Consider the following 55439-nt stretch of genomic DNA (forward strand, 5'->3'; position numbering starts at 1 on the left):
TTAATGCTTCAAGTATGCCACAAGATTCAATGCGACGGAAAATTTAAAATTTTTTGCAATTGAGGCTATGTGTAAGAAAATATAAAATATACAAAAAAAAACAAGGCTATCAATTGAGGCTCTCTGTAGGTAAGTTGGCTAAATAGTAAGGCTGAAACATACTCCCTCCGTCTCAAAAAGGATGACACTATAGAAAACGTGTTAGTCAAACTTTCTCAACTTCGACTACGTTTATAGAAAATACGTGCAATATTTATATTTTTAAATAAATTTATTAAAAAATAGATTTAAAAATCTTTCCGATGATACTAATTACTTGACATAAATATTTATATAATTTAATATAAAATTGCTGGTATTTTGAAAACGTTGACTTTTCGAAAAGCGGAAATGACATCTATTTTGGGACGGAGGGAGTAGCTAGGATTTTATTACTGCGTTCGTATTGAGAGGAACCGGTCTACATATTTCTTTGTTATGCTTCTCTGCAGTTGCTTATCAAACTATTCTGACCATGACCTCATAAGTGTGCAATAACCTGTTTCCCTCATGGCCAGTCTTTGACCCCCTCCATTTAGACATTAATGTAGCCGGTCCCATGCATAGACATTGCTTTGGCTTTTTTTTACGGCAACTTCGTGGTTATTTGAAATATAATATTGATTAATAGGTTGTTACTCAGTGATTTTTTTCACCTCTGATGCTAAGTTTGTGTGTTTTGTAAACAATTGCATCCCAATAAATATGGATTTGTCATTCCTAGATTCCATTACTGTTTTATTGATGGAATGTAAAATCTTCTAAATTTGGAAAAAAATTGTTCTTACAACACTTCCAGGGATTTAGTTGTCACTCCAAGTGAGCTATATGATGACCTCGTGGGCGTTTCTTTCTGTGAGAATTTAGCTGGGCATTTCTTGTTTGTTGTTTGTCCTACAGTTGTCTTTCATACTTGCACATTTATGTAATCTTTTCCTTTGATGATAAGTTGATAATATCACCATTGACCATTTCTTTGGCAGATATGAGTTCTGATTTTATTTCCTTTGCCACCACCATTCACCTTGAATCATTGTTGGCTGTTCTACGGACCTACAATGTGTCACGTAATTGATGTGATGACCCATTTTGTGCCTTGTTGCCTCAGGTTTGTCCCTTCTTCAACTAACTGATTTCTAAATGCTTGTTGCTTATTTGACACAATTTTTATTTATTGATTATGAATATCACATGCCTGGAAGTAGATTGTTTGGGCACTCACCTAATTACTAGTAATATCGCTTCACAGTGATCTATATAGGTTAACTTAGCTTCATAACTCACCAGGATGTGATAGAAAAGATCAGAAGGCCTTACAATACAAAGACCTATAAGGTCGATCTTATAAGTCCCACTTGAGGCAAACATCAATTCATAGACCGCGCAGCGCGGAAGCACGGCGGCGGACGGAAGCACGGCGGCGAACGACACCACCAGGGCGGAAGCGCGGCGGCGGACGGCGCCACCACCGCATCTCGGCTAGCAGAGGTGCGCCTCGCTCCATTCTTCCTCCTCCTCGCTAGAAGACACCCGACCCGTAACCCTAGAAGAGACCCACGGTGCGAGTAGGGCGGAAGCGCGGCGGTGGATGGCGCCACCACCGCATCCCGGCGAGCAGAGGTGCTAGATTGTAGTCGGGATGCTGCAGAGGGTTTAAGGTTTAGGGATGCGGTAGAAGAAATGGATTGTGTAGGTTAGTGTTCAGTAGAAGAAATTGTCTGATCCATTTCTCTTTGTTTAACTGAGAAGAGATTTGTCCAAAAGTATATTGATCCTTACAACAAGAGTATTGTAAGGCTTGCAGATGCTTATTTACTGCTTGTGCTGGGAAAATGCCTCATTTAGGTGCGTTCGCAGCAGCATGCTAGGGGTACTAAGAAGTAGAGGCAAAGATAGTCATTTTAGGTCTTCTCTGCCTATACTTTGAAGTTTGAACAGACTTTTGCCGAACTACTGTGCAGCTCCTTGTTGGTTGGTGCACACCAATGCTTGCAACAGATGTTGCCTTTGTGTGCTGAAATGAAATTAGTTCTTCCTTAAGACCGACCGGTGTTGTGACCTATGATTTCAGGTAAGCCATTGGCTATTTTCAGATGGGTATAATGATATGTTACTCTGTTCTCTCTGTGTTTCATGTCTAAATATTGGATGTACATGGCATTCTTTTGACACTAGACATTGCCATGATAAGTTCTCAAAAAAAATTCCAAACACAATATTTTTCATGCTTTTCTATCTGTTGTATAATTTTCTGTACCGTTTATTTTTCAATAAACTAAATGTGAAACTTAACCTCTTACTCTGTCTGTAGGTGCTTAGGTTTCTTTCTTTGACAGAAATGGGCCTCACCGTTAGGTGTTCTCCAAATACAATTCCAACTGCAGTAAAATCCCTTATTGAAGATATGAAAAAAGAGGTTGATAAAATCTATAAGTTCGGTACATTTGTGAACTTAACAACGACAGCAGTGGGGAATAGAGATTTCTCAGTGTGGACATACAGATCTCTGATCTTGAACCAAACTGTATCAGCATACACCTAGAGGCAGGAGAACCACTGAGGATATTTCCTTGGACGGTTAACAAAGTTTTGAAGCTCCCATATAAAACTAGAGTGATGCTTCCAGAATACACACTTAAGGACAGAAATGATGAATTTGATAAAGTGCGTGCTTTACTTGAAAAAGAGAAAAGTCCTGATTATGTCCCCAACCCCCCAGGAAAAAAAGAAAGGTGGTGTGCATGAACCAGAAGGCAGTGAGAAAGGTGGTGAGCATGAACCGGAAGTCAATGAGAAAGGTGGTGAGCATGAATCGGAAGGCAGTGAGAAAGGTGGTGAGCATGAACCGGAAGATGATCATGAACTGGAAGATGACCAAGATCTAGAAGATGACCAAGAACTGGAAGATGAACATGGCAGGACAAAAAAGAATAGTCTAAGTACTTACTAATGGATTTGCTTTCGGAACAACAAAGTATGGTTTGTGCTTAGGGTTTAGGGTTTAGGGTTTCGGAACAACAAAGTAGGGTTTAGGGTTTAGGGTTTAGGGTTTAGGGTTTAGGGTTTTACAAAAGAATAGTCTAAGTACTTACTAATGGATTTGCTTTCGGAACAACAAAGTATGGTTTGTGCTTAGCTTTCCATTCATGATTCCACAATTTAGACTGAATGCACAGTGCGCGGGGATCTATATCTCCTGTCGGTCGGAACCATTTGATAAAATTAACTTCAGAAACTCTCTCACCATTGATGTCTAGTACAAGTTGTTGTTCTTGAGAATCTAGCTTCTCCAGAACATGTCGATTGTACAAATATTTCCTTTGTAACTGATCGTTGCCTAGTATATCAATAATTTCGTTAGACAAAACCGTGTGTGGTGGTACATAAACGTGTGTCTGAGCAAGAAGAGCATATTCCTTATGACTTGTGTCATAAGGTGGCTCAGCTGAAGGCAGCAAGCTTTCGTAACAGGTGTCTGCCTTCCGCTTTAACTGAGAAAGGAAAGTCAACATGTAGTTGTTACTTACTTGAGCTCAACAGGAAAGTGAACAGTCTTAGACAAAGAACGCCTCTAATGAAATGTAGATGTTACTTACTGGAGCTCCTCCATAGTCACGTGATGAATTAGATTTACAAAAGTTAATAATCCTCAACATGTCCTTTTTACTGTACCGATTGATGCGTGGAAGTCTGAAGCGGTCCTCCTTTGTTATGCCACAGTCCACATTATCCAAGTAATATACCTGTCAAGCATATATTAGTGTTGTCGAATAGACATTGCTGGTAGCTATAATAAGGAGAAAAAGGAACGAGACAAGATTGAGTCATACCATTGGGATTATACAGCACCCAGACAAGACTGATGTTGTCCATGCTTTAAATTTTTTCACCGAGTCCCTCAAATCTTCGTACACAACTGTCGACCAGACAATCTGACTAAACAATTCCATATCTTTTGTGTACATGACTGCCTGTTCATTTACCATGGTGCTAGCTCCGCGCAGCAGATATTTGGTTATCACTAACATGAAGAATAGTCTAAGTTTTAGTTTCTTGTCTTCAGTTCTCTCCAGCACATGTTGAACAAGAGAAATAGAAATACTTTCCTTCTTAGTAATAATTCTCTTCTTTTTTGTCCTGCCATGTTCATCTTCCAGTTCTTGGTCATCTTCCAGATCTTGGTCATCTTCCAGTTCATGATCATCTTCCGGTTCATGCTCACCACCTTTCTCACTGCCTTCCGGTTTATGCTCACCACCTTTCTCACTGCCTTCTGGTTCATGCTCATCACCTTTCTCAATGCCTTCTGGTTCATGCTCACCATCTTTCTCACTGCCTTCTGGTTCATGCACACCACCTTTCTTTTTTTTCCTGGGGGGTTGGGGACATAATCAGGACTTTTCTCTTTTTCAAGTAAAGCACGCACTTTATCAAATTCATCATTTCTGTCCTTAAGTGTGTATTCTGGAAGCATCACTCTAGTTTTATATGGGAGCTTCAAAACTTTGTTAACCGTCCAAGGAAATATCCTCAGTGGTTCTCCTGCCTCTAGGTGTATGCTGATACAGTTTGGTTCAAGATCAGAGATCTGTATGTCCACACTAAGAAATCTCTATTCCCCACTGCTGTCGTTGTTAAGTTCACAAATGTACCGAACTTATAGATTTTATCAACCTCTTTTTTCATATCTTCAGTAAGGGATTTTACTGCAGTTGGAATTGTATTTGGAGAACATCTAACGGTGAGGCCCATTTCTGCCAAAGAAAGAAACCTAAGCACCTACAGACAGAGCAAGAGGTTAAGTTTCACATTTAGTTTATTGAAAAATAAACAGTACAGAAAATTATACAACAGATAGAAAAGCATGAAAAATATTGTGTTTGGATTTTTTTTGAGAACTTATCATGGCAATGTCTAGTGTCAAAAGAATGCCAAGTACATCCAATATTTAGACATAAAACATAGAGAGAACAGAGTAACATATCATTATACCCATCTGAAAATAGCCAATGGCTTACCTGAAATCATAGGTCACAACACCGGTAGGTCTTAAGGAAGAACTAATTTCATTTCAGCACACAAAGGCAACATCTGTTGCAAGCATTGGTGTGCACCAACCAACAAGGAGCTGCACAGTAGTTCGGCAAAAGTCTGTTCAAACTTCAAAGTATAGGCAGAGAAGACCTAAAATGACTATCTTTGCCTCTACTTCTTAGTACCCCTAGCATGCTGCTGCGAACGCACCTAAATGAGGCATTTTCCCAGCACAAGCAGTAAATAAGCATCTGCAAGCCTTACAATACTCTTGTTGTAAGGATCAATATACTTCTGGACAAATCTCTTCTCAGTTAAACAAAGAGAAATGGATCAGACAATTTCTTCTACTGAACACTAACCTACACAATCCATTTCTTCTACCGCATCCCTAAACCTTAAACCCTCTGCAGCATCCCGACTACAATCTAGCACCTCTGCTCGTCGGGATGCGGTGGTGGCGCCATCCACCGCCGCGCTTCCGCCCTACTCGCATCGTGGTTCTCTTCTAGGGTTACGGGTCGGGTGTCTTCTAGCGAGGAGGAGGAAGAAGAAGAAAGGAGTGAGGCGCACCTCTGCTAGCCGAGATGTGGTGGTGGCGCCGTCTGCCACCGCGCTTCGGCCTTGGTGGTGTCGTCCACCGCCACGCTTCTGCCCTGTGCGATCTATGAATTGATGTTTGCCTCAAGTGGATGTTTCAAACCAAAAAGGACGTTTTACTACCAAATGGGCCTCAGCAACCAAAAAGTGGATGTTCACACCTAAAGTGGTGTATTACTACCAAATGGGCCTCAGCAACCAAAACGTGGATGTTTGCCTCCATATTTACACCTAAGTGGATGTTTTAAAATAAAATGGAACTCACGGGCATAGAATGGCAGTTTGGTGATAAGGTGATAAATAGATGTTTTTACACCACGATTAGGGCTAAAAATGGCAATGGGGCCCCGCTCCCTGAATCCTGTGGGGAATTCTTAGTTTTTCTTTTGGAATTTATGAGATGTGAACAACAATATTTCTCAGTGAGACTAGGCAAACTGGAAGGTCACATAAATGCAAGAAGACCAGAAGGCAATAACGATAATTACGCTGCAACATTTGTCCATATAAGATAGAAAGAGAAGGGTTTTCCGGCTTAGCCTGGCCAAGAAGAGGAGGGCTTTTGCACCTCTCGAAGCAAAGTGGAGGAGGAGCAACAGGAGGATTTTCTAGCCTTCCACGGCTGTCCTCGAGCTCCATTGTTCTCGGTACATGTAAAACCCTCGCTTTCCTGCTCTAGTTCTTGTTCGTTTCCCTCATGCATAGGAGTAGGAAACTAGGCCTTTGTGGCTTTGTTACTATACCTCCTGCTGCGCGGGTCTGATTGAGTGATTTTTCCCAGCACAATCGATCTTGGATGTAGGTTCGGGTCGCTTTATCTCGTTTCTTGTTGGCCTGGTGCTTGCATCATATGACACATGTTGTGTTCTATTGTTGGATAAACATCATTCTCCGAGCTGTTGGTGATTTTGGGATTGTGGCTTTTGGTATCCTCTGTAGCATCTCGTTGTGTTGATCTTGGGTTTGTAGTTTGTTCCTAAGAACAACAAACGCTTATCTTACAACTAAAAGGAGTCAAATGTCATCCTCGTGAGTTATGCACTTGAGGTAGGTTAACCTAGTTGCATAATTCACCTGGATGTCATAGGAGAAGGGTCAGAAGTTCTTACAATACAATGACTTATAAGGTCGACCTTATAGGTCTTTGTATTGTAAGGCCTTCTGATCTTTTCTATCACATCCTGGTGAGTTATGAAGCTAAGTTAACCTATATAGATCATTGTGAACCGATATTACTAGTAATTAGGTGAGTGCCCAAACAATCTACTTCTAGGCATGTGATATTCATAATCAATAAATAAAAATCGTGTCAAATAAGCAACAAGCATTTAGAAATCAGTTAGTTGAAGAAGGGACAAACCTGAGGCAACCAGGCACGAAATGGGTCATCACATCAATTACGTGACACACTGTAGGTCCGTAGAACAGCCAACAATGATTCAAGGTGAATGGTGATGGCAAAGGAAATAAAATAAGAACTCATATCTGCCAAAGGAATGGTCAATGGTGAAATTATCAACTTATCATCAAAGGAAAAGATTACATAAATGTGCAAGTATGAAAAACAACAGTAGGACAAACAAGAAACAAGAAATGCCCAGCTAAATTCTCACAGAAAGAAACGCCCACGAGATCATCATATAGCTCACCTAGAGTGACAACTAAATCCTCAAAGTATAGTAAGAACAATTTTTTCCAAATTTAGAAGATTTTACATTCCATCAATAAAACAGTAATGGAATCTAGGAATGACAAATCCATATTTATTGGGATGCAATTGTTTACAAAACACACAAACTTAGCATCAGAGGTGAAAAAAAACACTGAGTAACAACCTATTAATCAATATTATATTTCAAATAACCACTAAGTTGTCGTAAAAAAAGTTAGAGCAATGTCTATGCATGGGACCGGCTACATTAATGTCTAAATGGAGGGTCAAAGAGTGGCCATGAGGGAAACAAGTTATTGCACACTTATGAGGTCATGGTCAGAATAGTTTGATAAGCAACTGCAGAGAAGCATAACAAAGAAATATGCAGACCGCTTCCTCCCAATACGAATGCAGTAATAAAATCCTAGCTACTTCCTCCGTCCCAAAATAGATGTCATTCCCGCTTTTCAAAAAGTCAACGTTTTCAAAATATCGGCAATTTTATATTAAATTATATAACTATTTATGTCAAGTAATTTGTATCATCGGAAAGATCTTTAAGTCTAGTTTTTAATAAATTTATTTAAAAATATAAATATTGCACGTATTTTCTACAAACGTAGTCGAAGTTGAGAAAGTTTGACTGACACGTTTCCCATAGCGTCATCCTTTTTGAGACGGAGGGAGTATGTTTCAGCCTTACTATTTAGCCAACTTACCTACACAGAGACTCAATTGACGGCCTTGTTTTTTTTTGCCTGTAAATAATGCCAATATTCTATTTAGTTGCCACCATAAATAGTCAATTGTTGCTGGTACCAGGCTACCAGCAATCAACTTAGGACATTAAAAACTCATAACAAAGATATATGAATCTTATAAAATTTTGAAGAAACGTCTCAGGTGCATTCTTAGTTTAAATACATGTGCACATATAAATCAGCTAGGTTAACCCACCTCAAATTCATCATTCTACAACTAATGATTTGGTTATATGACAAGACCACAAGTGGCACATTGATAATCTTCGGAAGGGATCAAAGTTAGTAGCCATAATACATGTATACACTTATAATTGGATCAGATCTAAATACAAATAGCCAAAAGCTCGGTTTATCACAGCATAAAGCCAAGAGAAAAGGACGAATGCCAAATTTTTTAATGAACCTAAAAAGTAAAGCAGTTACACTTTAAGCCCTATAGTGATGACATTTTAACTCAGAGAATGATTCGGTGGAAATGGTAAGCTGACAGTTCAATTAATAAGTATAGAAATTAAAATAGCATGACAGGTTATGAGGTGTGTGGCACACATATTTGCCAGGTGACCAAAGATAAAATCGCAGGTTAAAAAACTGAAGGTAAACTAAAATCAAGTGAAGGAGAAACACAAAGTTTCTCTTGCGTTCAATCGCCAAATTGTTAAGTAATGAGAGTAAAAACTGTAGATTTAGATATGAATATAACCTAGCCAAGGCGGCTGGTTCCAAATTGATGGAACAACCTATTTAACAGGATACCGGAGTAACAGTTTGCCCTTTTGAGAGTGCAACAATGTATAGTGTGACATACCAACCCAAAAGCAGGTTTAGTATTAGCAGCATCTTTCTGCCGCCAGAAAATTCAAACATAGTATTGAAGAAGCCTGGTTGAATGCAGATCGAGGTCCCAATTCAATGACTGGCCTGTAGCATCCTCCAAGCACAAACCTCTGCAAGGGCCACGAGAAACATAAATTAACTGATCAAGTCGACCAATCACCGTGAAGCTCAATAGTCTCGAACCACTAATTTTCTCAACTAACTACAATAAAAAGTGTGTCACAATTAACAAGCATTCCCAACATTTCTTATCGCCTGAAGTGGAGAGAAACAAGTGCGGTAAGGAAACGAAGTGACATGCAACGCTCACATGGTAACCTTCTAACCCAGCACTAAGAGTTCCATTCCTCCGACCTGTCATCGTTCTAATCCACTTCCCCCACTTCACCAACCCATCCACTGCACATCAACAAGAATTCATTCAACATGTTTGGAAACCCGAATCCACCTGAGGTCAGAACAACTGAAAACAATGAACTAACAGGGTCCCAAACCAGTCTCCTCATCCAGACGTGACCTCCATCCATCGCAGCTCTGTGCGGCGCCCCAGTTCACGCGGTAGCAGGTATTCTGCTCGACCGGCTGCTCTAGTCCCCATGGAGGCGGGAGCACGAGTTGAAGTGGAACACGTGGCGCGGGTCCTCGCCGTCGACGGACTTGAGCCCCAGCAAATCCACCATAAACTAAGACACCATGGCTGGCCGCTCCCTGTGATTGTGGGGTTTCGCTTCTCGTGCAGCGCACTGGGTGTCGAGGCACCCGTGACATGGGACCCCAGTGCGATACCGTAGGCAGCTCCACCATGTGGCCCCGCACGCCAAGCTCCTCCACGGTGAGCGCGATCGAGTGTGGGCATCTGGCCATGCCGCTCTCGCCGGTGGCCACCACGACGGTGACGGGGTTGAGGCCCTTGAGGTCTACAGACCGGTGGAGAGCACCGAAGCAGGCGAAGTTGAGGAGGCGATCCTCGAGGCTAGTGGCGAAGCGGGATATCTTGTCCGTCCGCCGACGTGCCGGGGACGAAAGCCGCCATGGGGCGTGCGGTGCCCGCACGCTCGCCCGAGCCGAGGAGAGGAGGCAGCGAGGACACGACGTACCTGGTGTCATGGACGTGGTGCTTCAACGACGTCCTACCATGCCCTAGCGATGACGACGATGGTGATGTCGTGGGTGTGACGAGCGCGCACACTATGGTGAGGGTCAAGGTGAGGACCGCGGGGGAGAGGGATTGATCTTTCCTTCTTGGAGTGAGGTGCGAGAGAGACGGATCGATGATTGAGCCGTGATCTTCGTACGGGGGAGCGAGGGGCGACGGCGAGGGGATCAGAAGCACGCGTGATTTCTTTCCTTCTTCGTGCGGGGAGGGACGGGGGAGAATGAGGGGATCACAGCGTGCGGACGAGTGACGAACCGAGGAGGAGATTGCAAGGATCGCGGGATTGAATTTTTGTTTCCTAATACGGGTCATGTTCGCATGTGGAGGACGAAGGGCAAAAATCGCACCAAAAGTTATCCACTCTTTAGTTTTTTAGTTGCAGGAGAAGTATATTTTAAAGAAACTTTTGCGTGCGTAGTCTTTATTTGTAACCTTAAACAACAAAATTTATTTGATACTTTATCAGGGTACAAAAGGACAACTCAAACTTACAGTCATAATTAAGCCAATCTTAGTAAGCATTATATCAATCATAGAAAACTTATTAAGTCTCCAGGAAAAATTAACTTAACAAAGAGCAAAAGTAACACATGATCATCGTATAATTAATTACAATATAATTATAAATAAAAGAGAATATTAACTTATTAGAATGCTTATATGATAAATCTTAACCTCAAATCATCAGACTTAAATTTACAGTTCTAATCCTCCTCGTTGTTGGACAGAAATAGAGTAGAAAAGTAGTATATGGCAAGTATTCATTAATCAACATTAGTAAAAAAAGTAAATACGTATTACATGCCATACTTAAAGTTCTTACAATTAAAAAAAATCAGTCCAACACATACATTCATCCTGCTTTTACTTTTGGCCCAACAAGACACAATACTTAGGCTACTTAGTTGAATGGGCCAGCAATTTTGATAACCTGGGCCTAGGCCGAGATTTCTCTTTTGGGGCACTAGAGCCTAGTGACCTTCTTAAGCTTAGACGTGATCTGAGCCGCCATGCTAAACAAAAAAAAACCCCAGATGTGAGTACGAGTGTCATGATCTTTCGATGGAGAGAGAACTTCGATTTGATAACAGAGATGTTCACGACAAACTAAAGTCATCCAAGGACGATGCAACTCAGTGACTGATGCACTGCAGTTGTTCACGATCTAGCATGACCAAAATCAAACCACTAAGGTTACTCCTGCAAGCAATTAAAGAACAAGCAAGAATAAGTAGAACAAGGGCTCGAATGCAAATATAAGATGATGGTTTAGATCTGATACACGAAGATGGGATTCCGAATCAAGTAGAACGAATAGTCTAATCGACACACGTGTCTATAAGGAAGTAGCAAGAGCTAAATTTACATCAAAACAAAAATCCAATCTGTTCTTGGTGGCCATAGATGCATACGAGTCGATAGGAGGATAACCAAAGGGGTGTTAGAGTCGTTCTCCAGCCTTAGGACGTGTCCCTAGTGGACCCAACTTGATACATAGGTTTGCAACTCAAAATAGGGTGACACAATATCATAGGAAGAAAAGTCTCGACATTAAAAGCAACAAATGTGCCGAATTCTAATAAGATATGCATCGGAAAGTAGGCTTGCTAAGATTTCCATGAAGTACTAGAGCAACCCAATCAGATTGTCCATGTAGTCATGATGACTATCATAAGTTGGGACTGTTTTTGCATTCCGAATCCAACTAGCAAAAGGTGTTGGATTTCTACTTTTTCTTTCCTTGGGCCAAAAGTGACATGGTGGCGCAGAGGACGTTAGAAATACTTGTACTTGGTCTCCAATCAAGTTCATTAACGTTCCTTGCTTTCCATACACTTCTCTCGAGCCTCGATCCATGTCAGTAATTCTGAAAAGAAAAATGTACAAACCTCATGGTTCAAACATCAATTCACAAAATTTATCTATGGGTACATATGTCTTATATACTCTTATGGTAATACATATGTCTATGGGTACATTTTGCTATCGAGTACTCTATAGATTGGTTCCATACTGGTTTGGCTAGCCTATGAAATATTTAGTGCCTACTATACGAATTGCTTTTAAAATACATTATGGTCTATTACAAAAGCCACATTTTGATAGCATATTATGTCCATATTTTTCTTGCCTTTATTAAAGGTATGTGTCCCACTCATACACAACAACACCATCGGATATGTTGGGGGTTGTGTGCACAATAAAATGTGTCTCTATCTTGCTGTGCACATATTCTTATGCTGTTATGCATATCTCTTTGCAAAAAAAAAAAAAGAAATCTCATGCATATCTAACGGTACTATGGAGCACATATTTTTTGAGGATACATTTTATTTTACCAACATGTTATTAGCTCAGGTCGAGTTGGAGCACAAACGAGCTTTGGCTGCGCCCAATGCAAGAAGCAAACTTTTGAAACTCGAAATCCGACATGGATAAATGGATTGTTCAATCGGACTGAGCCTACTAAGGTTATCATTGATCACAAGGAAAAAAAACGGTATGGTTAATTTGAGTTTTCAACCAATAATTTTGTTGGAAGAAATCTAAACCACAAAATACATGCAGCAAACTCTGAGCACCCACGCCACCAGATCCACCACCTGGCCGGCTGCCCGCCGTCGTGTGGCTCCGTAGAGGCAGGACAGGAACGAACCAACCGCGGCGCGGGCGATCGTCCTCCTCCGTGATTCTGCCGTGCGCGCCTTGCAGGACAGGAGGAGCGAGGAAGAGGACGGCATTGCCAATTTGAGGACAGCTCCTCTCGGCCTCTCGGCGACCCGAGCCTAGCTTTTTTGCGCTGTCAGGGCAAGGCGGCACGGACATGGCAATCAATCGATCGGAATCAGAGCAAGGAACGAAAAGGATCGGATCGTGCGTGAGAGGTGGCCGAGTGCACGGCGGCATGGCGGTCCAGTCAGGCCCATGATGTGGCATGGCTTTTGTGCTTAGACAGATTTTCCTCACCGGAAAAGAGGTCTGTCAGAGGACGAGGAATCTCTGACGTGGAAAACAATATCAAAAGCCTGCCCGTCAGCTTTCAGGATCACAACACACTCGCAGTCACAGTACTACCTAGTAGCTAAAAGAGTTTATTACACTATGATTACTGTATCCCTTTCATCCATGACACGACTTTACCTGGTACCTGGTACAATATATTATAATCGATCGGCACTTAGGAGTACTAACTGCTGCGGCCGAGTATATATTACAAGATCTGGGAAGCTTTCGTTTGAATCACGAGTGTTAAACGTCCAAATCTGTACATAATTGCATTGCATGCATATTATCAATCAAGAATCCGTGATCGATGTTTGCATTGATTTTGCACGTATATATACTAGCTAACAAAGACTGAAATGCATGTGCTGCGTGTGACCACAATTCGCTATCCGATCAGCCTGTCCCCTTCAAAAAATCTGCAGATGGCAACGCGCATTCAAGTATTTTTTTTTTCCCCAGAATTGCAGGCTATTGAATTCTCTCACCGACCTTCCCTTCCCTTCCCTTCCCTTCAGAAATGGCATCTATAAAGAGCCCATCAATCAGCACATCTCTGTCCCTCTCGCTCTCCCTTTCTCAGCAGCAGCAGCAGCAGCAGCAGCGCCTCTCCTCTCTTCCTCCCCCGTGGCCGCAACAAGCTCTCTCAGCCATGGCCGGGCGTCTGCTGGCGTCTCGGCGCCGCCCGGCGGATCGACCACCTCGCCCGCGGCCTAACATTAGGCTCGGGGACTAATGGTGCAGCCAAGGATGACTTGCCGATCGATCGATGCAAACTCCTCTGATGTCTGATCTCATCAGATTATCGTTGTCGGCAAGTTGTTCTTGGCTACACCGTGGCTCCTGATCCTGATGTAAGGCTTTGTCTGCGGCGACATGTATACTTTTCTCCATCTGATGATCGAGGGCAAGGTCAATTAAGGTAATATATATCATACATATTAGTATTTATACAACATCTGTTCTAATCATGCCAACGCTTTCACTCGTTGCTCTGAAATGCGCTAACGAATTACTGTTAGTAAGTATTTATTCTGGTTAAATATTTGAGTTATTCCCGGCCCTGTTACATTTCGTCAGCTAAGAGTTCAGTGCCTTCTTCTTTTCCTGCGTGCCTTTTGCGTAAAGATTTGCTTCAATCATAAATATCTGTCCTTTTTTATAATTAAATCGAAACGTCGAGCAAATATTTGCGTTTTCTTGATGAAAACGCAAGTGTCAGATCAGCCTCGCCGCTTAATAAGATGTGTCACAGGGAGACTCTAACAAGTCAAACTGGAGATAACGAGATAAGATGTGTACGTATGGGCATGGCACGTCGAATCGTCGATCTTATCCGGACCCTGGAGGCCTGGATATGAACAACACTTCACAGTCCAGCAGGAGCTCCGATCCATTTTTATGGTCATTACTCTTGTTTCTTTTTTAGCAACTATCACGAGACGAGAGGAGTCCGAGCTAGGCAATATATAGCAGTGATAGGATAAAGGGATAAAGCTCTTGCAAATTGTGGGGGGCACTGCTGCCAAGGCCATGCACAAATGCATCGTCTCTCTATTGTGAGCCAGCGGCTCAACTTGGAACTCTGCCTTATCTCCTCCAGAAAACAAACAAACAAAACAAAACATGAACTCTGCAGAACAGGATTCAACTGATCTGGTCGTCCAACTACAGTTTATTTAAATTTCCTTTTTATCTTTTGCAATTTATTTCAGTTCTTGCCACACATGTCACTTGAATAGTGTATGTATGTTTTGGGCCGTGTTATTGCGTCACACGCTAAGTTAGCTGAAACAAACTAATGATTGCGAGCCTACACTAGTATTATGATAAACTTGCATTTCCATTAGTGAAATGGATTGGGGGGGGAAACAACAGCATTGCGTATGAATATTGAATACACAGCCGTGTCAGTGTGTGTTTCCAGAAGGACAGCATGAGATGTTTACATCGTCAAGTAGACAGGTAGAACAACTGTGCCATCTTTTCAGCCTAGACTTCACTCTCCTCCATGTCAGCACAGACCGCTTTATGTGAATGTATGCACAATCTATCCTTGCACAAAAGTGTTGGTGTTTCTCTTGTTCGTGGCCACATAGTTTACATGTTTTGGTGGAATTTTGTAATTCAATTATGTATATAGTGGTGTCAACGTGTAGCTCAACTTCCGGCTCACCTGGACGCTGGACCTAGGCCAAGCTAACTATTTGCATATGTGATAGTTTGGATCATTTGCTAGACCGATCCTAGCTAGCTACTAAAGTTAGTAACTCTTAGCACCTTTCAGGAACATTCATCTTGCTAAACACACCTGTTAATATGTGGCCCGTTTGGACCTAAGATTATTGTTAAGTTTTATTTGCTAGCTGTTAACAACGTGGGTTAGAAATATGATCTATCTAGTTGATGTATAGTTCGCTAGCTTATATGTCCACATATATAGTGGCCAAGTTCTCAACTTTTATTTATTTACTCTCTTCATTTCAGATTACAAGACAAGGTTTTTTCTAAATATAGTTTTTTTTTGTAAAAGAATATAATTTTTGTTTTTCGAGAAGTCGAATAGTTTGAATTTTGACTAAATTTATGTAAAAGTAGTAACATTTATGATACCAAATACTCCATCCATACTTATAAAGGAAGTCATTTAGGACAACGGCACGGTCTTCAAAGCTTAACTTTGACTCCTTGTTTTATAAAAATATTTATCAAAAAGTGGTATATGTATATTTTTATAAAATTATTTTTCAAGATAAATCTATTGATATGGTTTTCATATTTTTAAATTAAACAATTTAAAAGTTATTCATAATTTATCTTCCCAATGTTTGACTCAAACTTGTTCAAAACGACTTCCTTTTAGGTACGGAGGGAGTAACTATCATTAGATTCTTTACAAATTTTCAAAATAAATTTATTTAGAAACATATATGCCAGTACTATTTACTATAAACTAGATTAAACTTGAAATAGTTTAACTAGCACGGATTTTAAAGTTGCATTCTTTGGTGGATGGAAGGAATATGTATCTAGACACATTCTATATCTAAGTGCAAGTTTGAAATGGATGGGTATTTATTATTTTGTCAAGCTACTCACTCCGTCCTAAATTATAAGTTATTCTAAGAATCTTGGACAGTTAAACAATCTTAAGTTTGACTAAATTTATATGGTAAAATAATAATATTTATGGTGTTAACTTAGTACCATTATATTGTTTGTTAATTATATTTTCATATTATACCTATTTGATGTTATAAATTTTTGTAATTTTCTTTATAATTTTGATTAAAGTTGCGATGTTTTGACTCTTTGATATTCTTGGAATGACTTATAAATTGGGCTTTGTTTAGTTCACCGCAAAAACCAAAAGTTTTCAAAATTCTCCGTTACATCAATCTTGCGGCACATGCATGAAGCATTAAATATAAACGAAAACAAAAACTAAAACTAAATACACAGTTTAGCTGTAAATCACGAAACGAATCTTTTAATTCTAGTTAGTCCATGATTCGATAATATTCGTCACAAATAAAAGAAAGTGCTATAGTAACAAAAACAAAAAAAATGCATCTAAACACGGCCTTGAAATGGACGGAGTACAAGAGTGTTCGGAAGGAACAGCTTGCACTATAGTTGCAGACTTATATAGCTACAGTTTCTCAACTGCCTCCCTAGCTTTAGCAGAACAATTAAAGCGGTAGCCAGTATTCCCTTTCATTCTAGATATTTTGATTTTCTTAGATACATAGCCTTCGTTTTTTTGTCAAGGGAAAGGAGAATTGTATTATAAATTTATAACTCATCACATTAAATATCCAAGTTATATATGAAAAAAAATCTAAAATGAAAATGTACAATATTTTATTAGATTTTTTCCATTATCTTTTTTCGATGAAGCCAACGCTCTAGATGAATAGTCTAGTGAAATAACGAAGACAAAGCGCAGTTTATATACTGAATCGAACGATTAACCCTCAGCTTTAGACACGCCGCAAGATTCAACATTTTCGAGTTCAAAACACACTGACAATACATCGATAGTTGACCTAGAATAATCTTTCTTGTTAGAAGTGTTATGTCTAGATATATTGTAGAAACAATATATCTAGAAAAGGTAAATTGTCTTGTAATTTAAAACCGACTAAGGCCTTGTTTGGATGTAGTCGGATTCGCATCAATCCACATGTGTTGGGGTGGATAGGAGTGGAATTTGAACTAAATTCTATCCCAATCTACTTCAATACATGTGGATTGAGGTGAATCCGACAACACCCAAACAAGACCTAAGCGATTAGGCGAAGACAGCCGTGTAGCATGTACAGTACATATGCATCCACAATGCGCGGCACCGCCCCGGCCTGCCCCTGTTCAGCGCCGCTGTACGAAGAGGTGGCGCCTGGCGGGCCCCTCTCCGATCCGCTTTTGTCTGTTTGCGAGGCGGGGCATGACGTGCATGTGACAAGCTGCCACATTCATTGGCCGCCACACAATCTCCGGCAGGGCATGCATGAATTCATGCATGGCGCCATGGCGGGCTGCCGCGCTTTGGAGTGGGGCGCCGGCCAGCTTGGAGCCTGCCGTTTTTACAGTGTACTAGTACTGCAACACGTACGATTTCGAACAGCAAGGGCCCTTCCCCTTTTGCCAACACAAATGACGAAGCTAAAGTAAATTAGAGGAAGATATACTTAGGCTTTGTTTAATTTTGAATTTTTTTTAGTTTTTGATATCGTAGCACTTTCGTTTTTATTTGATTACTATTGTCTAATCATAAACTAACTAGACTTAAAAAAAACTCATCTCCTAATTTACATGTAAACTGTGCAATTAGTTTTTATTTAATGCTTCATGCATATGTCGTAAGATTCGATGTGATAGAAGATCTTAAAAAAATTGGTTTTTAGGGTAAACTAAACAAGGTTCTAGTTTCTGGGTGCATAGACATCTTTCATAAAAGTATGTATATAGTGAAATTTTGGATCTAATTACTGTTTTTATAATTTTTAGAATATACTTAGGCCATCCTTAATGGGAGTTTCATGTCACAGTTTCCAACACATCAATATTTTAGAAACAGTGCATAGGAGTTTCATGGGGATGAAACTCTCTCTACTCCCATGAAACTCTTATCATCTCTCTCTTCATTAATATAGCGCCACATCAGTATATTTAATGTACATAAAACTCTAATGAAACTCCATTGAGACTGGCCTTATACTCCTAATAATATGTAGCTTGGCCCCTGAACTGACCAGCCGACCAAGGGTGCCAGCCCGGGACTTTGGACGAGGAGACGCGCCCAATGGGAAATCTACCGCCGATCAGAAACGGATCTGCTGCGGATCTCAGGCCTTGGTCATGTGAATTTTTTTATTACGTTACTGTAGCACTTTCGTTTGTTTATGGTAAATATTGTCTAATCATAAACTAACTATGATCAAAAGATTCGTCTCGTATTTACACACAAACTGTGTAATTAGTTTTTATTTTCGTCTATATTTAGTGTTTCATGTATGTGCTGTAAAATTTAACGTAGCTGAAAATCTTGGAAACTTCTTTAATTTCGGTGGAAACTACAAGGCCAGGGCCGGCCGCGCCGGACCGGCGCGCGGCGGTCGCTTTCGTCTACAGCAGGCGCCGCAGCTTCTGCGGCCGTTAGGCGGCGCGGCGCGGCGTCGCGCTCGTGCCTGCCTCTGCCTGGGATGCGCTCACGTGCGCACGTACGGCTCGGGTACTCGGGGTGTCGGCATGTCGGCCGGCTTGAGCGGTTCGCGTTCATCCTCGTCGCCCTTTGGGCTTTGGGGCCCCTCAAAAGCTACGGCGTACGGCTGGCGATGGCTCTTGGGCAACCATGGGGTCACCGGCCGATTCGCCGCGGGCAGTGCTGGGCTCAGTAGCTGTGGCTGGCTATGGGAGATGGGAGTAGTACGGAACTGTCCGCTCTTCTACCTCTGTCTTCGCACATAACTTTTGACCGCGTTTATACGAACAAAATACTTCCTTCGTTCAAAGTTTTTTTTTTCTTTTACAATTCTCACCTCCTTGAGAGTGAAACAATTTAATCAAATTTATATAAAGATTACTAATATTTATAGTACCTAAAAAAAAGCTATTGTTTTCCAATTGTAGTCCATCCAATGTAGAAAACTAGTCTAGCATACATACAATTCTAAGTCAATCACCTTTTATATCTTGGAATTTTTTAAGTTACATCTCAACAGCCAAAAAAAGCAATGTACACTAAAATGGACTAAATAGATTGTTCAAGGTAGTAAAAGTGGTTTTTTTCCCTTAAAAATACAACCGTGAGACAAGTATATGTATGAAAATGGTAAGCGAGAATATTAAAGCTAGCTAAAAGTTTTGGTCCATGAAGAAGTGAAGCAAAAGAATTTGAAAGAAAAATAAATAGCCCATGAATAGATCAAATGCTCAAAAATCAGCCCATGAAAAGCAATGAATGGCTCTAAAAGGAGAAGCCAAGAATCAAACATACATTACTTGAGTGCGATATAATGTTTTAGTACAAATGTATAAATTTATTTAAAACAACAACGTATGAATATTAATAGCTTATGGCTAATAAAACATAAATTGAATTGTGAGTAGCATTTCTACTTGGTTTATTAAAGGAGGAATACTTTTGCATGCTTGATATGATATTAAATTAAATATTATTCTAATGTACGCATGTTTACTTGGTCTACATGGTGGAGCAAAGCATTATGCTTACTTTTAACTTTATATTGGTAAATGAAAGATTAAAACTTAGAAAAAATATAATATAGCTTATGGATATTGAATTATTTTCATGATAGCTTATATTAATATTACATATTGATTTGATTGATACTTTGTTTATTAACGAGCTAAGGTGGATAATTCACATATACAAATTAAAAGGTGTTACTTTATATTATTTTTCATAGTGTCTTACTCCTACGGCTACTTTGAATGCAAACTCAGGGTGTATTATCTTTTATAACAACAGCGGTGGATAATTTATAAGAATATAGGGGTATTATTTTATAATTGCGAAGGTGGGTTGTCTAAATACTCCCACCGTTGTTTTTATTACATATCGTATTAGGTTTATTCTAAGTCAAACATTATTATCTTTGACCATTCATTTCATGAAATCCTTATAGTTTTACAACATATGACTTATATATTATGAAAATATTTTTCATAGTGAACCTAAAAACATAACTATTATGTCACAAAACTATATAAGTTTTTCAAAATAAATGGTCAAAGATACAAATGTTTGCAATGCCTTAGGACAAAGCTAATACACAATGTAAATAATACGGAGGGAGTGCAACTTCAGATATTTTTAATTATCTTTCATAATAGATTGGGGATTATTTTGAATTACCTTTCATAATAGATGCAAATTTATGGGTTTATTTTGAATCATCTTTCATAACAACAAAGGTGGATAATTTATGTACAAATTTAGGGGTTATTCGAATTATCTTTCATAATGGTAGAGGTGGACAATTTAGATACAAAATTAGAAAGTTCCTTATGTATTTTTCTTAATGTTGGAGATGGGTCGCATCTTTTTATTAAACATAATAGTTATTATTAGAGATAATGATTAGAGTCTACCAAATTAAAGAAAAATATTTATAATTATTATGAAATTTTTTATATTTTTCCTAGTGTGTTTGGGGAGAATTAATGGGGAGCCTTCATCGAAACCTCTAATTAGTAATTATAATAAGATAAGATTTTAGATACTTTAACAAAATTTACATCTAGTATTATATTCTTTTCAGGAACAGGCAGTAGTTATTATTACCTTTATGAGGCAGTGATGCTTGGAACATGGCAGATCTTGAACCAATTCCCTGCCTGTATCTTTTGTGCACCTCTCGTTCGGACCAGGGGCTGCACCTAGTGATCGTTGGCTCCTCAGGTGCAATCAAGCACACAAATCTTTCGGCAGTTAACTGTGAGAGAAGGCCCAGTGTGCGGCACCACACCTTCAGCTACATCAACACTAGAGGGCCATGGGCCAGGGGCCACGAAGGGAACACCCGTGAGTGAAGGCCCAGTGTGTGGGTTGCCGGCCCAGAATGCAATCGGGCCCTGTAATGAGCTGTTGCCTTGTGTTGTTTTCCTGTTGCTCGATTGTGAGCAAGTGTTAGTGTGTTTGGATCAATCGGAGTTTCTAGTCTTATTTATAGTCTCATTTAGTCAGCTTTTACCTAAAAACTATAACTAAATCAGATTAAATGAGCTTTAGTCCTCTCTACCAATTTTTTGAAAAGTAACTAAATGGGACTAAACCATTTAGGAGGAACTAAAGTTTAGTTGTCCAAACCAAACACCCCTTTAAAAGAAGATGGGAGAGGAGGGCTATGAACATTATTGTACAACTCTAGTTAGATGTAGATAATTTGCAAGTTTGCATGTGTTGTGTTGCATTAGGCTACACTAGATTAGGCTAGCCTAGTGAAGGATGATTGTTGTGTTGCATTAGGACACTCCCAATGCTAGAAACTACATGTAGTTTCTATACTTATTAATTTTTATAGATATATAGAAACTATGGTCCAAATGGATAGTTTCTATAGAATATTTTTTTTATCTAATCATATTCATTCCCTCCATTCTTAGCCAATCATATCAATTCATGTCTTGGATTTTGTGTAGACATAACTTAGACCCAGTTTCTATGATTTTTGCTCTCTCTCTTCAATAACTCTCTTGCCACATCAGCAAAATGCTTAGGTGGCACTGCAATTAATATCTATAGAAACCACAATGGTTTCTGCATTGGGAGTGCTCTAAGGCTACGTTAAATTAGGCTAGCCTACACTAGGACCTAGGTGGGATAAACTAAGCCTGGTTTAGTGCACCTCAAAACTCAAGAACTTTTCAAGATTCTCTGTCATATTAAATCTTGCGGTGCATACATGGAACATTAAATATAGATAAAAAATAATTAATTACATAGTTATCTGTAATTTGCGAGACGAATCTTTGGAGCCTAGTTAGTCCATGGTTGGATAATACTCCCTCTATCCCAAAATATAAGTCAGTCCAAAAACCTTAGAGAGTCAAAGCATCTTAAGTTTAACCAAAATTATAGAAAAAATCACAAAGATTTATGACATCAAATAGACATACTATGAAAATATAATTAATGAAGAACCTAACGATACTTAGTTGGTATCATAAATATTATTATCCTATCAATTAAATTTGGTCAAACTTAAGATGCTTTGACTCTCTAAGATTCTTAGAATGACTTATAATTTAGGTTGGAAGGATAGTCGTCAAATAAAAACAAAAATGGTAACAGTACCCAAAAATATTTCATCTCCTCAACTAAACAAAGCCTTAATACAAGCAAACAATAAGAACCATGAAAAACAGTATTTCTCCGACCCGGTCCTCCGAAGGATCAATTTTGTCAGACGCTTCACCCTGGCCCCACCCACCCTTTCTTATCGTTTTCGTACATCCACTGTCTGCCTTATCTTCTCATTTACGCTAAGTTTGGTTTAGGGTGATAAAATTTAATTGACATTATAGTGTTTTCATTTTATTTAATAATTAGTATTTAATTATGGACTAATTAGATTTAAAAAATTTGTCTCACAAATTATCCTCTGGCTGTTGTTTTAGTTTTGCAAATAGTATATATTTAGTATTTCATACATGTGTAAACATTCGATGTGTTGGGTGATAAAAAAACAAAAAAAAACCAAACAAGGCCTAAGTTAATCTAAAATCAAGTGTCATCCTCTTGATCAACTCGGTTTAATAAAATCAACTCCGGTAATTCATAGAGATGCCATCCACATGTTCTATTGGCGCGAGACGTATTATCCCAGTTGGGCAATATACTTCTATATGGACATCACAATTCAAGGATCAATTCTATCAAAGAGATTACATAAATCAGTGGAAGTGCACATTACGAAAATTATCAATTGGTAAGTTTAGTTATACTCCCTCCGTATCCGAATTGATTGACGTTCAAGGCTACCTTCTCATGATGTATTATTGACGTGTTTGCCTCTGAGCAAACCGCCCATTCAGCTCCCATTCAACTCCCAGCCTATTCGAGCTTTTACTTGCTTCTTAAAAGAAATACATCCGTAAAGATGAAAAACTAGTCTCTAATTAATTATTCAATAGTAAATACAATTATATCCTAAATGGTCAGCAAATTCGGGTACAGAGTCATGCTATACGTACAACATTAGGACCGGACAGAGTATATATGCTAGCATTTCCAATGCAAGACGCTGACGGGTGGACCCCAGCTAGCCGACGCCCAGTTCCATTGCCCACAAATGACCATGCGTGCTTGGATACCTGCTTGGCGCGTACGCGTCTCGCGGCGGGTCAGCGGGTGCGGAAGTGGGGAAGAAAAATCCATGGGGACAGGGCAGTCCACGAGAAGTCGATGTCACTATCATTTGTTAATGAAGTTTGACCAAACATGGTCGAGTGGAGCAGCTGAGCATTTGAGCAACACGGAGTGAAGGGGAGCTGGGAAGGGGTCCATGGCGGAAGGAGTTCTTGCCTCGAGCATCGTCCATGGGGTGCTGGCTAAGATCGGCTCCTCGATTTGGGCCGAGCTCGCGCTCCTGAGGAGCTTCAGGGCGGACCTGAGGGCCATGGAGCGCGACTTCACCACCGTCCGGGAAGTCCTCTCTGACGCCGAGGCGCGCGGTGATGGAGGCGTCCGCGACTGGCTGCGCAGGCTCAGGGACGTCGCCCACGACATCGATGACCTCCTCGATGAGTGCCGCACAGATCTCTGCGTCTCCGAGCGGCGGGAGAGCACTGCGTGCGGGTGCGGCCCCGTCACCAACCCCTGCTCCCTCCGCTCGTTCGCCATGGCCCGCAGGCTGAAGTCATTGAGGCGCAGGCTGGAATCCATCGCCGCTGGAAGAGACAGACTGCGCCTGAACCCCGGCATCCAGCCGCCAGGACACCCATCCGCTCCTCCCCGGCGCGAGACGATCTCCAAGGTCGACGAGTCCAAGACGGTTGGGCGGGCCGGGGACAGGGAGAAGCTCATGCGGCTGGTCCTCGATGCCGCCAGCGACGAGGACGTGTCCGTGATCCCCATCGTCGGCTTTGGCGGACTCGGCAAGACGACGCTCGCGCAGTTGGTGTTCAACGACCGTCGCGCCAACGATGAGGTGTTCGACCCCCGGATCTGGGTCTCCATGTCCGGCGACTCCAGCCTCCGGACGCTGGTCCAGCCGATCGTGAGCGCGACCAAGGAGAAGTGCGACCTTGACAACCTCGACGCCGTCTCGAGCTTCCTGTCGCGGACGTTCACGGGGATGAAGTATCTGCTCGTTCTCGACGACGTGTGGAGCGAGAATCAGGAGGAGTGGGAGAGGCTGCGGCTACTCCTCAAGGACGGCAAGCGCGGCAGCAAGATCATAGTGACTACACGGAGCCGGAAAGTTGCCATGATGGTTCGCACGGTGGCGCCGTTCGTGCTAGAGGGTCTCTCGGACGACGACTGCTGGGAGGTATTCAGGTACAAGGCATTCGAGGAAGGGGAGGAGAATCTGCACCCCAAGCTGGTCAAGGTAGGCAAAGAAATTGTTCACAAATGTGGCGGCGTGCCGTTAGCAGCGAAGGCTCTTGGGAGCATGTTGAGGTTCAACAAAAATGAACACTCATGGGTGGCTGTCAAGGACAGTGAGATATGGCAGATGGAGAAGGAAGAGACGATATTGCCATCTCTGAAACTTAGCTACGACCAGATGGCACCTAGTGTGAAGCAGTGCTTCGCTTATTGTTCGGTGTTTCCTAGGAGCCATGAAATTGACAGGGATAAGCTTCTTCAGCAATGGGTTGCTCTTGGTTTCATTGAACCTACAAAGTATCGCAGCGAATCACTTTTCGATAGAGCAGATGACTGCTTTGAGCACTTGCTGTGGATGTCATTCCTTCAGGAAGTGGAGGAGCATGATTTATCAAAGAAGGAATTAGAAGAAGACGGCAATGTCAAGTATATGATTCATGAATTGGTGCATGACCTTGCACAATCTGTTGCAAGGGATGAAGTTCAGACAATCACTTCTAACCAGGTTAATGGTCACACTGAAGGATGCTGTTACGTATCGCTGGCTGATGACATGGGAGCGCCTGAAGTTATTCAGAGCATGTTTCACAGAGTTCGTGCCTTCCATTCATGGGGATATAACCTTGACATCAAGCTGGTTCTTCAGTCCAGGTGTTTGCGCGTACTGGATTTGGGAGGCAGCCCTATTACGGAGCTTCCCCAAATGGTTGGCAAACTGAAACACCTAAGGTACTTGGATGTTTCTTCATCCCCAATCGAAACTCTACCCAATTCGATCAGCAGCCTCCACAATTTGCATACTCTGTACCTATCCAATTGCAGCAATCTCTGTATTCTTCCCATGTCCATATGCAACCTGCAAAATTTAGAGACCTTGAATCTTTCAGCCTGTAGCCTCCAAAACTTACCAGATTCGATTGGGAATCTCCAAAACCTGGGAAATCTGAACATGTCATTTTGCAAGTTTCTTGAGACATTGCCAAACTCCATTGGTAAACTCCAAAACTTGCGGACCTTGAATTTAAAAGGTTGTGGTAAACTCCATAATCTCCCTGATGATATATGCAGCCTCCAAAATTTGCAATTTTTTAACCTTTCACAGTGTGGTATTCTCCGAGAATTGCCTAGAAATATCGGTAACCTGTCAAATTTGTACCACCTGAATTTATCACAATGCAATGATCTCAAGTCAGTCCCAGATTCAATACGCCGGATAACCCGTTTGCATACTTTGAATATGTCTCATTGCAGTAGTCTATCAGAAATACCAGTATCTATTGGTGGCCTTAAAGAGCTTCAGTTTCTTATTTTGTTGCATCATTCAAGCAGTTTATCACTTCCTATATCAACCGGCCATCTACCAAACTTGCAGACGTTGGATCTCTCCTGGAATATTGGTCTGGAGGAATTGCCTGAATCAATCGGCAGTCTTCATAATTTGAAGATCCTGATCTTGTTCCAGTGCTGGAGTCTTTCCAGGTTGCCTGACTCTATATCCAACCTTGTGATGTTGGAAAGTTTGAACCTTGTTGGATGTGAACAGCTGACAAAGCTACCTGATGGCATAATAAGCATCAGCAATCTAAAGCACCTGAGAAATGACCAATGCTCAGCTTTGGAGAGACTGCCTCATGGATTTGGGCAATGGACAAAACTTGAAACATTGTCCCTACTTACAGTAGGTGACAAAAATAGCAATATTGCTGAGCTAGAGCACCTTAATGTTTTAACTGGTCAGCTGAGGATTGAATGCCAGTCACCCATGAAGGTTCCGTCAACTGATGCCATGAGAGCGAACTTAAGGAAGAAGAAAAAGTTAAGCAGCTTAACCTTGTCATGGACCAGGTCTTGTTCCATTGAAGAACTGATAAGTGCTGAAACATTTCTTGAAGTCCTCATGCCACCTGAAAACCTCGAAGTTTTTGAGATAGACGGTTATCTGGGCACTAAATTTTCCAGTTGGATGATGAACAGCATGGAACTGTTGCTTCCGAATCTTGTTTCCCTCAGTTTCAGCAACATCCATCATTGTAGTTGCCTTCCGCACCTTGGCCATTTTCCGCATCTACAGTCTCTTCAGCTCCGCCACATTACCGGTGTTTATAGCATGGACTCTGAAATGCCTGTAAAAATAAACAAAGGTACTCTATACCGATCGTTGAAGGAACTCCACTTTGAAGACATGCCCAACCTGGAGATTTGGCTAACATCACCGGTAACCGATCACAAGGACAAAGAACCAGACCTATTCAAGTTTCCTGTTCTTAAAACTGTCACTGTAACTGAATGCCCAATGTTGACACCACAGCCGTGCCTGCCTGATGCCATAGCAGATTTGTCGGTGTCCGGCAGCAGCTCGATGTTATCAGTTGGTAGAATCGCCGTACCACCATCATCGCTTCTGAGGAGATTATGGATTAAAAACTGCCATGTTTCTTCTAACGAGTGGAGATTGTTGCGGCACAGACCAAAGCTCGAGGACCTAGTGATCGAATACTGTGAGAGGCTGCATGTTCTGCCCGAGGCCATCCGGTCCCTCACTAACCTGCGGAGACTGAAGATTCTAAATTGCAGGGAACTGAAAGCCCTTCCGGAATGGCTCGGTGAACTTGCGACGCTTGAATCTCTGGAGATACGCTGCTGTCCCAAGCTGGTTTCACTGCCCAAAGGTTTGCAAGGCTTGACTGCACTGGAGCAGCTAACCGTCACTGGGTGCAGCACTGATCTGAACGAGAGGTGCACAAAAGCTACAGGCAGAGATTGGTTCAAGATATGCCATGTTCCAAGTATCATTGTCTCATAAGGCTCTGTTTGGCAACTTTGTTTGTTTTTTTGTTTTTGTTTTTTTTAAGGAATGCCCACCGGCAGATTTATTGATTCATCAGAATAGTTACATCATTCATTAAATACTAAAGAAGAAAACTAGGGGGTTCATCGTCCCACATACATGGTTGTTTACTAGTAAAGCATCTCCTAGCTATCTTATGAGTGACCCGATTTGCGTCCCTATGACAATGTTCAATTGAAACATCCACAAAGTCTCTCCACATATTATAACAATCGTCGAGAATTGGTGCAGCCGAAGTTGCCAAAAATCCCTCCTTCATTGTTTCGACCAACATCATACAAAACAATAAAGCGATTGCTACCAATTTGTTGAGCTAGCTTCAGTCCATCTCTTAGGGCATATGCCTCCGCCATCGCTGCATCAGTGACATGGGGCAGATGGCAGCACGGCACCGCAACACATTCGCCGGTGGCATCTCTAATGACAATCCCCATGCTTCCACTTCCCGTATCACTATCAATTCACCAACTGCGCGAGCGTTGTCTTGCCGGAAGAGTCCGCCAAAGCCGACGATAGGGATCACGGACACGTCCTCGTCGCCGAGGACCAGCCCCATGAGCTTCTCCTTGTCCCCAGCCCGCCCAACCGACTTGGACTCATCGACCTTGGATATGTCTCGCACAAATTTGTGAGTGCGCGACGAAATACGTGTTGACTTCAGAACGTCATGCAATGCAATTGTTGGAGCATCCACCAAACACTCCGCGCGTAGCTTCTGTACTCCTTCAACTGTTAGATTTCAGAGTCTTAACAACTACAGAGCATAACGTTTCCTTCCTCACCTGGCAACCATACCACAAGAATAATAGAGAAGTCCCACTTTCATTAATGACATCTAATGAGTTCATACATGACTTGGAATACACTCATCAACAAAACTGAAAATAGGCACTCCTACATACACTTATCTGATATCAAAATGCCCCCCCAAAACTTGTCAAGTCTCAGAGTAAACGTCCTTCAGAAATATTCTTCATTGGAACCTATTTAAGCCCCAGGGCGCTTATACAACATCTTCTAAATAAATGGCAACCACAAATGAAACAATGGCGACCAGCCACCAGTATACAAGTCTTGCTTCAAAAAAAACTTCTGATATCACAACCTAGCTGCTTCAATGGCGACCAACCACCAGTACCTGATAGTCTGCAGTAGCATACAAATTTTGCCTCCCATCTTTGATGCCACCACCTTAGCTGCTTGAAGGTCACCAGACTTTGCAGACTATTCTGCCTATGCTTTAGCTGAGTTTCTCCTAGCTCTACTAACAACAGACTATGAGCTATGACATAAACTAGGTCACAATCTACTATCTGTTGTATCCAGATGGAGGTCTCCGGTTTGAACTTCTGTCTAAAGCACCATAACGGTTCTGTGGTTGCTGGGACCTTGAATCAGCCCTTGTGGGTGGTGGCCTGCCTCCGTAGGGCCCTCGCCCAGCATACGAACTATATGGTTGTTGCTGCCACTGCTGGCCTCCGCCATATGGAGGGGGTTGGTAGCCTCCACCATGGACCCCAGGATATGCCGACGGAGGTTGCCCATACAATCCAGGACCCAGCGGATACATGTTGCTCTGCTGGTACCCATATGCAGGTGGAGCCCTGCCTCGTGTATCATGGAGGCCGTCTCTTGCATATGGGTGAGATTGTTGCCTTCCATGGTTACCTTGTTCATATTGCGAAGGCCCTGACCTTTCATACTGATAATGACCTGATCCTGATGATGCATAAGCCGGTGGTTGACCATTTGATACACTACCCCTAGGAACATACCATCCAGGAGGTCCAGCAGACTGCCCAACTCGTGGAGGCATGCCTTGACTGCTGACAGGGGGCATTACATTCAGATGGTGCAAGCCATTCATTATAGTTTGATATGGCATTGATGTGCCACCATGTTGCCCCCTACCCTGAGCATTTAAGCTGTTTATGACAAGTCGGTGTGCTGCCTCTCCAAGTTGACGGCCCGATATTGCACCAGGTGGGTTTTGCCTAAGAACCATTTTACAAGATCAGGATTTTCAGTTAGCCCACAGAAACATTAAATAAAAAAACAAAAAAGGTGATGAAAAACCTGTTGCTATTATCATGAGGCCGCCGGCCACTATCTTCATGCCACAGCACTGGAGGTGGTTTCAGATCACCAGCTTCAACAGTCTGCAGAGAAGATTGAACAGAGTCCTTATTAACAGCTAATATCATGATGCTCATGCCACACAGCTAGACACTAAAATACAAGTTTCAAACCTTCTTGGGTATGATAACACCAACTGGCGGACGGGCTATGTGCTTATGATGATCTGGAAGCTTGTAGATTGAGCATCTGGTTGATACAAAATCCATTATTGTTCTATATAGCGATTAAACAAGTACCAAAACGTGTCAAGCAAAGGGGTTAAGCTTACATCACTTGATTGTCCATAATATCCTCCAGCCCATCCACAGGAGACCTGAAGATAGGAGGGCATGGATCCCCGCTGCAAAGTGTTATGTAGCCATTCATTCCTCCACTATACAAAATAAGAGCAGGTGTTAAGATATCTGGAAAAAACTTCTCTTAGCACATGTAGAAATCAGCCACATTCTCTCAATTTAACTAGCAGGCAAACTGGTTCACTACTCTTTTAATCATTATCCCCAACCCCTTCCCATCAGTTCACACAACAAAAGAAAGCGTCAGTACAGAAAAATCAATACAGACACACTTAACAAAATAGTATTACTTGTCAGTTGTCAATCAACAACAGTCCTGATTGAGCTTAGCTAACCTAGCAGAAGGATCAAGCTTTTCTTTAATTTCATTTCTCTTTTTGTCAGGCAGATGTCCAAATTTGCTGTTGAGAGAGTAGATATAAGGCGAAAGTGGATGTGAGCCATTCACAAAGAGCATATCAAACATGATGCTGTTTCTCCTTGCTTCTTCAGGCTACACAGAAGACGACAAAAACAAAGGAAATCTTAGAAGATTCTTATTCATTGTGCCTTGTAAATGAATCACAAATTGTTTCATCACCATACCGTCAAAGTATGCTCAACTTTTTTTATCTCAGCCAATAAGCGAGCTTCATCGATAAACGGTAGTTTTGCAATCCCCTGAAAAACATAAATTACAGTTACTAGTTAGACAAGTAGATGTGAAAAATACAAATGTGCTCTTTGAAGGGCAACTTACTTGCCAAGAATATCTTTTCCCATTCATATCTACTTCAAAATCTGCATAGTGAATGGGATCATGAACCAGAAAACAGCTAATCAAAGATATGATAATATAGAGCACATCACATTAATAAAATCAGCAAACCTATAGGATAAAAATCAATTATTGGTGAATGTGGATCGGTCATCAATTGACGATACTGTAGCGGTAGCGCATGGGCACTGAAATGAAAAATTAATGTGACAGCTGTTAAAATTACTTTTGCACCATTGAAGGCCTTACTAAAAAACAATCGCAGTATATTCACCTTGCAGCTGGGAAAACACCCATAAGTTGATCGAAAGGTTTGAATGGCGTCCCAAGTTCAAATTTAATATTAAGTTGGCCCAATCCACTTAAATCCGAAGCAAACGGAGCATAGTGATAAGGGTAGAACCTACATATACCAAGGAGATTTTAGAGAATGTGATAATGGACGTACAGTGAGAAAGAGTAACCAAGCCTACCAAATGACAAATGAACCTCTGCATAATTTGATATATTTGGCTAACTTGAACAAGCTAAATTACCATTGCCATGAGCAGACCCCTTCATAATAGTAGTGCATTACCCAACACAATCCTTCAGTGTATTTGAGAACCTAAGAGAGAGCATCTAATAAGATTAGAAGCGGGTCGCAATAGCAGCATTCTTTAAAAGGAAGCAAACATGCTATTCTCTCAAAGCAAGTACGAACAGCAGCAGCAGCAGCAGCAAGGCCATTAGCCCCAATCGCAAGCTAATTGCCTACGCCAAAAGCCACAGAAGTACTGTAACAAAAAATATTTCCTCATGCCACTAGTGAGAAACTTACAACATCTCTGCGTATTTCTTCTATCTGCTCGGGTGTTCTTGCCCCAAATTTCTCTTCATAGTACCTTTCCCTCCATCCTGGTTCTCCGAGTTTCACCTGAACATAACAAATGTTACTGTTTAATTTTTTTAAACACGTAAGGTGTGAAATCACTAATGAATTAATGCATTTAAGTTTCACAGTAGGTTATTGTTGTCCAAAATGCAAGGCTACATTTTTTAATAAAAAAGAACACACATAGGGCATGCTTTGTTGCAACCTTGGACTAAACTGCCTGGGTAGAAGACCTGCCTGGACTAGTCCTGAGTTTTTGTGCCTGGTATGAAGACCTAGCGGTGTAAGCTGCCTGGGTTCCAGGCCGAGGAAATGGGGCACCTGGGTGGGAGGCACTGCCCCAGATCCGCCTGTCTTAATCGACTCCCTCTCTACTAGCACAGGGTTCTCCTTGGATGAGAAAACTTTCATGATTCATTTTCATGATTTTCATGACTCAGTAAGTGGAGTTTGAAACTACAGTAGAATGAATGAATGATTCTTGAGTTTGCAGATCTGGTGACCATTGGCTTCTCCACCAGCTGAATCTTGCTTCTCTCCATTTGCCACCATCTACAGACGCCGTGCTAGAGGTTTCTTCTTCATCAATACCCTTAATCATCCGCACGATTCAGGAATCTGGGCCATGTTAGAGGTAACTCCCTCACTTCTCCATACGAATCAGCAATTTGGGCTTCTAGGAGGGCTTCTTGCTTTGATCTGGCATAGCAAGGGCAGGATCATCTTTTTCTATTGTTTCATTACTTTTCCTCCTAACTTGTTTTCGACAATGCAAGGTTCTGAATAGAACTCGAATGAGTTTGTTACTAACTGTTTTTGCTATTGTTTATGTACTTGCAGAATTAAACGTAAGTTGATGGTTCCATTATTCTCAAAACGTTCAGTTATAACATTAAAAGTCCAGGTCTAATATATATTACTGAGTGCTTACTCAACCAACGATATCTGGACTGGAGTTCTTTTTCCATAAAATATTTGGTTTGGTTGTTTCTCATACTGTAAAATGCCTCAGATATTCGCCATGAATGTGTTGCAAATGAGATGTTTTATTTGGTGGCAATCTCACCACACTTCTAAACAATGGTGAGTGCAACCCTAGGCAACTAATCAACTGAACACTGCATGTCTCTTCTATCCACTAAGGCTGTATCCAGGGCTTCAACCAAACGGTGCCAAGAATTCTGGATCTGTCTGGCCAGACAATTTTGCAATTGGTGATAGGAAGCTCAGACACAGATCAAGTAACCAGGCAGTTAGTCAAGGGTCTCTAGTGCTTCTAGTAATCAATGGTGTTCAGCAATATTTAGTAATCTACAATGCACACCTAGTTGAACCAGCTTCAGTGTTCGCAAATAAACAGTGATTAAGAAGACATACCTTATCCTCATCTGGATTGTCAGAATTAAAAATATCTGATTTCTCGCGAAGTGCATCTTTAAGCATTGACTTCAGTTCTTCTTTGTTTTCACGTTCCTAACAAAGTCATCAAGAATGTCAGGTGAAGATGCAAGAAGTATTTGTTTAAAAGTATATTTGAGATCTTCTCAAGCCATATGGGAAGAATTACTTGGGCTTCAAGGTCATTTTCAGCTTCAACTATGGCTGCGGAAATGCTGGAACCTGACGTTGATACTCGTGCAACTTTCGGAGCTCGACTGTTCCTTTCTTTATTGTTTCTATGGGATCCATTCTGCTGATATGGCACAGGTACAGCCCCAGAGGCTAGGCGAGACCCTTGAAAACGTTGAACAGGTACAATAAGGTCATCCCTAACATGGGGATCCAAATCATCACCCCGCTTCGCTTGAGCTTTGTCCCGTTTTATTCTTTCCGCTTGACGCTACAACAGGGTAATATGATTGCAAATTGTAAGCGAAAATGCCTAATTCTTATTCAATTTTTTTTGACAGTTGACCAGAACAAAAGCGGAAAAAAGAAGGTCTGCAAACTTTTTGCACAGGAGTTCAAACTGCTTTTTACAAATGCTTTAGACGAGTTCCAGGTCATACATGCAAAGGGACATGCACAGCTAACCACTACAAACATGCTCCTCTGCAAGTAAAATCCATGACTAATATATCCAAATTCTCCAACACAGAAGAAAAAACCCTTTTTTTTGTTCTAGTACATGGTACCAGTACAGTTAGAAATTTGAACATGTAGGAAATGTTAAAGTCAAAAAGGGACTAACTGCTTTGCTAATAGGTCTTGTTTGTTTCATCTCTAGGCCAACCCAACTTGTTTGGAAACAAAAGGCTTTGTTGATTGCTAAGAGAAACAAATCAATAATCATCTTTGTGTACCTGATGCAAACGGGCTCTTTTCTGAAATATTTTGTCCTCATATGAACCAACTGCTTGAATGAAGTGCTCAACTCTGCTCAGATCAGGCTACATCAGCAAGAAGCAAGTTAATAATTTAATTCCATTGTGGATTAATTGAAAAGATAATAATTTCTGAATCTGTCCAGCACCAACTGTCCAACTCCAACAGAAATGAACTTTGATTACCGTGCAAGAATCAGTTAAATATCCACCCATTGAGGGAAATTCCTTCTTGTACACTGCCATTAGCAAATTAATAGCTCCCTGAGAAAACCAGGACATCAGTATGACAAATTTAGGAGTGAACTGCAAGCATCTAGAGGAACTTACATACAGAAAGTTAAACAATAAAAAGAGATCCAGTGTAGCAACAATTGGAACTTAAAGGTGCTAGTGCAAAGATGGATGCTCAGTCAAACAGTGGGGCACAAACAGGAACAAACCTCACGGATCTCTAGCGTCGGCATATGTGGAAGAAAATCGTTGCCAACAAAGAAGCACATGAAGATAAAATCATCAACAATGCGTTCAAAATCAATTTTGAAAGGTGGGTTTGGCATTCTGAACTCGTATTCTAAGTATTCCCGCAGGGTCCATATATTCAAGAACTGCACAAGCACAAAAAATAAACACAAAGGTATTTAGTGAACTCATCAAGATGTCTTATGAAACCACATGTTACAACAGACAAATAACCTGGTAAGGCTTCTTGGGAACAATAGCATCACCCTTCTCATCAAACTCCCCAGCTTTTCTTTTCGCCTTTCCTTCACAGTTTGCTGCTAGATGTCCCACCTGACCACACAAGAAGCATTTATCCTGCTGTCCAGGTGTATAAACTACCTGCAAAAAAAAAAGTCAGCCATTGAGCATAGCATAAACAAAAGGAATAACAATGCAGGGACAGCTGTTAATATATATTCTTTAGAAAAAAAAAAGTAACATACTTCCTCTGGTTCCATAATTCTAGTTGTTTTGGACAACACAGTTTTTAGAACATAGTTTGACTATGATTTTCTACTATAGTATATACAAAAATCAACAGATATACAATTTTATTAAAGTTTATGTTTTAAGATTAATCTATGCATGTTGGTTTAGTGTCTTAAACTAAATATTGTAGAAGTTATCGAGTCAAAGTTCAAAAAGTTTGAATTCAGCCTCGTCCAAAACGGCAAGAATTGTGAAACTTGAGGGAGTAGGCGACAGGAGAACATAGAACAAACTAAAAAAAATCTTAAACATGGGCAATAACATGTATAAGCATTTAAAAGTATAGTCCACAAGGAGAGCTAACCTCTCTCAGTATTGAGAAGTGTACTTCATGAGTCGCCAAAGCTAGCATGATCAGATCTGCGTCCTGCAATTTATGGATACACAATGCTGCATTTACAGGGCTAGAAGAAATAAAATAAGCTACACTAAATAAATATAGGTTTGTCAAACATACCAGGCCATACAGGCAATGGCGCGTATTTGGGTTAAAGCCAGACAGATTCCGTTGGCCGCGAATATATGACATGATTTTATGTTCCCCTTCACCAGGAACATTGGCATCAGATAAAATAACCTTCAAAAGACCTTAATTAGAACATATAAATGGCTTTATTGCATTCAGGATTTCTGAGGTTAGTGGCAGCCTTTCTCAATAAGGAATGAAGGAGGCTAATCTAAACCGTTGGTAGAAGTAGAAAATAGAAACTTAAATCATTAACAACTCATACTTACTTTAATTTGTTTCCATCCAGGATCATAATTCAATCTCAGATGGATGTAATACTGCAAAGCAACTGATAAAACAGCCATAAACTCAGTCCCTGGAGTAATAACATTTGAATCACATGTCTGTGATTGCTGCTTTGGAGGAAGTTTTCTGCCTTCCCTCTCAAACTCTTCACGTAGCCGTTCTTCTTCTGCAGCCTGTGGGCATAGGAATATTGAGCTGTGATTGCAATAAAATGGTTGCATACAGAGCAAAAGGATAGCACACAATCATACACAGACCAAAGGAAGATAATTTCGGTAGAATACTGACCGCATCAGCTGCATCTTTTGCAGCTCTGAATCGTCTAGAGCGCTGCTGGTTCATCTTAGCACGAGGAGCAACACCATCTGAAAAGCCATTGTACCACAGTTAAAATTATGAGCAGAAATAAATCAAATATGATCACAGGTATAAGAACTACATTGATCATTGAATTTAGAGAGCATGCTCATTCCAAAAGAGCAGACATGAATTATTACATATGAGAACAAACATCCACAAGGTACAAACACTTACAGAGTTATGACAAGATAATCCACATGTACATAGTAAATAAAAATACACAGAATCATAAAACTACATGATCATAAAACTACAGAAACTCTGCTAGTTCACACAGCAATAAAATAAACAGGTGGAAGTGCAAAATTTCCTCTGCTATGGGCATATTCCACGTACCAATGGCCATGTACAAAAGCTTCCGGGGGCGAACCATGACAAATAGTCTGTCGATATAATCAAACATGCACTGGAAAACCTCAGCAAATGTTGTTGGGGAGGGCTACAGAGAAAACCATGGTCAACATTTAAATCAGCAAGCAAAAGCAAATGACAATTAAGTTAATGTTACATGTTTTTACAGAGAAATAAAGCAAACAGTTCCAATAAAAACGTATTGATGCTTTTTTATTGTATCGGTATCTTTTTCTTTCTTCCTCTCTGGTTTGTGGCTGATGTTGAGGCAGCTGCCACTGTTCCTTTCACTAAAACTACAGATATTGACATAGCACCATACAGTCTGCTAACTGAAATCGATCCAAAATCATCAACATAAATAGCTCCAAAAAGGAAACTATTTGTTGGCAATTTGCTTCCATTGCAGTTTAGCAGACAGAAATGGAATAAATCTGTACAATTCAGATAAACATTATTACTTTGAAAAATCGAATGAATTACAACGTTGTCTCAATGTCTCTGAGACGACTGAAACCAATTTAAAAGCTCCTTTCTCTAGCAGCAATCAGATTACTGGCAGAGCACAAGCTAAAATAACCAATTCCCTCCAACTTCTCAACTAGTGACCAATCACAAACCTACCTGATTACCGCAAACGCAACTAGCCGGATAACCGTATACCCAAATAACCCCCACCATCCGCTCTCCAACGCCCAAAGCAACCCAACCAATAGGAGGAGAAGGGGAAGGAAAAGGAGGTCGCACTTACCCTGTCCTCCGGGTGGAAGCAGGGGTGTATGATTCCGTTCATATCGAGGTAGAGGTTGTCGAACTCGAGGCCGTTGGGGTTGGGCTTAGAGGTGTCGACGGGCACCTTGACGCCCTCGATCTCTACGGGCTCCTCCTCCACCACGTCCACCACCACCATCGGGTACTTCTCCGCCAGCCACCGGTAGAACGCCGGGACACCCATCTCCGCTGCTGATGCCGCCGGCGCGAGCGAGGCCTCGCCGGAGCCCTAACCCTAGTAGGAGCACGCGGGAGACGGAGGGGAGAAGAGGAGCGAAACCCTAACGAAGAGGGGACGGTCACTGTCGGGCCGGGCTCAATCGAGCAACTTCTGACAAAGAATTTAGCCTCGCGTAGTTCTAAATTTTTTACAAAATAGATACTATAGCAATTTTATTTGTAGACTAATTAAATTCAAAGGATTAGTCTCACAAATTATAAACAAAATGTGTAATTAATCATTATTTTTATTTATATTAATACTCCATACATTAGTAAATTTTGATGTGACAGAAAAATTGATTTTTTTTAAAATTTATTTTGGAACTATACAAGGCCTTTGTCTAAATTGTGATGACGTCAGCGGCAGCGGTATTTGATGGAGCGTTTGTCACAGCCTCACTGGAGAGAGAGAGGGGCTTTGTTTAGTTCCTAAGAAACTTTAAAAAAAATTAAGATTTCTCGTCACATTAAATCTTACGATATATGCATAAAGTACTAAATATAAATTAAAAATAACTAATTATATAATTTACCTATAATTTGCGAGACGAATCTTTTAAACATAGTTAGTCTATAATTAGATAATATTTATTAAATATAAGAAAAATGTTACAGTGTCTATTTCGTAAAAAAAAATTGTAACGAAACAAGGCCGGGCATGGTTATTCCAACGGCACAAGAGCTGGTTCCAGTAAAGGAATAGGGAACAGTTAATATAAGCATTAATAAACACAAGTAGACATTGCCGTATTTGTAAAATAAAATGAATAGAATCTCGAAGAGTTTGGTATAATTTATTTTTAAACTAGTAAATCTAGCAAGTTAATAAAAGTAATAGTAACTTTAAAGTTTATTTTTCTCCAACAATAATAATCTATAATAGCTTTTTAAAATTTAAAAATTTATAGTACGATTCACATCTATTTGTTTTTTGGTTTATTTGAGCCGATCATGTATTTTACAAGAGGGATAGAGAGTTCTATCCGCTTTGCAAACTTATGAGTTGAGGAAGATATTTGATAACTTTTTATTTTTAAGTACCTCTTTTACCAAACTGTTGGAGGAGACTTTTTTTCTTTTTATTAAAAGTTTGAGACATGAAGTTATTTTACCAAACTCCTGGAGATGTTCGTAGATTCACTAAGATTCACGCCTCATATATGTATAACTAAACATTTTTGTTACATAATGAAACATCACATAACAACCGATTGCTTTAAGGAGACGACAACGTCATGACTTTCTCTACCCCACAATATTTAAACTTGAAACTATAAAGAAAACAAACATTCATAACAGAGGGGTTGATTGTTGATCTTAGAAGTTTATTTTTTCATAGCAACATATACATACCAAAAAAGTCAAAAATGACTTATAATTTAGAAAAATGTAGCAGTAAATAAATTTTCAAAGATGCGCTTTAACTTTCACATGCGGCTATTTTTTCTTTGATTTCTCATTTTTATTTTCTTTGGCTTGCATTTTCCTTACCTTTTTATTAACTTTGTTCTATGTTTAATTGTCACTTATTTTATTATTGTGTAGTATTTTTTTGTATATATGATATTGTGCTAATATTTATGTGCACTACTATTTATAGTGGAGTAATACTACTCTTTTAGTATCTAGTAGATTTTAACTTATAGGATTTATGAGATGTTCTACAATGTATTATGGATCTTTCCAAATGTTCATGTGTTCACAAAATGGTGTTTTAATGTTCTTACTAGTAACTTGCTCGTGTGTTGCAATGGAACATGTAGCTTGTAGGGCAGTCATCTAAATGACCTATGGCTAGGAGATTTATGTAATAGTCACATCGACTTAGTCGGTGTACATACAAATAAGCACGGTTCTAACTTATATGGGCATGGTTTATGAGTCTAAGACCCAGATAAGACAACGAGAGATGTAAGGACACTGTAGAAAGTAAACAATATGGATGGAATAATTATTTTACCTTCTAATATTAATTATAGATATAGATAATAAGTTCTAAGATAGTTTACGATGTATTTTGCATTGTTTACATGGCATCCATGGGATGTTGAGCACTTGCTTTCAATTGTTCACACAATGTCCATGAGATATTCTATGATAATTTTTGTTCACGTAATATCCATGTGATGTTTGACAATATATTTTAATTATTTCCAACAATTTATGAAACGTTCTCTTTTTTAAAAATTTGGAATTTTATTCATCTAAACTAATATTTTATTTGTATTCAACCTTTTCATTTAGTTTGCTTCTAAATCTACAGTATTATTTTAAAATTGGAATTTTATTCTCCTAAACTAATATTCAATCTTTCATTTATTTTACTCTCTACTCGAGGACTAAAATGTTATTTTCCTAATCCTAAAGTTTTATTTTGGTGAAAATGGAGTACGACTCCCTTAAACTTTATATTCTCCTCCCATCTTGTCCTAGATCTGGTCTATCTTGTGGGTCCTATCTTTAAATTGTTTGAATTTTAATGTACTCATTTGTGGTGTTTATTTACCAGTAGAAATTATATATTATAGTTAGTCAAAATTGATCACCAGAACTACATGGAGTGTTGTTAGGACGACGTTGATCCCCTATCCTGAATAAATTTTCAAAGTAGCTATGTTAGCTTGCGTGGCTGCATGCACCAACCGTAAATATGTATGCATCTTTATTTAATATATTTAATTAAGTCTTTGCAAACTATTGACTTTAACTAATTAAGTACCAATACAATGAATTATGGAGCATAGTGCGATAGGAAAATCTAGATGCTAGCCCACATGTTATGGTGTTTGTACAAATAGGAGCAAGTGTCACAAACATGATAGAGTGTCACTTATGTTCATACTAATAAATAGTATTAAGTATGATGTAGTTCCATGACGCACGTGTTGTTATCAAAGTCACTTGGACCTCAATGTAGGCCAATTATGATAGACAATGAGAGCATTTATTAGCAAATAAGAACTAAAAAGAATTATATATTCAATTAATTATAATTTTGGCACCGTAAGATAAAGAATGATTTTTTGAGGAAAATGCAACTAGTTTCATATTTCTTGAGCTAAATCAATCTGTCTATAAATTTTCAAGAGGTTGCATATATTTTAAAAAATATTTGGATATTTTAAGGAAAAATTAGTTCTATATTAAAGCATTGCATTTTCAGAATTTTTATCATTAAAACATCTCAAACACGTAAAATATCTGCTATGCAAACTACTTTCTGTGCTAACACCGTAAATCCATATTCTCTCCCTCTTTTTCACGTGTCTGTGATGTTTCAAAAATATTTTGCGATTCTTTCAATGATTAGACTAATTTGTTTTGTAACATTTTTAGTTCGAATATACATTCTTAACTTTTGACTTAGGGCGGATGAGCTAGTGTTAGTTACTAGGTGGATTAAAAAATAGCTCAAGTTGGCCAAGGTTAGCTAGCAACTAGTCGAAGACTTATATATAAAAAATAGCCTATATTAGTCATCCTGTTTGGATGCACTAGAGCTAACTTAGGTTAATTTTTAGTGAAGTTGGTGATTAGTCTCTTATCTAAACTAGAAGGATTTCCTGCGCGTTGCTGCGGGTATGAAGAAGGAATAAGTAGGTTAGAGTGTTTAATCACTAAGAATTAGAGTATGTATATATTTGTTGTTGGTAATGCAACAATATATATGTTGGTAAATAATATATTTTGCTAATGTGAATAGCTTGAATGAAGATATAATGGTATGCGTAGTTGGATATGTTAGTGGGGACACTTTGTATGGCAAGATAGTTGAATGTGTTATGTGCTAGTGGAATGTTCTAGTGGATGCTGATGTGGATACTTTGCATGGCAAGAGAAATAGCTAGTGGGGTTTATCTTTATAAGAGATATAGATAGGCTTTTAGTACGATTCAGCTCTTTTGTGGCTAACATGACACCACATAGGACATTTGATATGGCGCCGAAAATCACCATCAAAACTGGTCAGGTGCATTAAAGTGAAAAGGGTAAAAAAATGGTTTTATTATAGTTTTTTTTGAGAAAAATGTTTTATTATGGACGAAGATGAAAATTAGACGAGACTGCAAAATTTGAGGCGGGCCAAAAGAAATTTTTATTATGTATATGGGCTGCGTAATGGGCCGAGCCGAACCAAATGACCATACCGTGTCTGTGCAAAATTCCCAAAACCCCGCGCCACGACCACACAAGCTCCGGTCACCCGCCGGTCACCACGGCGGCTCCCACATGCCGCCGTCCCTGCCACTGTCGCCTGTGCTTCATCGCCTCCTCTCCTTCCTCCCGCGCCTCACCTCCCCACGGCACCTACTGCAGGCGCACGCCTTCCTCCTCCCCCGCGGCGGCCACCGCCACCCGCGTCTCGTTTCCGCGCTCATCCTCGCCTCCCTCCGCCTCGTGCCCCACCCGCAGCAAACCAGCGACCACGCCGCCGCGCTCCTCCGCCGCGTACACCCCTCTGTGTACCTCAGGGCCGCAGCGCGCCTCCCGTCGCATCTCCTCCGCAGGAGCCTCCTCGGCCCGCAGCTGCACTCCCTGCTCCTCCGCACCGGCCACGTGGCCTCCGACACCCACGTCTCCGCCAGCCTCGTCCAGCTGTACTGCACATGTAGACACGTCGCCGACGCGCGCAGCGTGTTCCACGAGATGGCCGTCAGGGACGTTGTGGCCTGGAACGTTATGATCGCAGGGTATGTGAAGGCCGGAGACCTGGCCCACGCACGGGAGCTGTTCGATGCTATGCCGGAGCGGAATGTGGTGTCGTGGACCACGGTGATCGGGGGGTACGCGCAGATGAGGCGTCCGGAGGAGGCAGTCGAGGTGTTTCGAAGGATGCAGGTGGAAGGCATCGAGCCTGACGGTGTGGCATTGCTGTCTGTTCTGTCAGCATGTGGGGATCTGGGTGCGGTCGATTTAGGGGAGTGGGTGCACAGATTTGTCGTCAGGCGGGGCTTGAGGCAGGAGATACCACTGATGAATTCGATCATAGACATGTACATGAAATGTGGGTGTATTGAGAAGGCAGTGGAGGTGTTTGAGGGTATGGAGGAGAAGAGCGTCGTGACTTGGACGACACTAATTGCTGGATTTGCATTGCATGGCCTCGGTTTGCAAGCTGTTGAGATGTTTCGCCGGATGGAGAGGGAGAATATGGCGCCAAATGATGTCACTTTTCTAGCAATCTTATCAGCGTGTAGCCATGTTGGACTAACTGATCTGGGTCGCTGGTATTTCAATATCATGGTGTCTCAGTACAGGATTAAGCCACAAGTTGAACATTATGGGTGCATGGTTGATCTACTAGGTCGTGCTGGTTGTTTAAAGGAGGCCCAAGATTTGGTTAAGGACATGCCTTTGAAGGCAAATGCAGCAATATGGGGAGCTCTTCTTGCTGCATCTAGGACCCATGGTGATGCTGATCTTGGAGAAGAAGCCTTGGTGCACCTAATTGAGCTTGAGCCTAGCAACAGTGGGAACTATATACTCCTATCGAATATTTTTGCAGAACAGGAAAGGTGGGATGATGTGAGCAAACTTCGAAAGGCGATGAAAGAAAGGGGACTGAGGAATGTGCCCGGGGCAAGTTCCATTGAAGTTGATGGCATGGTTCATGAGTTCACTTCCAGGGATGGGTCTCATCCTTTCTTACATAAGATATGTGAAGTATTATGTGAGATCAACACTAACATGAAATCTGTTGGTTTTGCTTCTGTTTTCCCTGAAGTACTACATGCCATTGAAGAAGGCTAAGATCACTATGCAAGAACATTATTTGCGTAATTGACAGATATGCCCAGAAGATATCTGATTCTTTATATGACATCAATGCTTAAAATAAATAAAAACAATACCAGTGGTAAACTGAAGTCAATTGAGTATATACATTGCTCTATGGATTACTTCTTTCTGTGGAAGATGGATTGAATATTTTTGTAGAGTTTTTTTTACACTTAGCAAGTGCATATATATTTGTGTCACATGGGATGTGCTGAGGCTCTGCAAAGGATTTTGACTTAAGAGTAGGTGGTGCTCGGTACATAAAGTCAAACTCAAAAACACTGATCTATGATCGACTTACTTTTGCACAATAGATTTGATTTTCTTGAAGCATATGGACCTTTACAGGTATGAAAATCAGCAGCAGGGCCTTGTGACTTGATATAAACTTATGGTTGTCTCCCCAGTTGACAAGCTTCTTCTTTTGCATATATTTGCAACAAAATACACTGCTACTTTACAGCTTTAGCTCAAAAGTTCTAGTAATTTAAGGTGCTATCTGAAAGATGTCATATTATGTCATAATACTAAATAACTCTCCATGATACTACAAAATTCATCATATATGTATTTCTTCCCATCTCCCCCCCCCCCCCCCCAGTTTTCTTGAATTATCCATTTATAATCAAAGAAACTATTTCAGACTAGCAATTCACCTGCTACTGCGGCATATTGGCAGTTTACATTTCATTGTGGCAATATATATACACTGTGCCCATTGATTCCCGAAGTAGTTACTCTTACTAAAATTGTATACAACTTCGTTGAATCCTTTTAAGATGGTGAATCAGAGTGTTAAGCTCTTGAAGAAGTCTTGCTCTAATCCAAGGTTCATGTTGCCTAGTCCAAGAAGAGCACCAATCCATGCTGTTCGAAGGGCTCGAATGAACTTTGTCAATTTACCTGTAGAGAAGAACAAAATCAGTAAATATAGAGCTTCCCAATTAGGCACAATATGCCCGTTGGTAGAACTGTGATAGTGGAAGCAAAACCATGAAATTCATAGAATGAAAAGCCAGACCGGAGATCGAACCGGTCAAGCCACTGGTTCACTGGTACTGATGGGTGTTAGCCTTGTGCTAAACCTAGTTATCTTGCATATTTACTTTTACTAGTATTTACTTCTACAAGTGTAGGTTCCTTGGCAGCCAAGTTGATTATGGTGCCTTGAGAACCAAGTAGAGCATCTTCTACTTTATGGATGTTAGAATATGTCAGGTCTGTTGGGGAGCTGTCTGGCTATATAAGCAGCAGCCATCCCCTTGTATCCTTAGCGTGTAATCAGTTCTATTTCAATACAATCCAAGCGGCAACCTTGCCAAGCTGCCCTCTGGCAGCAAGAACTACCTGTGTTCATGTCCATGAAACCAACAGGTACAATATTAGTCTATTGTCTAATGTACTAAATCAATGTGCAAACATCAAACTTATTTCTCGTTCATCACAAAACCAGTTCACCGGTTCATCATAAAACTGGCTGACTGAACCGGTTCAATCGAATGGTTAGTCTTTTAACTGAACCAAACAGTGAGGTTGCCAGTTTGACTAGTTCAATGGTCCAACCCATGAACCGGTTCGGTTTGTTGCACTATGATAAAATGAACATATTTAATTCTTAGTCTAGTTAGAATGTTGAAATATTTGGCCTTTTTTGGGAATTTAATCTACCTCAGTATATGAGTATCCTAAAATGTTTCACTTAGGTCTGGGACAGGCATCCCTGCTCAAGCTGACCATAACAGCTTTTCTGCAAATCCTTTCACCTACTTTGATACCAGTTTCTAAGTAATAAATAAATCTAGATGATACTAGATGCATAATGTTCTTTTCATGAAAATATATTTTCATGGAAGCTCGTCCTATAATGTTCAACAGAACGTACCTATATGGAACTTGTCTTCAGGTTGCATGTTAGGAACAGCTTTTGGTTCCTTGTCTGGCTGCTCTGGCTTCCAGTTGCCGAGCTCTTCCTGCAGTGATCTTCTGCAATTTCCATGACACGCAAGCTTTTCATTCTTATGTTCCTTCATTTTGACATTGCTGCAAAGTTCTTTTGATGGAGGAGTGTATAATTCTGTTCTTGTGAATTGATTAAGAGCCCTGGTTTCCTTGATATCTTCTACATTTTGCGTGGGGAGGTTCAGGTCACTTTCTTCATCCTGTGAGAGTTTAGAACCATTAGCCATTTCCTTCTGAACTGGTGAAGCAGCACTAGAATTGTAAGTTTCATATTCATTTACTTCAGTAATATCTAGCATCCTTTTACTGTGACATATGCCAGTGTTTTCAATGATTTGTTGATGAATCCAGCTGTCAATGTCTATAATGCCCATTTCCTCGGTTTTATCCTGCGTCTTCGCTGATTCTGCGAATGAAATCACTTGGTCCTGTGGTGGTTTCTCATGTTCTGAGAAAATCACTTGCTTGGTCTCGTATTCTGATGTATCCTGGCTGCATTCTGTCCCATCTTGTATACTTGGTACCCAATTCATGTCACTTGTCATGGAGATACTGCATTCAGAACTGCATTCTGACTGCCAAGTCACAGCATTTACTGGCAGCCTTACAGACTCAGCATAAACTGAGGAAGGCCTTCTCTTTGGTGGCACTGGTGGTTTTGTCTTGTTACTAACAGGTATGTGTTTATTTAAACCTATCCTGTGCTGGCTAGACGCTGTTTGCTTCATAAACCTTGGTAACCTGGAAGAAACATCTCTCTGATTCTTTGAATTCCTTGTATTCTTTGACATGTCAGTTTTCATCTCTTCACTGGATGGATGCGAAATGTCGAAATTTGTTTCAACAGATGGCTGAGGCCCTTTAAAATGCTCAATTGTTTCCTTGAGCTTCTTAATCTTTCTAATAATACCTTCACATTCTTGTTCTAGATCACTGATCTCCTGTTCTAATTCCATTAACAAATGTTTCTTTCGTGCTTTTACTTCCTGTATGTACAAGATCAAAACATTAGTTTTTTGCAGCAAAGATTGTGTGGAACCACATCCTAATAAATGGATTACTCATCTGTGTTCATGGGCACAAATTGTTATTACAATTTCTGGGACATCGAACATTTTTTGCAAGTTCAACATACTCTCATCTTGTTATTATCACTTGCCTTTGAAAATCAAAGCAGCCTGACTCCTTATCTAATATCTACTTTAATGTTAAGTTCATAACAATGTACAAAGCTGGTCTCTTCCTTTTCTTTCCTTGACTATATACAAGCTAGCGTCACTGCAAAAGCTTACTTGTGGTTCTTCATTTTCCAGGCGAATACTTCTGACTCTCGTTGCAAAACCCAAGGTACAGATGGTCTCACACAAATCATCCTCATTTGGACGGATATGAACAAGCATCAGAGTTTTGGACTCACATCCTGTCAACATGAATACACCAAGGTGAGCTACAAGAAAACCGAGTTTGTAAAATAAGAAAACAGCAATTTGTCTGCATTTCTGGAACTGTTAGTGAGGTGCTACTTACCTATAGAATCTCTAAGAACTTGTGTGAGCTTGCTATTCCTGAGAATTAAGAAGTTGAACGTGTATCATTGTCTCGAAAATAAACTCTGTTGTGATAACTGCCAAACACCAGTATATTAGGGATTTTATTTACCTATAAGGGACATGTGATTTTTTGGTCTGTAGTGCATCTATCACATCCCCTAGGGCTGACAGTGACAGATTTATGGCTTTTCCTTCCTTGAGTCTTTTTCCAGTTGCCTTTGTCTTTACAAGCCTTTCACTTCCACCTAGATCAATCATCCATAATTTGTTTCTTGCCCTTTTTCTCTCTGGGGCGTCAAATGAGGTCAATGCAATACGAATCAAACTGTTGCACATAACGAAGAGTATAAGGCTTTACTATAGATATTCTTCCATGGTATTTTCTATAAAGCAGCTACTTTCCTATCCAAGCATAATAAGGTTTCAGTAAGCATGCACCTTTGATTCAGGGTCTCTTTCTGTCAGATGCAACCATGGCTGATGCCTTTTCAATTGTTATAGTAAGGATTTTTCTTCAGTAAAGTAAAAAAGATTACCAGTGAGATCTGCTTGATGTAGAATTAGCCATAGTGGAAGCTGTTGATCTAAAGCGGGTCCCCACTTCATATAGTCTTTTCACTTCTTGAAAACTATTGACAGTAACTGCCACTAGGTTTTCAATCTCGATGCCACCATCAGGATCTGTTTTGATGGAAAGGCTGTATACAGAATAATTGTTTACTTCCAACAAATGAAAAGATGAAAAGGTGATAAGTGTTCACATATGTATGTCAGTTAGTTAACTTGCATCAACAAAATTGTACAAGAACCACCTATGCCAATTCCAATTCATGTCTTGACTCTTGGACAGTTGCTGGATTGTCACACTGCCCCCAATTTAGATCCTTCTATTATGTCTAAATATTCACACTTTATTTTTCAGCATTACTGATATGTTGCCTATGCGTTTAATGCAACATTTTAATGGCCCTGTTCATTTTCTTAGTTGTGGAGGACCGCTATGTAGCCTTGGAACACAAGTGCACTATAGTAGCATTGTTATATATTTTTAGTTTTCCAAAACTATCAACATTGACCGAATAATATTTACATTATTTTCCCATCTTTAGTCTGTAGACTGTCAACAAGATTTCATTACTTGTTTTGCAACAAGGTAGTCCTTCCAAAATTTTAAGAGAAAATGCTATTTTTTTCCTCGAATACGCAGGAGAGCTGCGTATCATTGAATTAAGAAGAGAAAGTGCTAAATTACCTTGGTACTTTCTTAAAACCCTGTGTCTTGCTTCCTGGAACTAGCAGGTCTCGCAAATTTCCCATATATATCTCGAGCATACTGAAAGTGAACAGAAATCTTCTGTTGCTCTCTGAAGTTCGATCAAACAGTGCTTGAATCGCACGTGGTATGACACCTAAATCTGTAGGCTTGCCTTCCTGATTCAAGTGGTAATGGATTGTAAAATCAAAATATTAGATTTCTGTTGGATTGGATTTGTTTGGACTTTTATTTTCATCTATTCTTCATGAATGAGATAAGGAGTTGGAATGAGTAGAGCTTACCATGGTATAAGTTTTCCCACTACCTGTCTGACCATAGGCAAATATGCAAACATTATAGCCATCTAAAGCAGATTTTACCACTGGTTCAACTTCAGCAAATACATCACCTGGAAACCACACTACTGTAACCTGACTGGCATTCAAATTATTCACTTCAACATCACAGTTCCTATAAATGCAAATCTATTATACCTTGTGTTGAGCATTGGTTGAAAACCTTGTCAAACTTGTATTGCTTTATCTTGGTTTCAGCAACTTTTAGGAATACATTACTCTCATCCAGGGTGAACAGAGTTCCGGATTGATAATCCTCTTCATGGTGAAAAGGCCTTACACGACAGAACACCCTTATATTTCCTGGAAAATTAATGCATGTGAATTAACAAAACTCTAACAACTTCCATTACATTTAGTGACATTTATATTTATCAAGCCAAACACAAAAAATCCAGGAGAAAGTTCAACCTTTGAGATCCAAATAGTTATTTAGTGACTGCCTCTTCTGCAATGTTATCTGCTTTAGTTTAGCATTCAGCAAAACCAGTTCCTCTGTCATGACCAAACAAAGAGAAGATATGAGAACTTTATTGCTGTTTTATCTGCTTTAGTCAAACATTCAGCAAAAATAGTTTATCTGTTCTGTAACAAAAAAGGAAAAAAATATTCAGAAATGTTTAGAGGTTGAGGGGAAGTGTTAGAACTGCATACCTTGAATCTTTGCAACTTTAGCATCTGATTCTGTATCATCAGGACAGATATTTTGAGCCGTGTGAACCATTACTTTCATCTTTGGTTTGGTTGGTGACAACTCCTCGATGATGTGAGACACCGATTCAATCCAGCTGGGTGTGAGGTACTTGAGCCCCATGAGGGATGACAGTGTATCAGGCAAACTCTGCACTGTTTTCCCTGATTTGCCATCCATGTTTGGTATTATGCAACGCCGTCAGACGAACCAGTATGGCTACTCTATCCTTCTGGTCCGGTTTCCTTATCTGCTGGTGTTGCAGCCTATCATTTTGGAATGAAGTTGTAAGATTGAATATTAAGAAAAAGAGAGAACAGTGTTTTGTTGAAGTCAGACATAAACCGAATTGGACTGTTTCAGCAGGTCTAAGCTTACTACGTCTATTTGACATCCAAGACTTTTGCTATGATTTTCCAATCAATTTTCTGACCAATTTTGTTTGCTTCTGTCAGACTCGAAGACTAGATGGCGAAAAAGCAGAAATAAAAAGAACATAAATAAATCTATAAAAGAGAAGAAGGTGTTCCTAGTTCGTACCTGCACTTCCATGCTCGGTCAAATGTCTGCAGAGCACAATATGAAGGGAAATGTTGGGTGTGGGAGCTGCCTCCGGATAGCCCATAGCTGCCCCATACATTGCTTAAGAGCAGCTTGGAGTTCCCAGGTCTCTATCACCTATCAAGAAAAGGTCAGTTGTACTTGAAGGCGTCCAACTACCCACATTTCCAAGGCTAAATAATGTGGAAATGATCATGAAGCAAGATAAAATGAATGATCCATCGCTTCTCCTTGCAAAGCAATTCGAGTGCGAAATAAGGCTTGGAGCATTGGAAGAGAAGGGAGCTCACAATATCTCGGCTAGCTCTTTTCACCTTCAAGACTGGGGATTCCAGGGCCTCATATCCATCACCATGTCCCCATCAAACAAAACAGTTCCCAACCGACACAACCAGTGAAGGGCTGAGAGCAATCACATGAGAGTATGCGACTAGGCTATATTACCTCCTGTTGGCTTCAGCATTTGGAGCCTCGACAGTAGAATCCGCCATGGATGGCATGCTACCCTCAGGAACCCTTCAGCTATAGTAGTTGGAAGAACTGGTCATGGAGCTTGCTGTTTCGGCTATGTTAAAGACACAGAGGGACCGTAGCTGACGAAAGAAAGCATGTGCGCCATACATGGGATTCTGTGGTTATTCTGGTCAAGCGAGCTCAAACTCAGTCAGTGCCACAACAGGACAGTAGTCACTACTCCCTCAGTGTTTGTGTCAGATAGATGGTGAGGCTGAGGGAGTGTGAGAGAGATGGAGGTAGAGGGAGGGTCGACGGAAGAGAGAGAGAGAGAGGATGGTGATTAATATAACTGAGCCCACGATAGATTGTATTCCGTGCCATATGGCGACAATGTTTAATGGTTGGAAGTATGCTTGGCTAGCGAAATCATTCCCGTTCAGCTGTCATCGGAAAGCTCACCCAACCATGTGCCATGCTGAACTTTTCAGAGGATCAACAGGTGGGGCTGTGCGTGAAGATGTTGGATTCTGATTCAGCTTGTGACCATGCCTCATCAGTACTTAAAAATGCCGTGCTAATTTATTTTCAATGGTGCCGTGCTAGTAGCAGCAGTGCAGCACCGTGCCCGTCATTTCCGTGTTTGTACTGGCCCGCAGATGAAGTCAGCATGAACTACCGGCGACTACTGTGAGGATGTGATAAGGTATTGATTGGTCCCTTCAAAAGATGCCTGCTGCGGATGACCATTGACCAGGCACGTCCATGATGTATTGCTTCATGTGTTGCCATGGCCTCCTCATCTAACAATTTCTCAAGTAAGTACTTAATTGCACCACTGAATTGACAACAAGAATACTAATATGCTCCCAGAGTGTTTTGTTGGTTATGGTAGACTTAGCCTCCTCTGATCCTGAAAGCTCTGCCACGGCTTGTCTTGCAAGAACTACTTCTGTTTGCAAGTCAGAAGCAAGGGCATACAAAATTTCATTTTCCTTTTAAGAAAGAGCATATGAAATTTCTTCCAGTGAGGCAAATTAAGCAAAGGACATAAATGATGGTCTTGATTGTGGATCTTTCACCGGTGAGGCAGTGACCCAACTGTGGACAAATAATTCGAGGGCCCATTGATCCTTTGGAGTGATCTGGCCTGTCTCTATCCTTATATATATGCCTTATTCACCAAGGGACTGCAATCGGCAGTTGTACTTTGATGTCCAACATAATAGAGATATATGAATGTTAACAATCACCTATGGTTATTGGTATAACTACTCATCAAACTATTTTCACCTAATAATTCGTGGAACAGGTTGTTTATTGTGTGTTCTCACTTACATATGTTTATAACTTTCCATGTATATTGCCAGATCTGGTATACTTTATTAATACTAACTATCAAACCGTTCTTCCCTTTTCACAGAAACGTGATAGCGACTGATCCTTTTATAGACCTTGGGAGATAGATACAAGTTCTGTATGGGCCACAGGAATCGTACGTATGATCATGAGCACACTTCCCCCACATATGCGTGGCCTGGAATCTTTGCTGCCTTCCCTGTCTCTCGCTGGCAAGCACGTTTGAGCCTTCAGTGCGCGTAAAGACACGGACATTCTTTTTTCTTCCATTTTTTGAAAACCAAGAAAAGGCTTCAGAATGGTCATTGCTCTTTTGCACTCGGATGAGTGTAAACCATAAAGAAGGCATGCGGTAGGGGGCAAGTTAAATACAAACGAACGTACTAAAAGAGAGAGGAAAGCTGACATGAATTTTTAAGGAAATCTTAGGGGGTGTTTGGTCCCACCCTCCTAGAGTTTAGTCTCCGTCACATCGAATGTTTGGTTACTGGGTAGCTCATGTTTAGTTCTCCTAATTAGCATCCGAATATTCGATTTGACAAGGACTAAATTTTAGTTCCTGTATCTAAGCACCCCTTCGCCTCGGGACCAAATTTATGTGCTTTTAGGCCTTGTTTAGATGCACCCAAAAATCCAAAACTTTACAAGATTTCCCGTCACATCAAATCTTACGGCACATGCATAGAGTATTAAATATAAATAAAAAGAAAAACTAATTGCACAGTTTACCTGTAAATCACGAGATGAATCTTTTAAGCCTAGTTACTCCATAATTAGACAATATTTGTCAAATAAAAACGAAAATGCTACAGTGTCAAAATCCAAAAACTTTTTGCATCTAAACAAGCCCTTAGTGTGCAAGATGAAAGTGCTATCCCCAACCCTACGTACAAGATGTATAAAGCCACTCCCGCATTGCAGATGCCATATACATGCTACCTCCAGTCAGCAGAAATCGATGTTTGAAACAAGCAAAAGTTGCAGCAAGCATGCTATTTGCCCTGTCCGAAACGTCAAGGAACATTGGGGCTGGAGAGAATATACTGGCTTGTACTACTATCAACTCAACTGTATCAACTAGTATCAAGTATCAAGGAGAAAGAATGCTCTGATTAATCCGCAATAAATACATAGAAACAATCATTCCAAAGCACTATTTTGGATCAGATTTGAATCCTGCACCTTAATTGCTCCAGCTTGGTTATTTTTGATAACAGCCTATAGCTCCAATAATATGGGAACATACAACGAGTGCCTATCATTTCTCCATTTGTTTACTTTGTGTAGATCATTCTTTCAACTTTTCAAGATACATCTTTGATCTTCCTGTCCACCCTATCTTTTTTACATCCTTGAATATATGAGGTGGCATGTCTTTAGCACATTTTAAGCGGAGCACCGTGGAATGTGGATGCCCCCTTATTTGGTCAGGGGCATACGAAATATCCTTTTGTTCGAGACATAAATGACGAAGAAAAATGAAAAAATGAGGAGATGAATTCTGTCTCGGATCAAAACAGACTTAACACATCCCAACAGCACACTGATCAGCATATCTACATAAATAATACTAGGCTGGAATCGAGCTCTGGGCGCCCTGAAAATGCTTTCTCACCGACCAAGCAGATAGAAAGCTCATCCCCACTGACTAGATCCTTTCTGGCAACCACCTCAAATATATGATGATCACTGGGTGATGAAGCTTAATAGCTTATTATGCCCTGCTGTTGAGATCTTTTTCTTCACACACCAAAAGTATCTATTCAGATACTATGTGAAACTTTGGGTAGAAGTCAAGTGGATTGGTAGCAGGCCATGACGACCTCCTCCTTTTTTCTCGAGAATTGCCCTGATGAAGTGATGATTAGCTTCGAATTGGAAGTGTGGTACAGTCATCCATCAATTTCTATAGTGCGGGCCTGTTGCGTGTTCCATGTGTGACACAACACACACACACACACACACACCAACAAGTCTATATATCTAGCATCTAGGGACGTTATAATTCAACCGAAATGATAGCCGGGTAGGTTAAATAAAAAACATATATACTAGAAAGTAAGCGAAAACACACTGATTCATGGGCACTTGCACTGAAGCTTTCCTATGAAAATAAATCACCTCACGCTCTTTATTGGACCCCTCGCATAGGCTGATATGATAGGCAATGAAGCCTTGTACTGCAGTCCCTCCATTCCAAAGTGCAAGTCGTGGTTTGATTCGGCATGGTTGACAAAAATACACATTGACTCTTAAGTTCTCTTATAAACTGTATTATTTGTAGCAATAGAATCATAACCATACCAAAAGTAGTTTCAAATATGAATCCAATGGTACCATTTTTCTTTCAAAAAACAACTGAGATAAGAAATTTTGACGGGCATGTATTAGTAAAGATGAAGCTAATTATACCATTTTAATAGAACAAAATTTGAGTTATAAGAGGTTAGTTATTGATATGCTAAAAAAAAGAGGTTAGTTATTGATTGAAGATTACGAGGTTTGGATCCTAATAAATGAGTGTACGCCTTTTCCAAATTTTGTTGGTCGTCACCATTTTGCTCGTTAGACAAGAAGCTTTTTTCATTCACACACACATATATCATCTTTCTACCAACATTGTCATCCCAACTAAGACTAACAAAAAGAAAAGAAACCACATAAGCTCAAAACCATATAGTGTTAATTTGGCACCGGTGAATTTGACTCGCATAGTGTATCGACAACGGCATGTATGGTTTGTTACCAGAACATGCCAGAGGTAGCAACAACTCATGATGCCTAAGCTTAGCCTGCGTTTTCTTGATGACTGGACTTGTGGTGCGCCCAACCTTGTCTAGCATTGCTCAGTTCATTTTCAGTGACGTAACTGGCCAAAACTATGCTGAATTCAGCCGCCACACTTGGCATGGACAAGGACTTGGCGTGGCGTGACGTGGTATTAAACCAAACATGCTCTAATTTTCACGGTTGGCAAGCCTTATGTTATCTGCTACGTGGCGTGGCGTGGTATTAAACCAAACATGCTCTAATTTTCCACTCCTATACACTATGGGTTACAAGCGTGAGCTTGCGATGTGGGTGCTTAAAGTACAAGGAGTCCTATATACGTGGGTGCTACACCGTATGGGTATATATATGTAAAATGATACCCATCAACCTATTCGCTTGGCTGCTGAAAGTATTGTTCGCTCATTTGTTGTGATAGAAAAATATTGTTAAATGCCTGGTAGATTAGGTAGATAATCTCAAGCGAATAGTGGTAGGTTTTTGTCCTACTTGTAGCTAACCTAACATGTTGTGATCCTTTGCTAACCATATAATTGTGAGGCATGAGGTGGTAATATATGGATCAACTCATTGATCGACTTCCCCGTACCAAACAAAATGTGATTGGAAATGTGATGAATCCCATTCCTCGAACCCTTTTAGTGAGGGTTTCAACTTTTGAAAGTACAAATTTTTTTCAACTAGGTTAATGCTCGTATGTTGTTATGGGTTTTAAAATCCACGTACTCTATGTTTCTTCATGGTTATTTTTTTTGTCTATATTCTTCCTTTTTCATTTCTTTTCAGTTTTCGTTTTTTGATTTTATTTTATTTCCTGTTGTTTCCTTATTCTTTTCTTGTTTTAATTTTACCTTTTATTTCCTTTTTCTTTTGGTTTTAGTTTTATTGTTCTTCCTTGCTTCTATTTGTTTTTGTTTTTGTTTTTTCTTTTTAGGTTTTCTATGTTTCTTCATTCTTATTTTATATTTTAATTTATTTTAATCTTTTTTATCCTTATTTAAATTATTCATTTATTTTATTTGCTCTATGCACTTTTTATCATTTGTTAATCATGTTTGTTTTTATATTTTTCTTCTTAGTAATTTTATTTTTTATTTTTATTTTCTATATATATGCGATGTTTATGTAGTATATATTTAGTGTTCTATGTTGTGTTATGTCATGTTTACATAGTATGCATGTGATGTTCTATGATGTTTCTTATGGTGTTCACTTAGTATACATGTAATCTATAATAGATGTGATGTTCTATAATATATTTAATGATATTCTATGATGTATTTAGTGATGTTAATATTCTATAAATATATTTACGATATTTGAAAAGTAACCC

At 40.2% G+C, this 55439-nt stretch overlaps 5 protein-coding genes across 7 annotated transcripts in view; 3 read left to right on the top strand and 2 right to left on the bottom strand.

Annotated features, from left to right (window-relative positions):
* LOC8074489 (probable FBD-associated F-box protein At1g32375) overlaps window positions 1-4160 on the top strand; it is an 8741-nt gene extending 4581 nt beyond the window's left edge. The window contains exons 5-6 of one of the 2 annotated variants that reach the window (XM_021455447.1): window positions 1023-1147; window positions 1327-4160. In XM_021455447.1, coding sequence (XP_021311122.1) covers window positions 1023-1114 — 92 coding nt within the window. In that variant the 3' untranslated portion in view covers window positions 1115-1147; window positions 1327-4160. The remainder of the gene's footprint in view (window positions 1-1022; window positions 1148-1326) is intronic. The other variant, XM_021455448.1, reaches the window with a different exon arrangement.
* LOC8074490 (disease resistance protein RGA2) lies at window positions 23202-27611 on the top strand. Its single transcript, XM_021455935.1, has one exon. It carries the CDS (start codon window positions 23620-23622, stop codon window positions 27466-27468), a length of 3849 nt encoding a protein of 1282 aa, XP_021311610.1. The 5' UTR covers window positions 23202-23619; the 3' UTR covers window positions 27469-27611.
* Window positions 28317-37468, bottom strand: LOC8085812 (5'-3' exoribonuclease 3). Its single transcript, XM_002457556.2, has 23 exons — window positions 37113-37468; window positions 36347-36449; window positions 35939-36015; window positions 35632-35823; window positions 35354-35473; window positions 35201-35263; window positions 34600-34746; window positions 34347-34511; window positions 34090-34167; window positions 33883-33969; window positions 33147-33419; window positions 32957-33052; window positions 31526-31621; window positions 31242-31312; window positions 30980-31108; window positions 30817-30893; window positions 30688-30728; window positions 30534-30608; window positions 30284-30441; window positions 29921-30025; window positions 29763-29838; window positions 29590-29672; window positions 28317-29507 (listed from the first exon to the last, which is right to left on the bottom strand). The coding sequence occupies exons 1-23, from the start codon at window positions 37314-37316 to the stop codon at window positions 28823-28825; spliced, it is 3201 nt and encodes a 1066-aa protein (XP_002457601.1). The 5' UTR covers window positions 37317-37468; the 3' UTR covers window positions 28317-28822.
* Window positions 41517-43282, top strand: LOC8074491 (pentatricopeptide repeat-containing protein At5g56310). The gene has a single exon (XM_002455347.2). The coding sequence runs from the start codon at window positions 41585-41587 to the stop codon at window positions 43103-43105; it is 1521 nt and encodes a 506-aa protein (XP_002455392.1). The 5' UTR covers window positions 41517-41584; the 3' UTR covers window positions 43106-43282.
* On the bottom strand, window positions 43716-49621 carry LOC8085813 (kinesin-like protein KIN-14B). 2 transcript variants are annotated; one of them, XM_021457864.1, is made up of 13 exons: window positions 49484-49621; window positions 48907-49209; window positions 48664-48747; window positions 48391-48555; window positions 48199-48305; window positions 47894-48072; window positions 47178-47339; window positions 46751-46966; window positions 46619-46656; window positions 46384-46511; window positions 45373-46077; window positions 45015-45291; window positions 43716-44035 (listed from the first exon to the last, which is right to left on the bottom strand). In XM_021457864.1, the coding sequence occupies exons 2-13, from the start codon at window positions 49121-49123 to the stop codon at window positions 43920-43922; spliced, it is 2394 nt and encodes a 797-aa protein (XP_021313539.1). In that variant the 5' UTR covers window positions 49124-49209; window positions 49484-49621; the 3' UTR covers window positions 43716-43919. The 2 variants fall into 2 exon arrangements, with proteins under 2 accessions (XP_021313539.1, XP_021313538.1); XM_021457863.1 differs by having other exon boundaries at window positions 45015-46077.

The sequence above is a fragment of the Sorghum bicolor genome, chromosome 3, assembly GCF_000003195.3.
Source record: "Sorghum bicolor cultivar BTx623 chromosome 3, Sorghum_bicolor_NCBIv3, whole genome shotgun sequence".
In the NCBI taxonomy this organism is placed as follows: Eukaryota; Viridiplantae; Streptophyta; class Magnoliopsida; order Poales; family Poaceae; genus Sorghum; species Sorghum bicolor.

Excerpts from the sequence above, each read along its gene's own strand:
- LOC8085812 (XM_002457556.2), bottom strand. The coding sequence starts at position 37,316 with ATGGGTGTCCCGGCGTTCTACCGGTGGCTGGCGGAGAAGTACCCGATG. Across the intron at positions 31,109-31,241 it reads GGGGTCTGCTCATGGCAATG|GTTCTACCCTTATCACTATG; the intron begins GTAATTTAGCTT and ends TGGTATATGTAG. Across the intron at positions 29,839-29,920 it reads ATTATGGACAATCAAGTGAT|ATGCTCAATCTACAAGCTTC; the intron begins GTAAGCTTAACC and ends TGTATCAACCAG.
- LOC8074490 (XM_021455935.1), top strand. The coding sequence starts at position 23,620 with ATGGCGGAAGGAGTTCTTGCCTCGAGCATCGTCCATGGGGTGCTGGCT.
- LOC8074491 (XM_002455347.2), top strand. The coding sequence starts at position 41,585 with ATGCCGCCGTCCCTGCCACTGTCGCCTGTGCTTCATCGCCTCCTCTCC.
- LOC8085813 (XM_021457863.1), bottom strand. The coding sequence starts at position 49,123 with ATGGATGGCAAATCAGGGAAAACAGTGCAGAGTTTGCCTGATACACTG. Across the intron at positions 48,748-48,906 it reads TAAAGTTGCAAAGATTCAAG|AGGAACTGGTTTTGCTGAAT; the intron begins GTATGCAGTTCT and ends TGGTCATGACAG. Across the intron at positions 47,340-47,893 it reads GGTTTTAAGAAAGTACCAAG|CCTTTCCATCAAAACAGATC; the intron begins GTAATTTAGCAC and ends TTCTGTATACAG.